At 41.5% G+C, this 68,267-nt stretch overlaps 3 protein-coding genes across 3 annotated transcripts in view; all 3 read left to right on the top strand.

Moving 5' to 3' along the window:
- The first annotated feature begins 437 nt into the window (after window positions 1–437).
- On the top strand, window positions 438–5,070 carry CUNH1orf189 (chromosome unknown C1orf189 homolog). The gene is made up of 4 exons (XM_007948541.2): window positions 438–470; window positions 791–831; window positions 4,250–4,379; window positions 4,969–5,070. The coding sequence occupies exons 1-4, from the start codon at window positions 438–440 to the stop codon at window positions 5,068–5,070; spliced, it is 306 nt and encodes a 101-aa protein (XP_007946732.1).
- Window positions 5,071–12,213: 7,143 nt separating this feature from the next.
- On the top strand, window positions 12,214–32,347 carry TPM3 (tropomyosin 3). The gene is made up of 9 exons (XM_007948542.2): window positions 12,214–12,330; window positions 12,881–13,006; window positions 26,088–26,221; window positions 28,564–28,681; window positions 28,806–28,876; window positions 30,170–30,245; window positions 30,918–30,980; window positions 31,156–31,225; window positions 32,265–32,347. Exons 1-9 carry the CDS (start codon window positions 12,214–12,216, stop codon window positions 32,345–32,347), a joined length of 858 nt encoding a protein of 285 aa, XP_007946733.2.
- An 11,744-nt stretch (window positions 32,348–44,091) lies between these two features.
- NUP210L (nucleoporin 210 like) overlaps window positions 44,092–68,267 on the top strand; it is a 289,674-nt gene continuing 265,498 nt past the window's right edge. Inside the window, exons 1-2 of the mRNA XM_007948554.2 lie at window positions 44,092–44,285; window positions 46,217–46,353. Coding sequence (XP_007946745.1) covers window positions 44,092–44,285; window positions 46,217–46,353 — 331 coding nt within the window. The remainder of the gene's footprint in view (window positions 44,286–46,216; window positions 46,354–68,267) is intronic.

The raw sequence follows: 68,267 nt of genomic DNA on the forward strand, positions 1-68,267 counted from the left end.
AGCCAATGCACTGGTCTGACTTTATAAATTGGTTATTTAATAAAATGAACTATTAAAATGTATGATTCATTCTTTTATAGTTGTCTTTCAATAAAATAAGCATATGGTATATTTTCTGTATTTGCCTAAGAAAATTGGTGGAACCATGAATACCCTGGACCTAGAACCATACAGATGCTCTTAGGGCCCCAACAGAAGAAATCCTGAAATAAGGACTGTGGCCCTTGCTCACAGAGTTGCCTGTCACTAATAGGCGGCTACAGAACCAGGATTCCCTTCAGATCTCCGAGGCAATACCAGGTGACCAACCAACTCCTAGGCCTAGGGTCATTGTTGGAGACTGAATGTTGCTATGACTACTGAAACCTTGGTGACTAAACTAAACAGAAGAGAAAGCCTGCCAGTCTCCTAGGACCATACCAAGCAAGTCTGTAGCCATGTCTATGGAAAAGATGACAAGAGTAGAAGAGGTATGCAGAATTCAAAGGAGGGGCTGGGTTGAAGGAGTTTCCTTTGATGTTTCCAAATCATTTTACCAGAAGTAGATCATTTCATGGGAGGGGACTCTTGATGTAACAGAAGGGTAGTTAATGGGAGTGGGAAACTGCACACAATGGGTACTTGAATATTTGTTCCATCCCAATGCCTGCATGTTTAATTTGACCCTACCTCTGGAAGGAAATGGACTACTCCCTCTCTGAAAGAAAGGTCTCTGTCTCTGACCACAGTAAGGTACTGAAGATGAGGTTCTGAAGATAAGGCAGATCAACAGAACTCCCTTTTCTTGCAGAGTTTTCAAAGGGCCATGGGACTTAAGAAGATGGTTGACAGGTAACCTCTGCTTTTCTCTCCTCCCCTTGCCCTTAAGGGTTCACTGGGTTCACTCTCCTGTCCTCCCTGAGCCACTTCTTAACACCTCTGTACAAGAATAAGAACAGCCAGAGTTATAGCAAGCAGCTATCAGCCTCCTAGTCCCCACTAGGTTAGGCTATGCAGACTGGTTTTCAAGGCCCCCTGCTTCCCAACTCTAAGGAAAAGTGAAGCAAAATTTTTGTTGTGATGGTTCTTTTTTTGGTTTTTTGACAGTTCAAGTATTTGTTGCCTGGCATTCTATTTATGTAAGTGTGCAGTAGGTATTGAGTGAGTAAATAAGACTGTCAAAAGACTGGGCTGCATCTGTTTCACCTGGAGAGTTTTTCCAACAGCACTGATTTCCAAGTCTTAACTGGAGATTCTGATTAAAATGGCTGGGATGGGATAGAGGAATCCATACTTCTTAAGGTTTTATAGGTTCCCGTATCCAGAGCTAGCAAGGATGTGAGGAGAAAGGAATACATAATTTTATTAGAAGTTTAGGTTGAAGCAAAGAGCCCTAGTGGAACAATAGCTAAGTGCTTGGCTGCTCCAAAAAAGGTCAATGGTTCAAACCCATTAGAACTGGTGTTCTATGGAGAGAAAAGATCTGGTAATCTACTGTAAAGATTACAGCCTTGGAAACCCTATGGGGAAGTTCTGCTCTATCCTGCAGGCTCACGAGTCAGAATCAACTCTAGGGCGTACAACAAGGGTAAAGCAACCTTTTTCAGAAAGACAGTTTGATGAAATCTATCAAAATTTAAAATTCACACATCCTTAAAATTGGCAACTCCTAAGAATTTATGCTACATAAATACACTTGCAAAAGTACTAGAAAATACATATGCATAGGTGTTCATGATGGCATTGTCTATAAAAGTAAAAAAGCTAAAAATAGCCTAGCTGGTAAAAATTATGATACAAAAATACTATGCAGCTTTTAAAGAGAATGAAGCAAATTTCTATGTGCTGATGTAAAACGTACAAATTGTTAAGTGACACTGCTTATGTAAATATATGATCTCATGTTAAAAAAAAGATACACTGAAAGAAATCCACTACCATAGCAACCCTATTAGAACAGAATTGTCACTTAAGGTTTCTAAGACTATATCTACAGAAGCAGACCTCTTCCTTCTTCCACAGGACAGCTTGTAGGTTCAAACCTCCTACCTATAGGTTACAGAGCCTCATGCTTTTAATTTCACACAAATGAAAAAAGTGTCTGCCCTAACACTTCCTAACAAAGTTATCCACGTTTTTTTTTGTAGTCTTTCAGAAATTTTTCTATTATATACTATGAGCTCTGGTAGCATAGTGCCTAAGGCACTTGACTGCTGACCAGAAGGCTGGCAGTTCAAACCCACCAGCCACTCCTTGGAATGTTGGGCAACCACCAGGACTCCTTAACAATACACTTCAAACCAAACCAAACCCACTGCCATCAAGTCAATTCCAACTCATAATGACCCCATTGGGTTTCCAAAGCTGTAAATCTTTATGGAAGTAGATTGCCTAAACTTCCTCCCATGGAGCAGCTGTTGGGTTTGAACCACCAACCTCCGGTTAGCAGTCAGATGGCTTATGCACTGCACCTCCAGAGCACCTTATATTCTTACTAGTATGTTGTTGTGTGCCATTGAGTTGGACTCAACTCAGCAACCCCTCCTTGGGTTTCCAAGGCAGTATCACTACGGAAGTAGATTGTCCAACCTTCCTTCCGAGGAGTGGCTGGTGGGTTTGAACTGCCAGCCTTCTGGTTAGCAGTCAGGTGCCTTAGGCACTATGCTACCAGAGCTCCTAGTATATAACAGAAAAATTTCTGAAAGACTACACAAAAAAAACGTGGATAACTTTGTTAGGCAGTGTTAGGGCAGAAGCTTTTACTTTTAATTTGTGTGGATTTAATTTTCTACTCAGCATCAAAAATACATTTTAAAAAAAAAAGATCAACAGGGTCTATCATGAGCAGTAGAGATACACATATACATTGTATACATATGCATATTTGGTGTATATAGGGAGCTCTGATGATGCGGTGGGTGAGGCATTTGGCTGCTAACAAGAAGGTCAGTGGTTGAAACCAATCAGCCACTCTGCAGGAGGAAGATAGGGCAATATACTTGTGTAAAGATTTACAGCCTTGGAAACCCTATGGGTCACTATAACTCGATTTTATATATATATATATATATATATATATATATAGGAGCTCTGGTGGTGCAGTGTAGTGCCTGAGGCACTTGACTTCTAACCAGAAGGCTGGCAGTTCAAACCCACCAGCCAGTCCTCAGAAGGAAGGTTGGGCAATCTACTTCCATAGTGATGCTGCCTCGGAAATGGGTTGCTGAGTCAGATCCAACTCAACGGCAATGAGTAAGCAGGAAATGTGTGTGTGTGTGTGTGTGTGTGTATAATTTTTTTCAAAAATTTAAAAATGAATTTTTTAATACATAAAAGGGGTATATGTTTTGTGTATTAAAATCCTTTTTTTATTTTTTAGGGACCAGGTTTGCTGGTCTGATAGAACCTGGTGGAACCACTGTGACTATGGCCCTTAGCTGCCCTTCAGGTCTGGAACTAAACCCACTCCTGGGTCTTCCAGCCAAACAAGACAGGCATATGAGCTGAACATTTACATTAGGTAGACGCACTCCTTGGAGACATCAATCATGGTAGAACAGAAGGGCTGTGTATGCACAGGGAGACAGCTCAGGGGGCAGGAGTGCATGGGAGGGAAGGACACAGGGAAGAGGTACAGGGAGGAAGTGGGAGGGGAGCTGTTGCATTGTGGGAAATTGCAGTCAATGTCATGAGACAAAGTGTATGTGAGCTGCTGTATGGAAAGTGAATTTGCTCTGTAAACTTTCACCCAAATCACACACATACACAAAAAAACTCCTTTTTTTATTCCTTAAAAAACCTTAATGAATTGTTCTAGTACCTAGCCAGGGTTGAGAAACAGTGATATAATGGAAGGAATATTAGCCTTTGGGTCAGAGATTGGATATGAGACCCAGGTCTGCCATTAAATTTTGGACAACTCACAGGAACTTTTAATTTTCTTATCTGTATAATGTGAAAATTAATACCTACATCACATAGGTGATGATTAAATGAAATAATGTACTTAATACATACTAAGTTAGCCCTGAAAATGGTATGGAGCAGTTGTACTATGCCCACATGGGGTTACCATGAGTTGGAATAGGCTTGATGGCATCTCAAAAACCAAGGTTCTAAATCAGTTCTAGCTACCCACCCTTCCAAAAGGATTTTGCAATCTTCTAACACTGGCACAGAGGTTCTGGATGAAGAAGAAGCTTCACTAATGGGTCTTTTGTCTCCATCCTTAACTCTAACCCATTCACCCCCACCTCTACACTTGGGGCAGGTGGCAAGATTCACATACTCACTGTCTGTGGCAGATGACATTGAACCAAAGGAGAAACCCATATGCCACTTTAAGGATGCAGGATACCATGGTGCAGGAGTTGGCACTAGCCAACAAACAACTACTGATGGTAAGTTCCAGCAAGGGCAACCATTACATTCCAATGTCTTTGCCCACTGTGATTTCCAAGTTCTTGACCTCTGCTCTCACTTATCCACCTCATTTGTCTCTGAGGTTTTCACTTTTACAACACAGCAGCAACTCTAACTCCAAATGCCAAAATTATTTTTCATTAAGTGATTATTTGCATCCAGCTGCAGGTGATATATTTTAAAGTCCAAAATACATTCTAGTGTTGGCTCCTCTCATCTGAGACTCAAAACTTCCTCTTAGTGTTCAACATGTCTCTTGGTACCCTTCTCCCGAACGTCCCCAGTTGCTGTCATGTCACATCTTTGTATCCCTGGTATCTAGCAGAGTTCCTGGTTTATGGTATGTTCTCAGCAAATGTTTGCTGAACATGGGGCTTTGCCCATGGAGAAAAGGTTGGTTATGCTTCCTCTCCATTTGTTCACCCTCTCTGTACTGCCTAGCTTTCTGCCACAGCTCAGTGCAGGTCCAATGTAACACAAGTGATGGGAAAGCCACCAGGGAGAGAGGATGAGAAAAGGTAGAAAACAGAAGGCAAACACCACACTCTATTCTGTCCTCCCCACCAGGTCCGTCAGGCTGCCCTTCACCAGCTGTTTGAAAAGGAGCATCAGCAGTACCAGCAGGAGCTAAAACAGATGGGCAAAGCTTTTTATGTGGAGAGACTATGACGGCATCCAAAGCAGTCCTTCCACTCTTGCTATGCCTGCTAACCTAACCTTCTTGAGCCTCTACAGCCTTGAACTTCCTTTCCAAACCACACTGGCTTTAGCTACTTACCCAGGACTTAAAACAGTCCTTCCATTCTCACCTTTTCACTCATGTCTACCCTTTGCTAAATGAGAAACAATCTATAAAACAATGGTGAAAACAAGAGTGCCGCCTTGTGGCCCGAGTGGGATATGCGGTATTGATGTAAGGGGGGAAGGGTGGGCAGTGAGGTAGAAGAACGGACAATGTGAGAGGAGAGAATCCTGATTGAGTTTAATAAATAAAGCAAGCTCTTAAAAGTTCAAACTTAGGCCACTTTGCTCGTTCTTTCAGCTATAAACCTTGGGTGAGCCCATTTTGTTTTAAAAATGCATACTTCACAGCTACCATAATCTTAACACAATATAGCTTTCTGGATTTTGGTTACCTTTCAAGTTTCACTTCCACTGATCTAATCTGTATACTTGAACAAGTAGCTCTGAATGTGGCTATGAGTTCATCTACCATTACTCTGGTGCCTGAATGTCTGGAGACCACCTAGATTTTAGTTTTTGAGTTGGCCACTATTGTGAGACCTTAGACAAGTCTGTTTCTTATGGGTCTGAAATCCCACCTCTGCAAAAGGAGACGGTTCCAAACTCAAATACTTTCAGAGGTCAAGCAGGTCACATAGCAGATGTAAGGAACTGAGGAGTGGTCAGAGAGAATGTCCAATCTAAAGGCATTCAAAATTTTGAAAAATACAGAAAAGTTCTGATTAACCATATACATGTATAGGCCACTAAGAACCATTACATACAAATAACAACCCAAGCCAGAAGACCCCATTTCACAGCCAGTAACAGCTGCGGAGTAGCTGGTGGTATAGTGGTTAAAGCATTTGGCTGCTAACCAAAAGGTCGGTGGTTCAAACCCACCAGCTCCTCGGAGGAAGAAAGATGAGGAAGTCTGCTTCTGTGAAGATTTACAGCCTTTTACAGGGTGAACATTTACATCAGGCAGATATAAACCCTAGAATGATCAATCCCGGGAGAACAGAAGGGTAATATTTGCACAGGGAGATAGCTCAGGGGGCAGGAATGCCCAGGAAAGACAGACACAGGGAAGAGGTAACTACAGGGAGGAAGTAGGAGGAGAGCTGTTACATTGTGGGGAATTGCAGTCAATGTCATGAGACAAAATGTATATGAACTGTTGTGTAGAAAATGAATTTACTCTATAAACTTTCACCCACCACAAATTTTTTTTAAAAAAATCAGATTTACAGCCTTAGAAACCCCATGGGGCACTCCTACTCTGTCCTAAAGGGTTGCTGTGAGTCGGAATCGACTTTGATGGCAGTGCGTTTGGTTTGGTTTGGCTTCTGGAACAGGTGCAGAATGCACAATTCCTCTCCAATATACCACCTTCATACATTTCTATTTTCTGTTCTCTCACTTTACTAACGGCAATCTCATTGTTTATTCATCCTTCCCACAGCCCCATGTGGCTGTGTCTTTACTGCAACCTCCCAAGTCTGTATCTGTTCTGGTTACCTGTGCCGCTCTGACAAGAATATACCAAAAATGGGATGGCCTTAACAAACAGGAGTTTATTCTCTTACAGTTTGGAGACTTTAAGTCCAAATTCAAAGTGCCAGGCTCTAGGGACTGGGTGAAAGCCCCTCAACCTTGGGTTGCAGCTCTGCCTCCTGCTCCCGGCCCACTGAAGTTGGAGGCTTTTCTTCACTCAGCTGCTGGCTGCTGAGGCTGACAAACCCAAGGCTGACAAGTAAAAAGACACAGTTCCGATGAATGTTACCAACCCACACAGCAGGGCATTACTTCAAGTCCATTGTAAATCCCAAGGTCGGCAGAGCATGGCAGACTGCTGAACAACATAGCTACATGCAGGGTCCAAGCATGCCATAAGCTAGAGACCATTCTCCAAAGCTTCTGCTTATATGCAGGAAGCAGACCACATTCCCTAAGGCAGCTACTCACAGTAGATTCCACCATGGAGTTGATTACCAGTCTCATCATGTGGAATACTACATCCAGCTCCCCAGCCACTCAACCAGCCAAGGTGACACACAAACTGAACTACCACAGGATCCATCCTTCAATCTCCTACATACTCCCCCATTTTCACATCCTAGCTGTCAGAATTTCTCCTTCCTTCTTCCCCTACACATTCGACACATTCAGGAGCAAGGAGAGGCAGTGGGGTATAAAGAAAACAGCACAGGCTTTGAAGTCAGGTTTGGCTTCAAATGCTGACTTCATCTCTTAATTGTTGTGTCACCATGTGTAAGTTATTTAATTTTTTTCCCCTTTGAAAATAGGGTTAATATCCATCTCATAGGATTAAATGAGATAATGTATATAAAGAACAATTCCAGTGCTTGGCACACAGTAAGTATCTTCCCCTTTCCCTCATGAGATTTCTCCCTCTTGGGCTTTTCCAGCTCAAATGTCATTCTCCACCCCATACCCCTCCCTCTTTCTTCTCTATGTCCAGTCATCTTCTAGACCCCATCGCTTTTGCTTCCCAAGCCCTCATGTCTTTAGTTAATAAACACTCAGGAGTCCACAGGCTGGCAGGGGTGGCATTGAACATGTAATGCCAAGTATGATGTGAGTTTTATAGGAGACAAAACCACACATACATGGCCTGTATTTGACCATAAACGTGAGACTGAGTCTCCCACTCATTCTGCCTATTCCCTAACCCTCTATTCCCCCCAGGTTCATCTTGTCTTCATTTCTTTCATCTTCCCTCATCTCTGTCTTCTAGTCAGTTCTCTCCTTCTTATACATGAACAGTATAGCCTGGTGGTCAGGAGAATTGGCTTTAACATTGGACAGATCTGGGTTTGAATCCTGGCTCTTAATCTTAGCTTTGTCACTTACTGGCTATGTGGCCTTGGAAGCTATTTTAACTTTCTGGGTCACAGTGTCTTATAAGTAAAATGGAGATCATTCTTACCTTATTGAGTTGTAGGGAAGATTAAATAAAACACTTAGCAAAGAGGTGATACATAATGTCTAATAAATGGTAACCCACAGTGAAGTGTCCTGCCCATGATGGTTTTTCCCTTTTATTTCCTCTCCATTAACTGACTGCTCTCATCTCCCTCCCTTAGCAACCCCTTATTTTCCTCTGTTCACTTGGACCCACAGAATGCCCCACCCCCTCAACCTTGATCCCTGACCTTGGCCTGTCTCTCCAGGGCTTGTCAGTGCCAGGATGGCTCTAGTATTGGCAGGTTGGTACCCTACAGAGCCCATCTCCAATGATCCTTTCTACTCTGTCTGCTCTCATCACATCAACTGAGTAATTTACCATCCATTGTATTCATCCAGCCCCTCCTCCCTCTGCAGTTGGTGCCTCACCCAGCTCCTCTTCTCAGACCAAAAAACCAAACCAAACTCACTGCTGTCAAGTTGGATCTAACTCACAGTGACCCCTTCTTGGGTTTCTGAGGCAGCATCTCTACGGAAGTAGGTTGCCCAACCTTCCTTCCAAGAGTGGCTGGTGGGTTTGAACTGCCAGCCTTCTGGTTAGCAATCAAATGCCTCAGGCACTACACCACCAGAGCTCCCCTCTGCTCAGAAGGACTATTATGTTTGAAATGGCTGCAGGAGAGCTAGAGGGCTTTCAACTCCATCTGGTATTTCTACCTAGTTATGCCATCTAGTCAAAGTCTTATTCTTCTAAGAAAGCTGCTCCCCTACCTCAATATTCCCAATCTCTGTTCCCCTAGGACTCCCAACACTAATTTTTTCAATTTCTACTATTCCTTTTCCCATTCTTTTGCTCCAGCCTCTGGTTCTCCAATGTGGTCAGGTTTCTCAGAGAAGGGAACCAGAACTTGGGGGAAGGGGTAAAGGGAAGAAGGAAGGGCAAGAAAGCAAAAATCACTCCCCTCTCCCATTTAGAACCATAAAGGAACTAGGACATACCACAGGTGCCTAGCTTGGGGCCTGTATGCCCATTTGTTAGTCTTCCCATGTAAGGCAAGAACCAAATAACAGGACTGACTGGGGCTTGGGACATGTTATTGATCTATTTCAAGGGCAGGGTGGAGTTTGAGGGGAGGGGAGTATCCAGACTAATGAGAGCAAGGACACAGGGAACAAGGCCTGGGGGCTGAAGCAGAGCCTCCTCCCCAAACCCTATACTTCCACTCAAGCTCCAACCCCCAGTGCAGCTAAAACCTGAGTTCCTTTCTGCCACACTGGAAAGAAGCATCAGCCTGCCACTGATATCAACAGACTTGATTGTCTTCAGAAGATAAATCCTGCACAAGAGAGCCAGGATGGAACTCAGTGAGGGAAGACCTTGGAGAAGGCAACCCAAGTACTGGAGTTCTTATAGTTAAAAGCCCCAGAAGAAAAAGAGCATCTCAAGGACTGTAGGCTGCTCCTTGACAGAGGGAGTTTCCTCTCACTCTTGATCTCCTGAAGTCTTAGTTACATTCCTTCCAGGTAAGGGAGACCATAAGTCTTCTCCTCTGGGGTCCAGGCTAGAGCCTGCAAGACTTGGAGAGGAAAGGATAAAGCCCAGACTCTCCTTGTGAGATAGGTCACTTTCTGTTCTGGAAACTCAAGAGTGACTTTAAGGGGTTACATCTGGAGGACATGAGGAAAAGGTGAGAAAGAACAAGATGGTGAAAGAAGTTAAGCATTTGGAAGATCCTCATGGCTACTTATCTATAGTGCTTAAGAATAAGATAGTGTCCACTGAAAGGACTTGAGCTGTCTTATGGAAGAGATGGGGAAAGGTTAGGAATTCTAGAAAGAGAAAGCAGGATATATAAGCCACACCCCCAACCTCACTCAACATGGAAAGCCTCAGGGCAGCTGGAGTGAAGTTGAAGAGAACAGGTGGCAAGGGTGATGAGCTGCTGACACTGCTGATCCTCTGGGCATTGGGGCCGTGACATGGGCTGGGAGAAGCTCTGTGTGGGAGTTTTTGAGGATAGATGCCCGGATGTGGAGCCCTGCCAGGTACTCCTTCTGGTGTAGGCCAATGTGATCCAGTGAAGGCCAGGCACTTGTAGGAGAGGAGATGAGGCAGGAACCGCATGAAGGACAGATGAGGAAGAACTGGCTATCTTGGGAGGAGACAAACAGGGCCCAGTGACCTTCCCCAAGAAACGGCATTCCATCTAGCCGGAACTGGTGCCTAGTTTATCTGTTCCGTCTCTTCTTTGTAACAGGGAGGAAGACCAAAGCTCTGCTGCCTGCTTCTGTATGATATGTTTGATATTGGGTTGTTTAATCAGGAGCCAACTAAATGTCAAACATATTCTTACAGCAGTGGGCAATTCAGCATCACACTCTTTCCTATCTCAGCCTCTGGGGATCCTGTCTTTTCTATTGAACCTCTTCCCTCTAGGACCCCCTCTGGAAGACCACTGGCTGCAACCCATGAAGATTTCAATCTTTAGCTAAAGGGCTGGTGTGGGAGCAGGATTAGAGTTGCAATTTAGCAATCAAATGCTGTATCTTGCCCCCTGACTAGAAGAGGCTTATCTCTTTTATCTTCTCTTCTCCTTGTATTTCCTTTCTCCTTATGTAAGCCCCTTCTCCCCTTATTATCTACTACTTCCCACCCATGGGACTCTCTTGTTTCCTAGTCCCTTTCCTACACAGCAGAGGTCTTTTGGTCTGTTTTCCTTCAAAAGTCAGCTGATGGTTTACCCGCCTATCTACCTCTAGTGACTGGAAGCTCTCAGTTCTTAAGAGTGGACTCTATCTCTGTCCTCTGCCTGGGTCTGGTGATCATCTCAGTTTCTCCATTGCTGGGTTTAGCTTTAACACTATCAACACATAATGATTAATTAAAGCCATTTATATTCTTCCTTGATAGCTCTGGTCACCTTGAACAGTGCCCACCTCTCTCTTGGCATATCCTCAGGTTTTATGGTGCCAGTGGGATCAACTGCCACCTGTTAGCAATGAGGCTCCAAGTGGAAGAATGAATGTGGCCTGGAACTAAGCCAGGCAGAACAGAGTTGATGATGATGATTATTTTGATGGAGGGGGGATAAGGAAAGGGCAGAAGGTGAGGGAAAGGAATAGAAAGCAGCACAAACATTGGTTTCCGTGGGTACAAAAGTTCTATTTAAAGATCACTATGAGAAAACAGGGGAGCTCTGGTGGCGTAGTACCTAAGGTATCTGACTGCTAACCAGAAGGCTGGCAGTTCAAACCCCCCAGCTACTCCTTGGAAAGAAGACTGAGCAATCTACTTCTGTAGAGATACTGCCTCAGAAACCCAAGGAGGGGTCACTGTGAGTCGGGTTCGACTGGAAGGCAGTGAGTTTGGGTGTTTTTTTTAATGCACGATCATGTCTGGCTCACTCTAACCCTACACAGTTCTTTCCCCCACCCTACTTCAAGCTCCGACATGGCCTTCTAGATTCCAACCTACCCTCTTACTCTATCCCTGTGGTTCTTAGCAAGGAGGAATGATGTCTCCCTGCTAATTAGGGACTCCCAAAATAGCAAAGCAATTTGATCTAGGGATCTAGAGGAATTGTTAAGGATCATGAATGACCTTCCCTCCTCACTGTTGTCCCAGCTCCCTGGATACCAGGAATCAAAAGATAAAACTCAACCGAGTCTGATCAGCATCCAATTCAGTCCGTTGAGAGTAAGAGGAAAGCTGAAGGGCAACGAAGACCCTCTGGATGAAAACTCCCTGCCAATCTAAAATTGCCAAAGTACCCTTCTCTGTATCAATCTTCTCTTTTTCCCCCTCTCCCTGCTTTTGTAAAACACCCATAGAGCTGCCTAGAATGAGTGGAAAGTTTCAGGTCAGGCAGAGTCTCCCCTCCCCCACTTTCCATTGTCTAAAATCAGCCTCAGCTGTTCCCAAATTTTTCTTTGCTGGTGATGTCAGTCCATCAAAGTGTCTCACCCTGTGTTCCCCCAGAAGAATAATGATGGTGTGGAGGGAGCTGGAAGGACCGTATTAGGAATAAGAGGTGGAGCCATGAGTAGAGATAAAGGCTCACGTTTGGGAAACTTCTAGTCACTCAAGCAGCAGCCTTTCCTTTCTTGACCTAGTCTCAGTCCTCCAGTGCTCACAGGTGAGCCTAAAAGCCACTGCTCATGATGGAGGCCATCAAGAAAAAGATGCAGATGCTGAAGTTGGACAAGGAGAATGCTCTGGATCGGGCAGAACAAGCAGAAGCTGAGCAGAAACAGGCAGAAGAAAGAAGTAAACAGGTAGGTACTGGCACTGATCTCTTTTACCTACTGGTGAATAAGATTATGAGATGAGAGTTTTCATGAGAAAAGCAGTGACCACTGGTGCCAGTTCTTTCCTTAAGAAGGAGGGACTCGTCTTCTTCCCTAACTTCAGGGCAGAGGACATCTGGGGCATCTGTCTCAGACTACCTGTGTGACCTTGTGAAAGTCACAAGGTGTCTTTCTGCTGAATTTTAATAGGAATGGACTATCTTTTAGAAGAACCCAGAAAAGATGGGATCCTTTTCCCTTAAATGGAGTCACAGACATCTGTGCCCTTAGATATTGGATGTTAGAATCTTAGAAAACCCATCATAGCTTGGTCATACTAGGGTCACAGATCACAGGGTTACAGGTCAAGGGCAAAGCATAACTCCTGGGGCATATGGTTGGGAATGGTTTGAGGAAAAGCCTGTCTCTCTGAGGATGGTAACACAGAAGCTAGGCTCAGGGTTCTATCAGGGCTCAAGAGCCCAGGGTCCAAGATTGCACTGTGTGTATGTGTGTGTGACTCTCTGGGTTCCTACAGCTGGAGGATGAACTGGCAGCCATGCAGAAGAAGCTGAAAGGAACAGAGGATGAGCTGGACAAGTACTCTGAGGCTTTGAAGGATGCCCAGGAGAAGTTGGAGCTGGCTGAGAAGAAGGCAGCTGATGTGAGTATTAGAAAGATGGAGATAGGTTTGATTTACACATATAGATCCTGATGTAAATATATGACTAAATTCCAAATACACTTTGGCAAATACATACTTGTGGGTCCACAGACAGACACATATACTCACAGACATCTTTGCATCTAACCACATGCTGGTACATTTTTGTAATGGCGTATATTTTATTTCTTAAAGATAAGTAGAAGCCTCATCTTTTTGTTCCACCCCCAGCCCAGCAATTTAATTATCTTTCCCAAGAGCTGGATAAAAGGAGGGGACTCCAAATCCAGGCTGCTATCACTTATCCCACCCCTCCCCCATAACACATTCTTAGCTTTTGTGTCCAAGGCTTGGCATGTTGATATGTGTATTAATAGGGAATCTCTCATCTCCCAACTACTCAACAAAGCCAGCTTGGATTTCACAATGGGACAAAGGAGGTCACATTGACCATGGCCCTGTATGGGTTCATTTATCTTGGCCAAGTTGGGCATCTGATCTCAAGCCACAGCGATGCCATAGGAAGCACTGCTCACAGGACATCAGGGAGGTCCTTAGGTGAAAGACTATAAGAGAAACTAAGAAGGAATATTAGAGGGTAAAAGTCTCACCAGCAGATCTTATTCTATAAACTTGAGTTAATTACTCAGCTTCTCTGGGGCTGAATTTTCCCATTTGAAAAATGAGATAAATCTTCTTTTTCTACTTCATATTATCCCTTAATCACCTATTTCTCTTCATTTTCAACCTTGAAGTTTGTCACAAAGAGAACTGACTTGATAGGAAAGTTTTTGTGAGAAAAGTACCATAGGAATCTTACCAGTGACAGAATAATGTCCCAGTATTGATGGAGAAACAGTTAATGCTCAGCAAACTGAGTTAATAAGAAAACAAGATCATATACTATTTAAAAATTACATTTCACTTTGGAAAATAGCTAGAAGAGTGGACCATTCACAAATACTTTTAGATCCTTACATTCAGGCTTTTGCCATTAGGTTTCTGTTTCCTCTTTGGCTTTCTATCACTTTCAGTAGCCCTGGGAAATGGTAAGGGTTGAATATATGGGGCCAGAGGTTAGAGACACAAAGCAGTACTATGTTCCAAACGTTTAGGCCACTGCAAGCTATTAATTCTCCCTTCTTGTAAAACTGCAAAAAGCACAAGTTACTCCAAGGGCTTTGGGCAAGTGCTTCATAGCCTGCTGGAGTTGCCCTCGCCTAGGTTCTGTGTATACATGTATGGGTATTTCTGGTTCCAATAAACCAGCTTATAGATAGAAGCTTTCACGAATTGGTACAATTTCAGGTTAATAACATTTTTGTGAGATATTAGATAATAATTCTCTGGGAAAGTCCTTAGGCTGAAATAGCTAATATGGAGGCTTGAGGGAGTGTTTTCAGGGTCAATGAAAAGAACAAAGCAAGTTTTACCTGAAATCTTAGGAGAGGAAGAGTGACACAGAGGCCCTTGAAAATATATAATATCATGGGAAAGACAAGGGAATTTCCTGGAGATGAATTCTGTCCATACTAAGTTGTTTTACACACACACACACAATCATCCCCCACTGAGACACAGTTTGTGTTGTTGTTAGTTGCCATCTAATTAGCCCTGACTTACAGTGATCTTATATACAACAGAGGTCTACTTTGTATATTCATTTGAAAGACACCTCCTCACATTTATACAAAAATCCACCAAAAACCTTTCAACACGTAAAATGTGGTACAAAGCTCATTCAACCTCTTCCTCCCTTAGCTATTCCAATAAGCAGTAAGTACCCTTTAGATAGGTAAGAAAATTAGAAGAGGGAGGTTGTAGGCAGGAGGCGAAAGTCTTTTTTTTTTTTTTTGGTTGAACAAACACGAGTTTATTCTCTCATAGGTTGGAGGCTTTAAGTTCAAGTTCAAAGTGCCAAGCTCTAGGGGCTGGGTGAAAGCCCCTCAGCCTTGGGCTTCAGCTTTGCCTTCAGCTCCCGGAGGCAAAAGTCTTGTAGGGTACTTTGAAAAGGAAACAGAAAGAAAAGGCTTCGTTCCTCAAAGATGGGGTCAGAAAACTAACGACTGTGGGCTAAATCCAAGAGCAGCCTGGTTTTGCAAATAAGGTTTAACTGGACCCAGCCATGCCCATTTATTTACAAGTAAGTCATGTCTGCTGGTTACCTCCTCAGTACAATGGGAGTAGTTGCCACAGAAACCCTACGGCTTGCAAAATAGAAAATATTTACTATCTCTCCCTGCCATCGAGTTAGATCCATTACTATCTAGCCCTTTACAAAACGTTGTCAACTCTGCCTTAAAGAAGAGAAGTTTTTATGGGAGTTGGGAGAAGCTACTGAATAAGGAAGGGCAACAGGTTTAAAGTCAATTACTCAGTTTCTCCAGGGCTGTATTTTCTCATTTGAAGCTTTTTTTCCACTTCCTATTATCCCCTAATCACTATTTCTCTTCATTTTTACCCTTGAATTTGCCACAGAGAGACTACACAGAGCCAGAGTCATTAGCAGCATTACATATGTATACATGTATATATACGTATGTTACATTATAAAATTATATATAATCTTTTTTAGAAGAGGGCAGTGTCCGATACAAAGAAAATTAACAGCTCAGCTTCACCCTTGAGATTATGAGATAAGCACATCCAGTAATGTAGATGTAAGGGGAAGGGAAGGAGGAGGAAGTTTATAAGGAGGGAGTTTATAACTGAGTCTTTACATGGAGTTCTGGTTATCTGGGAAGCCTTTCTGGGAAGTTTAGGATTTGCTAGAATTGTTTGAACAATGAAAAGGTAAGGGTGTGGTGAGGTTAGTCCAAAGTTTGTTTTTTCCTCCACAAGTTTAAGGTTTCTTTAATCCGAGATAAGATGAAATTAGCAGCTTTTTAATGAGAAACAAGGGGAAGGGGGGAATGCAATGCCAATGCTGAGGACATAAAGTCATAGAACTTTTTTTTTTTTTTTTAGGGATGGGAGGTGAGAGGGATGGGGAGAGGACAGGCAGGGAGGGGCATTTACACCTGTTGATATACTCTATTATTGGCCCCAGGAAAACAATAGAACTGGGTCTCTTGCTGCTCATTCATCATGCTTTTAAAGGCTACCAGAAATCAGTCCACCTGCTTCTCTGGATCAAGAAGAGATTATCTGTTCAAATCTACCAGCCTCAGGAATGCAATGATACTCTCTACACCCCTTTGGTTTATCAAGGAAGAAGGTCTTCAGCTTCCTCTTCACTAAGGCACAGTGAGGGGCAATAATGTCCCCTGTTGATCAACATCCAGATGACAAAATCTCACTTCTGCTGCCATTCTTGTTGTTACTATGTGCCATGGACTCAACTCATAGTAACCCCTCCTTGGGTTTCCAAAGTGTTATCACTACAGTAGATTGCCCAACTTTCCTTCCGAGGAGTGGCTGGTGGGTTTGAACCGCCAGTCTTCTGGTTGCAGTCAAGTGCCTTAGGCACTATGCCACCAGAGCTCCTTCTGCTGCCATGGTCTCTCCAATCAGACTTCTGAGCAAGCCGGAGGAGCTCTGGTGGCTTAGTGCCTAAAGTACTTGACTGCTAACCAGAAGGCTGGTAGTTCAAACCCACCAGCCACTACTTGGAAGGAAGGTTGGGCAATCTACTTCCGTAGTGATACCACCTCAGAAACCCAAGGAGGGTTGCTATGACTCAGATTCAACTCGATGGCAGTGCAATGCATTGTGTTGAGCAAATTGGAATAATTCTTAGCCATCATGTAGAATTTACTGAGGTTCAGAACCCTGCTATTCCTTCTCAGTTCCTTGGGGAAAATATCAAACTACATAGGTTATCTTACTGAGCAAATTTTACTTACTGTCTGCCTGAGTTGTTTCCTTTGAATAGGCTCATTACTCAGTATTTTCAAAAGGAGAGCCTCTGGGGGAAGTTTTCTCAAAATGAGACACAGAGGCCAACATCTATATTTCAGGGGTCAGGACTGTGAAGTCTAAGTGCTGCTCCACGCCCTAATTCTCTAGGGGGAAAAAAAAATGCACAGAGGAGAGAGTTACCATTATTACTTACTGGGGAAGTGGGAGGAATACAACAAAACAGAAAGGAAGATAATACAATCTCCAAGTCTCTTTACTATTGCATTTCCAGAAGTCCTTCATGAAGTGCCTGTAGGGACAGTTTTTAACTAATAAATAGTTCTTTGATGTACTAGAAACGGAAGTGGCAGTGAAATTGGTGAAAGTTATAACAGAATGGAGGCTCATTTCCACAGTACCGTTTTCTGGCACTCATGTCTTGCTTGCTCTTGCACCAAAGATCTGGTAACAGTGGGCCACAATAGAGGATTCCTTTCTGATAAAATAAAGGTTTATCTTCTCATCTACAAAAAGATTGTTAGTGATGATTAATCACCAAGTCTTGAATCCTTCAAGGTTTGAAGGGGCTGGCAGGTCGGTTAATTGCTGGTGCATAACGACGCTCAAAAGTAACAGGAAAAAAGACCAGTATCCTAAATGGAATACTTTGGTTCATAACTGAAGCCAAACAGAACGAGGACCTTGCCAACTTGCTCATCTCTTCCATCTCGATAGCTGAGAAAAAACCTACCTGAGCCGACTTCAAAAGGAAGCTGCAGAATGAGGCTCTTTTGAAGATGAGGCCAGGAAGTCTCAGGCTTTTTCTCAGAACCTGGTTTTGAAGCCTGTTGTAGGGTGGGCGGAAGCGGAGGATCGTGGATGTCTACGTTGTGAAGAAGACATAGGGAGCCCTAGCGGGTAAGCGGTGGCTGGTCAGCTTTAGGGGAGTAACAGCTCAACTGAGGGAGTGTAGCAAAGCACAGTACTTGTACAGAGGCCAACCTTTATGGGCAGCTTGCCTAGTCAGAGAGGCTAGACCACGACGCGTCTTCCGGTTACCATAGCAGTCCTCCCTCTTCCCAACCCCGCCCCCCTTTACCAGCCCTGGGGAAAGGCCGGGAGTGGTCGCCTAAGTGACTGGGAAGCCCCCCCCTTACTCCGGCCTCGGGTCTCAATCCAGTGAATTGCCTTCCCGCCCGCCTGGTGGTGAGAGGGCGCGGCGGCGGTAGCGTCACATCCGGGCGGTGAGTGAGTTCCGGTATTTCAGGGCGGAGCAGGCGGAAGTAGGAGCGAGGAGCGGCTGCAAAGCCGAGCGGAGGAGGCAGGAACTCGAGCGTGAGCAAAAGCTGGGTGGGCACCATGGCCGGGATCACCACCATCGAGGCGGTGAAGCGCAAGATCCAGGTTCTGCAGCAGCAGGCAGATGATGCAGAGGAGAGGGCTGAGCGCCTGCAGCGGGAAGTGGAGGGGGAAAGGCGGGCCCGGGAACAGGTACGGAGAGGGCGAGGCACAGGAGGGAGGGGCGGGCGCTGGAACACCTGGAATCTGCAGCTGGGTCTTTTTTTGCTGTGGAGCACTGTTCTGAAAGGGCCAGCAATCTCTGAGATAAAGTGGAGTCCCGAGGTTGGGTGGGGCTTAGCTCCAGTAGGGCAGCAAGCAGGCAAGTGAGGAACTGGGTTGCTGGGGTTAGCAGGCATGACATTTGAAAGAACTGAGCCTCAGCGGAGCCTGGAGAGTGGTTTTCTCTTCTTTTCTCCTAGCTCATTCATTCAGTCCCTCGGAGCCCGGCGCAGCCTGGGGAAGGGCTCAGCGGCCTCTCCCTCCCCCACTTCCCAATGTAGGGGGAGGACTTTGCTCTTGAGGTTTCCGGCTTAAGGGTTAAGAGTGGGTGGGTGGGTGCTTCTCTGGTCTGCGAGGGGCAGGACCCAACCTGCTGTGACTGTGTAGGGGTGGGAACCACCGGAAAGCCCCCAGCTTAGCCTGCTTTTCCGCTCCCTCCTCCTGCTCAGGAAATGAGGCAGCAGTCGGCTGAGAGGAAGCGCGGTGCCCTCTCTGGAGGAGGTTGAGGCCACAGCACCGCCTCCCATCCTCCCGCCTGAGGCCCTTTCCTCTTACGGGGGAACCCTTGCAGCTGCTACACCCCCTCTGTCGGCGTGAAGCGGGAGAGGAGGAGGTGGTGCTTTACTCCTACGTTAGTGCAAATACAGGAGCCAATCTAACTTGCCTGGCTCTACCCATGGTGACTTGGAAGGCAGGAAGTTCTGCCACATTCAGGCCTTTATTGCTGAAGTGCGATCAGTGTAAGAGCACTTCCTCCAAGCAGAACTGATAATAGAGTGTATGTGGCAGAGAATCAGATGGAGTGCCATTCTTTGCCAGGGTTTCTGGTTGACCTGGACGATGTGGTGAATGGAGACAGAATAAGGAGTTTCAGGACTCTAGTGGTGATTCTCTGCTATTGTCCCTATTACCCGGCACAGTGTCTTTTTTTTTCTTTTTCTTTTTATGTTTACTCAACTGAAAGTTGGAACATAAAATGTTGGTGGAATGAATGGTGATTCTTGGGATCGGTTGAAACTGCTTTGTTTTTAGAAGTGGTTGATTAGTCGTACTAACTCTTTTAAGATTTCCCGAGGTCTAGGGTGCAGTCTAATGGGTGGAGCCGACCTGAGTTCAGGCTTTGGTTTTGGAAACACTGGAGGCTGGAGAGCAGAGTAACTGTTGGTAAAATTTGAAAACCCAATAAAGGAACTCTTGTGGTTTATTGGTGTTCTTTGTTGTTATTTGTCTTGGTAAGTGGTTGGTTTATTTATTTATTTAAAGTTTCTCTTAGGAGTGACTTAGAATTAATGTTTTTTTTGAGGGAGGGTGGTGGAATTCAGAAGAGTGGGAAATGGAGGACAAACTGCTTAACCAGGTTAATTCTTAAAGATTGTTGGGATACTCTTCTTTTTATACCTGGCAGTGGAAATACTGGGAGCTTGTTGTCCTCCTCAGTCCCCCTCTTGTGGATGGATTTCTCCTCTGCTCAGTCAGTATGCCAGCAACTTTCGATTATCAGTTCAAGTAGGATGGGCTGGCAGGGTGACTCTTTATGGCTGAGGACACTGTTTCATCCCTTTTGTTGTGGAAACCGTATAGCCTTAAAGCAGAAGAGAGGATGGCTGAAGGAACTTACCTATGTTGAGCTGCAGAGTCTTAATGAGCATCATCAGAATAGTTCTAAGAGTAGATGGTAGTGTGAAAACTACTGTCCTCCCACCTGCAACTCCCTTCCCCAAGGATTTGGTACTTTCTAGGGAAAATTTGGCTCTTTTTTTTTTTTTTTTTTCATCCTTGGTGACTTGGTCGATAGGAGTAAGCAACTTCAGATGTTTCTTCAACTACTCCGTCACTGCCACATTTGCTTATTGAACTGAGGTCTAGTGAGGAAGTACTCAGAATGGGGAAGTAGAAAAATAGCGAAATATTGATGAAACCAGCATCCTCTGCCCCTGGCTTGAGGGCTTCTAATCTTTTGGCTTTCTACTCTAGTGAACTTTGATCCCCTCCTGAAGGGGAGACATGGTGGGAAGGGGGGAGGGTACTTTGGCTGCTTGTTAGCCTCTTAGGGCATCTTGGAATGTGGGATTCGGAGGCTCCTCCCTCCTTTGGAGCCAGAAGCTCCGCACACTCACTCCCTGATGATACCTCATGCGTTAGTAGGATTGCCACTTGAATTCATTTTCCTAGCTGCTTTATGTGAACATCCAAACCACCATTGTTGGGAAGCTAGGGGAGTCCAAAGCTGAGACATTCCAGTTGTTCTAATATCCATCTTTTTCTTCTGCATTTGGCTTGGAGACTGACCTTTTATAAATATCTTCTGAAATCCACTTTCGAGTTTCCTTTGCACTTCTTGCTGAACTTAACAGAAGGCAGTATAATATTTAAATGCAGTCTTTACCTGTTTTTTTTTCCTCAGTTCATTTTTTTTTCCTAAATTTTATTTATTTTGTTGTGGAGACTATACAAACAAAACGTAACGCCAATTCAACAGTTCTACATGTACAATTTAGTGACATTGATGACATTCTTCAAGTTGTGCGACCATTCTTACCCTCCTTTCTTGAGTTGTTCCTCCCTCATTAACATAAACTCACTGACCAACCCCCCTCCAAAGGTTCTGATCTAATCTTTAAAGCTGCTGTGCAGTTTGATCTTGTGTATTGATAGTTCTTTAAAGCACTTAATGCTTAAGGCAGAATTATTTTATTTTATTTTTTTAACTGTTTAAGCCAAACTACTGTGTGGTTTTAAGATGACTTCAGGGGATTTTTTTTTTTTTCCTGTGATTTGGGTGAAAATTTACAGAGCCAATTCACTTTCCATACAACAGTTCACATATACTTTGTCTCATGACATTGAGTACAATTTACCCCAATGCAACAGCTCCCCTCCCACTTCCTCCCCATAGTAACCTCCTCCCTGTGTCCACCCCTCCATGCACTCCTGCCCCCTGAGCTGTCTCCCTGTGCATACACAGCCCTTCTTTCTCCTATAATTGTTCTCTCCAAGGAGTGTATCTATCTCAGATAAATGTTCAACTCATATGCCTGTCTTTTGTTTGGCTGGAAGCCACAGGTGTGGGTTCATTCCAGACCTGAAGGGCAGCTAGGGACCATAGTCTCAGTGGTTCCACCAGGCTCTATCAGACCAGCAGACCTGGTCCTCCCCTTTTTTTTCCCCCCAAATGATTTTGAATTTTTTTCCACATTGTTCTCCCTCTCTGTCCAGGATCTCCTACATAGATCCCCCTCCAAGTGGTTGACAGTGGTAGCTGGGCACCATCTAGTTCTTCTGGTCTCATAGTCGTATAGGCTGTGGATTGCATGGTGTATCAGTCGCCAGGACTGATTGTTTCCGTGAATCTTTGGTTTTCTTCATTCTTCTTTGCTCTGCACAAGGAGAGACCCATCTATGCATCTAGATGGCTGCTTGCAAGCTTTTAAGATTCTAGTTGCTACTCACCAAAGGAGGAGGTGGAACAGTGTTTTGTGTAGTGCATTATGCCAATTGAGCTTGATGTCCTCAGGGAATATTTTTGGTTTAAGGTTTAAAGATTACCTCGAGGCAGTAGTTGCAGAGGTTCTTTTACCCTCCATGGCTCCAAAAAGTCTAAAGTCCACGAGAATTTGAAATTCTTTACTGATTTCCCCCCTTTTGATCAAAATTCGTCTATGGAATCTGATCAAAATGTTCGGTAATGGTAGCTTGACACCATCTAGTTTTTCTGGTCTCATGGCAGAAGAGGCAGTTGTTCATGGAGGCAACTGGCCACACATTCTATATCCTCTTCCTATTCCTGACTCTTCCTTCTTCCTCTGTAGTTGCAGGTGAATAAAGACCAATTGTGCCTTGGATGGTGGCTTACAAGCTTTTAAGACCCCAGGCACTACCTAAGAACTAGGAGGTAGAGCAGAAGCACTAAATGCGTTATTAGGCCAGTTAACTAGAGTGTCCCATGAAATCATGACCCTAAACCTCCAAATCAAGGAACTAAATCCCATGAGGTGTGTTTAGTTGTATTATACATAAGCAGCTTAGCAGCTACTCTTTTTTTGGCATTATTGTGAATATAGCTATTATAAAACTTTTGCCAAGTCATCTTTTTCACAGGTATACAACTTATTGACAGCAGTTGTAGCAGTGGACTGTGCAACCCTACCCTTAATGAGATTTTTCCACAGTTAATTCTCCATCCCTCCTGCCCCTGGTAACCACTAATAAACATTGGTCTCTATACGTTTGCCATTTGCCATATAATATCTGTTCTTTTGTGATTGGCTTATTTTGCTCAGTGTAATGTCTTCAAGCTCCATCCATACTGTAGGATGTACCAAGACTTCATTTCTCCTACTGGCTGAATACTATCCTATGTATGTACCATATTTTGTTTGTCCATTCATCTGTTGGGTATTTAGATTGTTTCCACCTTCGTTGCTATTGTGAATGATACTTCCATGAACATTGTGCCCTTTTTAATACCCCTCTCCTAACTTCTCCTGGTATTTCTCTCTCTTTTTTTCTGATCTGAGAATTTTAAGACTACTGTTGAAAGAATGAGTGGGCTCTGAAAACCAGTTTTGATTCTGGCTTTGATCCCAAATTCCTAGTGTCTGGAGGGGGAGTTAGAATGTCTGATGATTGTGTGACTCGCTTATTTGTGGTGTTTGGTGGACTGAGCAGCTGCCTTTGTCACCTTCCTTTGGTTTAGATTTGCTTTCCTGCTGATTGCCTTTCTCTTTCCTTTACACAAGAGCACACACTCAGGGGAGAGGCAAATAGCCCTTTGCTCCGAGTACCACCTCCAGTTAGACTCCACCTTTGTTTACTCTGGGGCAGATAGTTCTACTCCTTTCCTTCCAACTTGCCTCTTTCCCTTGGTGAAATTTAAATTCCCCAAGGACACAGTATCTCCCTGGGTAGATAAGTTTGTGAACACAGTGAACTGGAGCATAACTTTTCTATTCCTCTTTTTTTTTTTTTTTGAGTTTCATCTATGACTTTTGTCTAAAAAGAAACCCCTGCAGTGTCTGACTGCCAGATTTAGGCTAATCCCCTCTGTCCTTGGCCCGGTTTTGCCTTAGAGCACCAGTGCTCTGTCAGTTTCTTGCCTTAAGAGGTGTGTGCTTGGGGGAATGTCTTTGGAATGGAGGATGGTATCATTTAAATAAAACTCCCATAACTGAAGCTGTTTTGTGCCATATTCTGTTGCACCCGAATTGTCACTATCCCTGTGTGCCCCTCCCCGCCCTGTGGGATCTTCCTGGTCAGTGGTGAATCCTATTATTATCTGAAAGGAAAGACCTCATGGTTTATCCTCCAAGTGGGCATAGGTGGACTGGCTGAAAAGTCAAAACCACATCTGGGCATGCTTAAATGTTTCCCAGGGCCATGGGTGATGTGGTATACAAAAGATAACTCCGCTCAGTATCTTCTTGGTGCGACTTTTTTGACCTAAAAGGGGAAGGCATTGTGCATAATTTTGACCTGAAGGAAAAGTCAGGTGTCTTCCCTTATTTCTTTAAACAGAGTATCAGATCTTGATTTGCAGGCTTTTATTTCATTCTAGAGAGAATTGATCCTCTGTGGGAGGAAGGGGGAAAAAATGAAGAAGAGCCACTGTGTGCTTCCACCCCCAATCAGGGTCTCGGAAGCTTTTGCTGGGCTCTGCATCTTGGGTTCTGCTTTTGATAGGGTCTTGTGCATGTGCATGCGCATGCTCCTGTGAGGGCTCCAAAGATGTGTTTTCTCCTCCTCCCTTTTCAGCCTTGCGAAGAATGCTATTGTAAATGTTGATTTGTGGGAGAAACTGCCCGAGCCAGCTTGTTGTCATGGAAACTATACACCCTGCCCCCATAGCCTGTTATCTTCTACTCTAGTTTGGGTAACTACTGGTGAGCTGGAGGGGGACTTGGATTTCCTAAGCTTCCTCCAAATTAGTTGCATTCTTTGTTTTTTAGTTCTAAATATCTGGTTGGGGGGCTGCTCATTGTAGGGCAGGGTTTCATAGTTCTTGCCTGATAGTCTGGCTTGCTGAAAGGTGTTATCCTAGGACATCTGTTTTCCTGGAAGAGACAAGACGAGAGAATACTTCTCTTTGTGGTGTTTTGAATAATAGGGGACAAATGGATTTTCTTAATTTCAGTTTATGTGGGCTTCTTGATTTTCCTTTTCCTGTAGCCTAGTGGTTAGATTGTACCTCTTTTCCCCCTAGTTCCTTGAACCTCCCATTTGTAGGTGGGAATTTTTGTGTCAAATAACCTGATTCTTAACAGAAGTCTTTTGGGCAATATCTCTCCCCATAGGGGCTGGTGACCCAGATTATTTCTATAGCTGCCCCCACACTTGACTGCTAGAAGGAAATCAGGGTAATAGAATTCAGGCACAATCTGGGCTGGAGAAGAGAGATCATGTTCACTAGGCACTTGGATAAGCATCTGAACTGGGTAGTATGCAGGGCAGATTAAATTCTTATAAGATTGTGCCTGTCTGCATACCTGCCACCAGTAAAGGTGTGGGAAAGAATGGTCTTAGGAGAGAGGCTTTTCTACCATTATAATTCATCCATGTGTGGGCTGCCTCCTCCTTTCCTTCTTTCTTGTTTAAATATTAGGGAGGAGCAGGGGATTACTTCAATCTGGCCTGTGCCTTACTGCAGGGCAGCACCAGGGACAGGATGATATAAGCTATACTGGAGGGTGAAGCTAATGAGGTGACTAGAGGAATAGAAAGGAGACAACTCTAGAAGGTTGGAGGAATAGCTTGAGTATGGAGGAAACATTCTCTATGCTTCTTTTTTTCTTCTTCTTCTTATGGTACTGTCGTCAAAGCAGATAGTTTTAGCCAGAAGAAACTCCTCCTTGTCAGCTTTAAAAATAAAAAAAAAATTAGGTGCAAGTTGGAGGGATGGGGAATAGGTACCCCGTTTCTTATTTATTTATTTTTTTTTTTCAGTTTCTATTTTTTTCTAATTCCACCCATAGATCCCAGCATGGAAGGCTATTATGGAAGACAGTATTTCCTTGTGTAGTCATCCTTCTGGTATGTTAGGGTAAAATGATCAGAGGGTTAACAAGTTAGTTAAACAGCAAATAATAGATAAGCCAAGATTCATTCTTTAAGAAACCTTGCTTATTTATTTTTCCACCTTATGAGACACTTAAAGTTACTGAAGGGTAAGACACACCTTCAAGTGAGAGTTCAGAGAGGAAAAACCCTTCACTAACAACTTTCCTGACTCCAGTCTGTTCAGGAACATGCTGGTACTGAATCCAGAAAGGGGGTGGTGCTGTCACTAGGCTAGTCAAAGGAAATGAATTTTAAAACACTCTTCCTGTGGAACATACGGGAATTTGTTGATGGGAAGGGGAAGACATACATATAATCATGTCTGCCAGACCCACTACTGTCAAGTTGGATCTGACTCAAAGCGACCCTCTCTGGGTTTCCGAGGTGATATCACTACGGAAGTAGGTTGCCCAAACCTTCCTTCCGAGGAGTGGCTGGTAGATTTGAACTACCAGTCTTCTGGTTATCAGTCAAATGCCAGAGCACATCGGAATCTTGAGTTAAGACAAATTCTACCTTGCTAGTCTCTGGCCTTTTCATGGTAGTCGGCCCTAATCTTACTGTCTTAATTCTACTTCTTTTCACCATGCCATCTGCTTCCCCTTTCTGTTCTTTCATTCAAATGCAGGCTGAGGCTGAGGTGGCCTCCTTGAATCGTCGGATCCAGCTGGTTGAAGAGGAGCTGGACCGCGCTCAGGAGCGCCTGGCCACTGCCCTGCAAAAGCTGGAGGAGGCAGAGAAAGCTGCTGATGAGAGTGAGAGGTGTGTGGAGAGGGGTCTTGATGGAGTGTGGGTTTCAAAAGAAATTCAAAATGGCCCTGACCAAGATTTCTTTATAGACCTGTAGTAACCTCTCTTGCAGCATCTTTCTTTCTCTTGTGGATATTCTCACCCCTTGAAGACAGACAGGAAAAGTTACCTAGATCATGTGACCCCCCCCCCTTTTTTTTTAAATTGTGGTTTGGGTAAAAGTTTACAGAGCAATTTCATTTTTCAGCACAGCAGTTCATACACATTTAGTCTCATGACATTGACTGCAATTTCCCACAGTGTAACAGTTCTTTTCCCACTTCCTCCCCATAGTTACCTATTCCCTGTGTCCTTCCCTCCCATGCACTCCTGCCCCCCGGGTGTCTCCCTGTGCATACACTGCTCTTCTGTTTTCTCATGATTGATCTCTCCAAGGAGTGTGTCTATCTGATGTAAATGTTTAGCCCAAATTCTGTCTGGTCTTTGGGTAGAAGCCACAGGAGTGAGTTCAATTCCAGAGCTAAAGGGTAGCTAGGGCCTATAGTTTCGGGGCTTTTACCAGGCTCTATCAGACCAGCAAACCTGGTCTTTATATATATATATATAATTTTGAGTTTTGTCCCATATTGTTCTCCCACTCTATCCAGGATGTTCTACTCAGATCCCCCTCCAAGTGGTTGACAGTGGTAGCTGGGCAACATTTAGTTCTTCTGGTCTCCATTTAGTTCTTCTGGTCTCATGGTCATATAGGCTGAGGAGCACATGGTCTACCAGCCACTTGGACTAATTGTTTCCATGCATCTTTGGTTTTCTTCATTCTTCTTTGCTCTAGACGAGGAGAGACCCATTGTTGCATCTAGATGACTGCTTGCAAGCTTTTAGGATCCCAGTTGCTACTTACCAAAGTAGGATGTGGAACAGTGTTTTTGTGTAGTATGTTATGCCAATTGACCTTGATGTCCCCTAGGACCATGGTCCCAAGCCCACAGGTCCAGCTATTCAGTCCCTCCAGGTAGCTGGCTATGGCCAAGAAGTCACCACAACCTTGTCTCTCATCAGCTCTACTATATACCTGGACATTGTTATAGAACATACAAATACACTTATAGAAGCATTGTCTGCCAACCCTATACACGGTTGTGGGCACATCCCCCCCTGTCCAGAAATACCTGATCGTTCAGCCTGTCCACCCATCTCTCCACCCATAGGTCAATGTTTGCTATCAATCCTGTGACCCTTTTGTAATTGGTATTTTCTATAAATTGACATGATCCATAAATGGGTTCACTAGTATGGATGCTGCTTAGTGGATCATAAACTTTCTTTTGTGAAATGAGTCTCCCTAAAGCAGTGGTTCTCAAAGTGAGGTCCTAGACCAGCAGCATCAGGAACACCTGGGAACTTAATAGAAATGCAAATTATCTGTCCCCAACCCTGATTTACTGAGTCTGAAATTCTGATGTAGAGCCTAGTAATCTAATTTAACAAGCCCTCTAGACTCTAGCTCTTCCTGTTAGAATCATTTTTGTGGTAGGTAGCTTTGAAAATATCTGGATGCCTGAATCCCACCTCAGTTCAATGAAATCAGAATCAATTGTGATAGGGGCTTGGGCAGTGATGTCTTTAAAGTTCCTTTGTTAATTTTTATGTGTGGTCAGGATTGAGAACTGAAGTCCTTAAATGAAATCACAGCTCATCTTTGTAGAAATAAACGATTGGCTCCTTGTTACTTGTGAGTTAAGCTGGAACAAAGGTGTGTAACTACTTGCATGGGATTTTAAGTTGCCCTATTGGGAGCACATTAATAGTGCAACTGTGACAATGACTACCAAGTTCTAGCAAGTGAAGTAAAAAAGTAGAATGCTCTATAGATGTGGGGATTGGAGATTTTGCTTACATACTATGTAAAATATTAGATTATCTCTAATGAGTAGGACTTGAAGTGGAGAGACTGACGTTTTGCTTTATACCCTTATACCACAGACGTGGATATTTAATTTTTTCATAAGCAGGTATTATTTTTATAAATAATAATTTCTAGACCCATAATAACCTCTCTCTTAGAGGATCTTCTTTCCATCTGTTCTGGATAGTCCGTTCCTTTAAAGACAGATAGGAAGGGTTACCTAGACCCTGTGACCATTTTGTAATTGATGTTTTCTATGAAGTGACCAATTTAAAAAGAAAAAGTAATTGTGAACAAAGCCAGCTAAATTAAGGGAGTGATGCCATAGGATTTCCTTTTCAGTGGCAAGCACAGCAGCATGGGCTTGAAAGGGTTCAACCCTGGGCCCCTTGGAATGGAGCTGATGACAGACTCCTCAGGCCACATTTATCCTTATTGTTTCTGGCAGAGGTATGAAGGTTATTGAAAACCGGGCCTTAAAAGATGAAGAAAAGATGGAACTCCAGGAAATCCAGCTCAAAGAGGCTAAGCATATTGCAGAAGAGGCAGACCGGAAGTACGAGGAGGTAAGGTACCTTCTGTTTCTCTCCCTCTCTTCAGTGATGCCAAGCTTCTCCAAAGAGTCATTCATAAGAAGAAAATAATGCTTTCCTTGCCTCACTGAGGTATAGCCTGGGTCTTTTTTGGTAGGTGGCTCGTAAGTTGGTGATTATTGAAGGAGACTTGGAACGTACAGAGGAACGAGCTGAGCTGGCAGAGTCGTGAGTATCTTGCTCCCCAAACCTTTCATACCATTCTGTCCCTTCCCCTTTGGCTTGGGCACTAATGTGAATGAACCAGCATTCCATCAACTTTGTTAAATAAGGCCTAGAGGGTGGGTGTTATCTTAGTGCTTTTTTAGACCCTACAGATGAAAGAAAGACCCTTTCTTTCTCTTTTTGTGACTACTGATAAATGAGGCTTCCTTGTTTTTTTGGAGGGAAGGTTTACAAATTGAGGGGAAATACAGACTAATAGATGGGATACAATTAACTGGAAGACTCTATTGGGGCCTTATACCTGGGGTCTGTTACTCCTTGAAACATTGAAAAGTTGCTCTGACTTAAGATCTGGTCACTTTGCCGATTTGCTAGGGAACTTCAGGGCAGGGGCAGACATGAACTGTCACCCTGTTGACACCTCCTGGGCCTTGTATAACAAAGGCAGTGCTGATGCATATGTTTGTGCTTCCCTTGCATTCTCTTCTTCCAGACATGACATACCATGACCATGGTCGTGTTTTCTTTCCATTGTTTGAGTTTTGTAATTTTCTTTTTCCATTTTGCTGCTTGTTTTCCTGCTGTTTTCCCTTTTGACCTTTCTCCCTCCCCACAACCTGGCTTGTGCCATCCCCGTGACTATCACTAACAGCCGTTGCCGAGAGATGGATGAGCAGATCAGACTGATGGACCAGAACCTGAAGTGTCTGAGTGCTGCTGAAGAAAAGGTACTAACCATTAAACCCACAAAGACGTTATGTGTATGGTGTGGTTTTGTTTGGTTTTGTTTTTGTTTTGCAGCTGCCTCCCTTCCACTGGTTGGTTTGTTGAGTGCTTTCTCATCTCTTCATGGAATGCTCCATTTCTTCCACTTACTTGGCATTTTTTTCATCTCTTTTTTTTCCTAGTTGCTTCACTGCCTCTCCACAGGGTCTTTCCTTCCCTTGAGTGATTTTGGGGGATTGTTTTGATTGGGCACCCATTCCCACCTCCACTTCAGGCAGCAGTTCCACCTTATTCCTGGTAGTGATTTCTCTCAAATGTTCTTCCTTTATTGGTATCCAGACATTCTGAGTCCTAGCCCAGGAGGGTCCAGCTCCTAACATGCTCTGTGGTAGAGGGAGGAGGGTTGATGCTTGCTCAGATAACCTGGGAACTTCTCTGCCCCAGGATGTCTTTCAACTCTCTCTACATATAGGTTCAATTCATGTCTATGTGTCTCTCTCTCTCTCTTCTCTTTTTTTTATTCTCTTCCTTTGCCCCTTTCTTCTCCTGCAATATTTAAAATATTCACAGTAAGTGTTCTGAGCTGGAGGAAGAGCTGAAGAATGTCACCAACAACCTCAAGTCTCTTGAGGCTCAGGCGGAGAAGGTAGGGGCTGGTTTGTGAAAGTGACAGGCTTTGGGGCCTAGGCCCAGCCCTTCCTTTGCTGAAAGGCTGGAGTGGAGGTACCCATTCATATAATCCATGGGAAGTGCTCTCTTCCTACCTGCCTTCCCTCTATCCAGATTCTGGGTTTAATACTAATTGTTGTGACTTTTGATTGCTTTAGTTAAAATAACTTCATGGTCTCAGGTGACTGGACTCATGTTCTGCTCAGGTTGATACTGTTGTAGTGAAGACAGACGGGAGCAACATGTAGAATCAGGTCTGAGACCTAATGAGCAATCAAGGCAGATGGCTTTTCTTTATCATTTTGGAACTGTTTCAGCCATGTGACCTTGGGGTTACTGCTCCTGTTCATTGAACAGGAGGAAGGAAAACACCTCCCTGGGTAGTTCTGACTTAGAGCAAAGCTTAAGTCCATTTAAAAAAAAAATAATAAAGGATTCAGATCTGAGTGTATCATGGCCTTAAGTACATAGATAAGTAGATTGTAAGAACCTACTGTACAGAAATGAACTTTGCTATTTCTAATGGCCCATTCAGTACATTAAATCATAGAAGATATTTGATGTGAGAGTGAATGTGAGTGTATGTTGGGGGGATATTTTTGGTGTAAATCATTTCTACTCTGAAATTCTTACTCTGCTTCTCTTACAGTACTCTCAAAAAGAAGACAAATATGAGGAAGAAATAAAGATTCTTACTGATAAACTCAAGGAGGTGAGCTGAGGGGGACGATAGAGAAGGACCCAAAACATTCAGAAGTGGTGATGAGGGATTAATATGGATTTAGACTGGTTGGCTTTGGTTCTCAGAAGACTAGAAGGTGGAAGAAATGGACATCCTTCTTGTGTCCCGTCTGTCTCCTTTTCTGACTGGTTTCATATTTCCCCAGGCAGAGACCCGTGCTGAGTTTGCTGAGAGATCGGTAGCCAAGCTGGAAAAGACAATTGATGATTTGGAAGGTATGGAATCTGGGAGAGGGGTTAAAATAGAAACATAGAAAAGAAGATGTTACCCATTGACTGTTAAGCTCTTTTCCTAGACACCAAAAGGGAGTTGGTGATGACTTGGCATGTATCCTGTGCCACAGCTAGGTGAAGTGTGTCAAACTCTAGAATTGGAATTTTACGTTTAATCTTTTCCTTTAAAAAGGCTTCACCTCATAGTCTAAAATTGCCCTCTTTTCCTTTGAGGAGATTGGTAATTGCTATATTTCCCTCTAATTTGATAGTCATTTTTAAATCTTTAGCCTGTGGGTTGAATTGGAAGCCATGTTTTCAGAAGACAACAAGAACACGTGTTGCCCCATGAGAACTGTCAATCCCATTCACCACTCAAGTTGTGGGGACCTCCCCCAGATAGGAAGCTATGTGATGACTATCTCGGAGCTGACAAATACCAGAGACTTTACTCCCCACAAATTGTCAACTGTGTTCACTCTGACAAGGGAAAGTGTATGTTGCTTTGAGAACTATTGGAATTTGTTCTTTTGGTTCCTTCTGGGTAGCAGCTACCATTACTTTGGGAGAATTTGGAGAGGCAATTCTCCACAGGTTTGGGGAGGCAACCTTTGAAACAAGGGACCAAGAATAATGGTCACACATGGTAGGCAGAGAAGAAGCATCTGAATATTGATATACAGTTTCTCCCTTTTCTGTTTTCATTAAATTAAGTGTTGCCAGTGCTAGGAAGTGAGTTTATTGGGTGGGAATGGCATCTCCCTGAGTGTATTTGATAATAAGAATTTCTAGTCCCAACTGTTCCCAGGTTCTTATCCCTTGCTGCAATCAATTAGAGATATCAAGAAGTCCAGTTGGTCCTAGAGGACAGTGGATCTGAAAGTGGCCAGTCATGGTTGCCAGTATAAGACTTCTTCTAACTGTGGTACTGAGACCCAAGTTTACACTTTTCCTATTTTCTAATGATTCCCTCTCTCCATCTGCTTCTGATACCTTTCACTCTGTCCCCTCATACCTCCCTGTGGTTCCTGTGCCTGTCCAGATGAACTCTATGCCCAGAAACTGAAGTACAAGGCCATTAGCGAGGAGCTGGACCACGCCCTCAATGACATGACCTCTATGTAACTATCTGATAGCAGAGTGGGGCTGGGCTTTTGGTTTGTGGGTGGGTGGGGGGACAGGCTATGCACAGTGTGCTTTGGTTTTGTCCTCTGGAAAGTAGAATCTATCTTTAAAACATTGGTGCTGGTTACTTGTTTGGCAAAAGCTGGGGAGGCATTTAATATTGGATTAGTAGTAGAACCCTGATCTATTTAAGGTAAATGCTTTCTATTCATAGTCCCTTCATATACAATACTTTTTCTATTCATTTTTCCAAAGGGACAAAGCAAATTTCTCCAAAGGGCCCGAAGAGCCAGTGACTTGGGCTATACCAGATAAAAATTCAGACCTCCTGGTTGTTTTGTGCCCTGATACTAAAGTTCAGGAGAACTTTTTTTTCAGGTATTTCCAAGATAGGAAATACCAAATTCACTTAAGAATCGAGCTGAGTCCCAGAAGTAAGCCAGGTAGTAAGCAGCACCAAAGAGATTTGTTGGGGCCTTCATCTGTTTGCTGTGGATCCCTGATCCTTGATGCTAATCTGCCTCTTTGTATCTCTCCCACTAACCCTGATAAGAAGCCAAATGTCTCAGGCTGTACTGTTTAGCTCCTTTTTTTTAAAAAAAAAAAACCACTCCTGCTGCCTCCTCTTCCTTTTTCTCCTCTTCCTTTTTCCCAGATATATGCTGGTCTATATTGATGCTGGTCCTTCTCACTTAGACTCCTTCTTACTTTTTCATACAGATAATTATCACCGTTTCTGCCCTGTTCTGGATCTGCCCCCTTTCCTGGGGACCCAACGCCCCACTCTCACTCTGGATTCCATTTGGGTCAGCCTGGCTGGTCCCCAAGGCATTAGAATGGGTGGGGGGGCACAAAGCAACTTGTGTATTCTCTTCCACCCCCACCCTAAATTAAAATGTTGAGCTGCTGGAAGCCTCATACCACCCTGCATTATGTGTCATTGACAGAGCTGCTGCTGTCCCTAAGAAGGAGCCTTGGGGGTGTGGGGAACAGCTATCGGAGGTTTTCCCCTCCTCTGACTGATGTAATCAAAGCCACTTTTGTGTGTGTCTCTTTTTTCTTGACATTTAAACTCAGCTGATCTGAGTCTACCAAAATGGTGGACTAGTAGAAGTTCGTTAGGTTGGGAGCTCTAATCTTACTCCTCATTCTGAACAAGAACATCTGAGTGCTTTACTTCCAGGTTCTTAAATCATCTTGCCTGTAATGTTTCTATCCTCTCTTCAGATTTTCTTTCTTTGAAATAGGAAAGTTGAGAGACCATAAAAGTGCCTCCCAATATTTAACTCTACTCTTTTACCAGTGGTTCAGATGGTATATCCACAGAATAATACATTACCACTGGAATTGACTAAATACATCATCCCAGATCACGGAAAAAACACAATCGATAATATTATTTTTATTAGTTTTACTTTTTCTTCTGTAACCTTTCTTACATATTTGGGACCTGTTACCATTTGTCAGCCAGCACATGCTAGTGGGCTATAAAACAAGTAATAAATAAATGAATATTATTGGAAAACTAAAACAACCAGTCATGCATATTTCACGTTATGTGTGCATGGGAATATATTATATGCCCCCCAAAAAAAACAACCAAATCCACTGCCATTGACTTGATTCCAACTCACAGTGACCCCCATTGGGTTTCCAAGGTGGTGAATCTTTACAGAAATAGATTGTCCTATCTTCCTTCCATGGAGCAGCTGGTGGGTTTGAATTTCAAACCTTCTCTGGTTAGCAGTCAGATGCCTTAGGCACTGTGGTACCAGAGCTCCTTCATATTACATATATACATATGGTAAGTGCTAGTAAAATTGCTCCTGGTTCATATTGTGGCGTTAAGTATCAACATTTCAGAAGTCCTTACTCTAATTTACACAGCAGAGATGGTCCAGTATGGATAGTGTAGCTGTCAATTGTACTTGAAGCACCTGAGTGTTACCCATTTATTACTTAAGTTTTTTAGCAAAGTATGTATTTAGAATGTGCTTTTCTTTTACATGGATACAGCCCAGTAAAGCAGTTTTTCTGAATCTTAAAATTTTAGATCTTATATCAAATTCAAGTTTTTCTCCTGTCCATACCATTTCCTTACATCACATAGTCTTTGAGATTAAGGCACAGATTCATTTATTCAGCTGCCATTTATTGGTATCTACTAGGTACAGGGTATTAACATTTAGAGGCAGTAATCAAAGATAGAGACACACCTCTACTCTCAGGATGCTAATAGGAGAGAGACTGTACATAAATCTAAAGATACTGTATGATGAAGGGGGGAAGAGATGAGTTCCAAAAGATTGGAATTTTGACAAGCAGAATTTGGTTGCAGCTTTGTGGATATTGTGCATTCTGGTCAAAGAGAAGAGAAAGAATAAAGACATAGAGATGGGGAAGACACAGTAGGTATAAAGCTAGATTTACGTAGAGAAGGGGTGTAAGGGTGTGTGCTGAAAGCAGGCTAGAGAGTTTTAAATTTCATTTTTGATAGGTGATATGCATGCCACTGGAGATTCTGAGTCGGTAACGTGGTCTGAATAGCTTAAGGAGTTAGTGTGGCAGCTGAGTTACGAATGTATTAAAAGGGAGAAGTTAGTGATCAGTTAAGATTCCCACATTTGAATCATTTGGGTGCCACCTTGCATGGCTTTTGCCCTATTCAAGTGCTGCCTATATTGCTTTTCTTCAAACTTACTCTTGTTCCTAAATATGTTTAATTATTCTCATTCTAAGAAACTCTATCTTGAAATCAAAGGTTTGAAGGACTCTTTTTGTTTTTTTCCCTAATACACATTAAATGTAGCTAATACAAGTTTATGAATGTATACTACCTGAAATCTCACATACCACTGGCAGTGAGTATGCCACATTTTGGGAAATACTAGGTTAGCTTACTGCATATCCGGGTTAAACTAGAGTAACAATAGCAAGATGGGATTGAAGATGGGAATTTTGAAGTGTCTGGCTGTTAGATGCAAGGATGAAAAGTCAAGGATGACTGGTTTTAGCCAAGGGAAATGGTGATATTACAGATGTAGGGAATTCAGGTGGTCTTAGTTTGGAAAGGTAGAGAAGAATATGAATCTGAAAAAGTAACAGGTAATCCAGATGAAAATTAAAAACAGTGGGGGTTTGAGGAGGAGAAGTTGACAGGGAAAAAATTTGGGTATTCATAGAGATGGCAGGCAGTTTTATTTGTGGGAGTAAATAAGAACCCTAAAGCATAGTTAGGCGCTCTGGTGGCATAGTGCGTAAGGCATTTGACTGCTGACCAGAAGGCTGAAAGTTCAAACCTACCAGCCGCTCCTTGGAAGGAAGGTTGGGCAATCTACTTCTGTAGTGATACCACCTCAGAAACCCAAGGAGGGGTCACTATGAGTCAGATCCAACTCAGTGGCAGCGCTTTTGTGTTTTTGCGTTTTAAAGCATAGTTGCAAATATTAGAAAAGGAAAGAAAGAAGCAAGGAGGAAATCTGTGTAGAGGAGGAAGCCAAATAGAACTGGTTGGAGAGATAGAAGGATGAATTATTTGGGTATTTTTAAGCTTTGAGGGCTGGATGATTTCCATTGGTTGTCAAAGGCAACAGACAAGTGCAGAAGGAAGATAACAAGATGGGACATTTGTTAATACCTTAATAATCTGAGAGTGCATTTCGAGCATTAATGTAAAGGTAGGGAGCCATATTTCAGTGGGCCGAAGAGTTGATGGAAAGAAAATAAAGGTAATAAATATAGCCTTTTAGAGAAATGCTATCCAGTGGAACTTTTGGCTGTGATGGAAATACTCTGTAGCTGTGCTGTCCAGTATAGTAGCCACTAGCCACATGTGGTTGTTAAGCACTTAAAGTGTGGCTAGTGTGGTTGAGGAGCTGAATTTCCCGAAGTATTTAATTTTAATTTAAAAATATCCACATGTAGCTAGTGGTTGCTGGATCGGACAGTGCAGATCTAGATAGCACTAGATGGAAGGAGTTGGCTTTGGCACAGAGAAAAGCTTCTTCAAAAGCAAAGAAGTATGAGAGGGTGGAGAGAGACTGGGAGAAAGCTGAAGCTTCAGTCTTTTCCCGTGGACGTGAATAATATGAATAAGGGTAGGGATCAGCAAACCAGAGTAGTAGGTTGTTAATGTTATTTGCCTCGAGTCGGACCTGACTCATAGGGACCCCTCCTTGGGTTTCCGAGGTGGTATCACTATGGAAGTAGATTACCCAACCTTCCTTCCGAGGAGTGGCTGGTGGGTTTGAACCGCCGCCTTCTGGTTAGCAGTCAAGTGTCTACGCTACCAGAGCTCCCAGAGTAGTAGAGGGAAATGTGAAACACTTTGTCATGCTGAACTCACGCTTTCATTTAATGAAGAAGCCATCCTGTGTTCTTGACACTTGATCAGCTATGGAGATGGGGATCAAGCTTCTTAGTGAATCTCAGGGCAAAGCACTTGACTTCCTAGGTCAAGGCTGATGTGTTAGATTCCATTCTTCCCTTCTTATCGTTGTTGGAATGAGAAACAAAACGTTGGACCCTGTGTTATCTAATCATGGAACTGACCTATTATGTTGGATAGCCTTAGATTATCCCTACCCTGATTTTCCTTTAAGGAAGTATTGGTTGAATACTCTCCAGCCTTGAAATTAAGGGGGAAGTAAAAAAATCAAAAGTAAAATCAGTTAAAACTTTTCTTCCTTCATTCCTTGGACTTTGAGGCTTTAAAGTTGATTGAGTTCCTATACTCTGAGACCCCTCTCCCCCCTTTCCTGTGACAGAATGAAATTGACTTGATTCAGACCCATGAAGCCTAAAGATGTCTAGCATCCATGAGATTGGTCCCCTAATAGGGCATGATTAAAAGAAACAGCGGGAGCTCTGGTAGCGTAGTGCCTAAGGCATTTGCCTGCTAGCTAACCAGAAGGCTGGCGGTTCAAACCCACCAGCCACTCCTCAGAAGGAAGATGAGGCAATCTACTTCCATAGTAATACTGTCTCGGAAACCCAAGGAGGGGTTGCTATGAGTCTGGTCTGACTCGACGGCACATAACAACAACAAAAGGAACAACACACCAAAGAGGTTCTCTGCCTTGCCTTTATGTTTCTGCTATTAGATCTGGGAACCAAGAAGTTTTAATTGATATTTAATTGATGACTAAATATTCCTGAATATTTAGTCATCAGGGAGGACAGAGTTAGGAACCTTACTAAGTTAAAGGTGAGAGGAAAAACTCACCTGTCTTCCTGACCTTGTGCAGTTTTCAGAGAATTCTGCCTTCTGAAATTTAGTCAGGCAATAAAATGGCCTCATTCCTTCTCTGTCTCTTTATTTCTTTCCCTAAATGAAAGAAAACCCTTATTAACCTAGAATGTTTTGAAGGGTAAGATCCTGGTAACACCCTTCTTTGCCAAGATAGGAATGGGAGTCACACAAACTATGGGTTATGGATACTGCAGAAGAGCCAGGCTATACATGAAATCTGTATATAACACCACATCACAGTATGAGACATGAGAGTTCAACACAGATTTGAATGCCTGCTATTTGTCAGGGATATGCCATTGAATAAGGCAGCCCCAACCTCTGGACTCATAGAGCTCATAGACTGGTAAAGTGTTTCTCAGTTGTGGACTTTTGGCATTTAGGGTGGTGGGACAGTTCCTGATTGTACAGAACTATCCTATTGATTGCTGACCCATGTCCAGTAAATTTCTGTAGGGCCTGCTAGTCATTGTGACATCTAAAACCTGTCCCCATACATTTTCAAATGTGGGAGGGGCAATACTACTCTAACAAAGAACCTCTGGTTTAATGGGAAGGACAATTTTTAAAAATTACCCTTGTTCTCTTCCTTAATATAACTGTTATTTTTGGCCACTCCCTCCCAGGCTTTTTTATACAGATACATTTTTTTGTTTTGATAGTATACATAAAGTCAAAGTATCATTGGGACCATCCTGGCCCCTAACTGCTGGGTAGAACCAGAGAAACCTCAGGCCAGAAGGAAAGGTGCCTGAGCAGTGCCCACAGTCAGCCCACAGATGTAATTGATTTTAAGACAGGAAAGTACCTTTTGAGGCCCTTTTGAGTATACTGAAGTCTTGAGACCATTTTGAAACAAACTTAAAACACAGAAAGAAACTTGTGAATCTCAGAGGCTGGTAGTGGGAGATCAGGACCATCTCCCTTGTGCTCGTCATATGGATTTGGATGCTGTATACTCTGACATGCACTCCAAGTAGAAAATCTAGATAAAGCCAGTGGACTAGAGCACTTAATTACTTGTATCAGGAGTACTGTTGGCTATACAATACAGCTTTGTTGTTGTTGTTGTTGTTGTTATGTGCCATCGAGTCAGCCCCGAGTCAGCCCCGACTCATAGCGACCCCTCCTTGGGTTTCCGAGGCAGTATCACTACGGAAGTAGGATTGCCCAACCTTCCTTCTGAGGAGTGGCTGGTGGGTTTGAACCGCCAGCCGTCTGGTTAGCAGGCAAGTGTCTTAGCCACTATGCTACCAGAGCTCCAATACAGCTTAGCAGTAGCTTAAATAAATGAGATTTCTTTTACTCACATAATCTGGCCATGAGCAGCTGTTGCTTGATGTAGCTGGGGTTCAGATGTTTTCTTGGCCTTTCTTCTTAAGGTTGACATACGGTTTCTGCAGCTCTAACCATCACATCTATATTCACAAAAAGAAGGAAAGCAAAGGTTTCCCAGAAGCCTTTAGCAGACTAGCCCTTACATCTCATTGACTAGAACTTGATCATATGATCACTGCTAGCTGCAAGGGAGGCTGAATAAGCAGAGAACAAGATAGTCTTGACTGGCTTAATACCAGTAATTTGTCTGCCTTGGGGCTGAGCACACTGTTGAACTTAATGGGCTTGTGGTTGTTAGAAATGAAGGAAAAATTGGGTATTTATTGAGTAGGCCACCAAGAGGAGTCTGTCGTATCATATAACACCTACAACGAGAAGCATTAATAGGTCTAAATTGAGTAGGTGCAATGATACTTACCCCAAACTACCTTTAATAATGTTGTGTTGAATGCTTTTTTACAGAAGAGTGTTCATCTGTTCACTTTGATTTTTTTCATACCTGGATTATTGTAAATGGATTTCTTCAAAGCCAACTATATATTCCTTCCTTTGCCTTGTCTCAGTTTCTCAGCCCGGGAAGTAAACATTGTAAAGGAGGTCTTTTTTTTTCTCCCTAAAAATGTTGTCCTAGCAACTTGTCAGTCTGATTATTTTTTTCCTTTGTTGGTCCGGTCATCTTTCCACCAACTGACTGACGCTTAATGCCTTCTGTCTCAATCCTCCCTTGCATCCGTCCTGCCTTAGAGATGCATGTTAAATACACCAGCTAGTTAAGAGACTCAAATTTTGCTTCTGGTACTCTACTAACCTCCCCTTTTTCTCTTTCTCCTCCTCTTTTTCCTCTCGTTTTCCCTCCTCTCCGTTGCTGCTGCAGAGCGTCTCTACAGCCAACTTGAGCGAAACCGCCTGCTTTCTAATGAGCTGAAGCTAACGCTGCATGATCTGTGTGACTGATGGGCAGGGTTCACTGATGCCCATTAAACTGAGCTTACTGCTCACACCACTGACCCGGACCCCAGTACAAAGCTGATTGCCTTTTTAAAATTTATAATTTTGCCCTAACTAAACCATAGCACTAAGTTGCTTTTTAATTGGGCAGTTAGAATATTACCTGATACTTTATAATGTACTTTGTTTTTTAAGCATTTTGTAAGTTGATTTCCTCATAGCATTGTAAAGTTGGGATAGCCAACACATGGCATTTCTAACCCTTTTCATGAGATGATGGGTGATGAAGGGAGGGACCTGAGAGAGTTAAGTGTGCTAATACTTGAGAGAGTTTTCTGTTTTTTCCCTTTATTTGCGCTTTCACTTGTGCACTGACTGTAGTATGTGTTTCCCTGCATGGATGTTTTCTAACAATAAAAGGACTGACTTGACAAGATGTTGTAACTGCTTCATCTGCAGGCTCCAGGGATGGGTCCTTATGACTGGGTGGAAACAAAGGGAAGGGAAGGAGAAGGGTGTGGGATATGAATGTGGGTCTGTGTTACCATCACCTCCTCTGATTCAAAGATTTATTTTCCCCACCTCCCTTAGAGCATGAGTGGTTTGCTTGCTGGGCGGATTAGATTCTTGTTCAACCAGTGGTTTTCTTTCTGACATCCTTTTTCTGGTTGTGTGTTTGATAGCAAGTAACTGTTAGGCTAGTTCTGGACAGTAAAATAAAACACATAGCTGCCATCGAGTCGATTCTGACTTATGGTGACCCCATGTGTGTCACTAGAACTGTGCTCCTTAGGGGTTTCCATGGCTGATATTTTTCGAGATAGTTCTCCAGGCTGTTCTTCCAAGATGGCTCTGGGTGGACGCAAACCACCAACTTTTTGATTATCAGCCGAGTATTTACCCTTTGCACTTCCCAGGGACTCTAATTCTGGACAGTAGCTCTGCAAAAATCTCAGGATTTTGGTTACATGAGCCTATGAATGGGTAGTGTTCTTAGCTTTGTTTTGTTTAGAAATACTTTGACTTAGCTGTTGGGGGTTCTTTAATTTCCCCAGCCAATTTCTTTTCCTTCTACTTTTGGGAGAGTGTCTATGGTATATGAAGGTCTTCCTTATACTCTTTTGAATTTGAGATTCTGGGATTTCTATTGATAGGAATTTGCTCATCCTTATTCTTAATGATCAAACTCCATTGAGCCATTTTTAATCGGCATTTTCAGGCCCATGCCTTAAAGAGTTGGATGGCTAAAGTTTAAGGCCCGTTCCTACAGTGACTGAAAGCTGAAAGCCTTGCTTGGGTGTGGGAGGGAAAGTAAATGACTGATAAGGTCCCCAGCACCCTCCCCCAGGAAATACGCCAGTACCTGCAACTTCAATAGGCAGGCCAGAAGCCTTGCAAAACCAAATGTGCAATAACTGGCTTCTGTGGCTGAGAGAAAGCAGCTGTTTTTATTATAATCTGCAGCTCCCCTGTACCAGGAGCAATTCTCAGAGAGTGGGCAGAACTTGAAATTTGTTACTAGTTTTTGTAACTTCTCTCCTTTACCCCCATTAGATAAACTGAAATGCACCAAAGAGGAGCACCTCTGTACACAAAGGATGCTGGACCAGACTCTGCTTGACCTGAATGAGATGTAGAACACCCCAGTCCCGCCCTGCGGCTGCTCCTCCCCTTGACCCCGACTCCGCCTGAGGCCAGCCTGCCCGAAGCTGACCTTTAAACTGAGGGCTGATCTTTAACTGGAAGGCTGCTTTCTCCTCTCGCTATCTACCCTCCATTCTTTCCCCATCATATCTTTTTTTTTTCCTGCCAACTATCTCTGCCTCTCCCCAGAGATTCCAGCTGGGCTAGGGGCTGAGCATCTTTGGGAACAACATTTAAGGGAACGTGAGCACAGTGCAAGTGTCTTTAAAAGCATGTTGTGATGTACACATTTTGTAATTACCTTTGTTGTTGTAGCAGCCATTTGTAAAACATTCCAAATAACTGCACAGCTCTGAAGCAGCAATCTAATCCCTTTCTCACTTTTGAAAGGTAGCTTTTCAGCTTAATGCATATTGCCCTCTCCATAGAGGAGGGAAAGAAGTATGAGCCTGCCTTACTGAGAGCCAGACACAGCCAAGGGAAAGACTCCCACTATGGAAACCCTCATTGCTCTGTACAAAACACGAGCCAAACCAGAAAGGTGATTCCAGGAGGAGTCAGCCAAAAAAAGTTTTTAATGTGCTGTTCAGGTTTTCAGCTTTAAGGTATCTTAGAACAAGGTGATTTTTATTTTATTTTACTTTTCACCAGAAGTGACCAAACAAATTAAGACTTCTGTCTGTGATCAAATCATTGCCCCATCCTTCTCTACCCTCTTCCCAACTACTCACAGAATGGATCATGTGCCCCTGTGGTGGGGTGACCACTTTAATTGCTCGCCTTCCTCCTTTTTAAAAAGATAGAAAAGAAAATTAAGTGTCTGGCACTGATTTAGCCATATGAAACTCATCTCGTCACCCTATTCTGGGTCTGAAGCTGCTGTCCCTCAGAGTGCCATCTCAAGAGTGCTTTGTACTAGTCAGTGCTGGAGAAATCTTGAATATCTATGTACAAAACTTTTTTGAAATTTTATATTACTTTGAAACTTTGCTTCTTTGGGGTTGGGGTGCACTGGCCACCCCATCTGGCTGTGAGTTCTCTCTACAGTCTGTCGGCTGGCAGCGTGCTGATGTTTTAAAAGTCTTTTATGCACCCAGTTCCCCCTTTTTGGTGAGGTTTCTGTGAAGTGTGTTAGGTGTGCATCCTGCAGCTTATTGGCTTAAAATGTACTCTCCTTTGGTGTGGTCTCTTTCAGGGGCCGATTGGGAGAAAGAGAAACCAATAGTGCAACTGTTTTGATACTGAAAATTGACAAGTGTCTTTTTGAAATAAAGAACCAGTCCCTCCAACCTGACCTGCTTGACTTTTACTTTCTAAACCAAATGTGTTTTCTCCACAGGAGCTATGAAGTTTGGATTGAAAAAACTAGACTTTTGTGGGTGGTAACAGCAGAGTGCACACATTGTGAAAGCAGAGCAAACTGAGTTCAAAAGTAGGCTCTGAAATTCCTAGTTGTAGGTTCTGATATAAATAATTTCATTTCATCATCTGTGAAGTAGAACATGTATCATAAGGAAAATTGTAAAGATTAGAAATAATATTTATGTGCCAGGTTGAACTATACACATTGACTTTTCGTATTCTTTCTTAACAACTGGATTTTTTAGGCTTTATACTCCTCAAAGAACTTAAACAATATGTGATGCTGAACACATTGTATGTGGTTTTAATATGCTTTCCTGATAGAGCCTTTGAGTTAATATTCTTGGGTGTTTGGAGAAAACAAATTAACAAGGCATGTTCTCACAGTATTTGCTTAGAAACTGGCTTTGTGTGAGTGAATGACTTTCAAAGCTTCCTTTGAGAGGCCAGTGCCTGGCATTTCCTGCTCCCTGGCCTTGAGGCCAGACATAAACCTGACTTCCGAATAAAGTTAGTTTTTGTCGGTACTAACGACACAGGTCCTTTGACAAAGTGCAGCTGTTTGTACTGGAGATGAAATTTTTCCGTTTGTAAAGTACAGACCAATATTGACAGGAAATTATTGCCAGGAATTTCTCTCTCTTTTTTGGCGAGGAGCCAAACGCAAGGTAAGCAAAAGAAATTAAATGGGAAAATTGTAATTTTTAGACTGCTAGTGTTAAAAATACCTGCCATCCAGTATTTAGGAAAGTAATCTTTTAAGCAGGTAGCTGGGTGTGTCCCCCGCTTCGTATGTCTTGCTTGTACATGTCACGTGGTTTTTAGTGACTGCCCTTTCTTGAGAAGGTTGATGTTAAGAGTTGGAAAAGATGAAAGCACCGAAAGGGTCTTGAGAACATTCAAGCAAAATAGCTTGAGCCCCATACATGCTTAATGACGTCCACAGCTTCTAGTCTAACCATTCTTTAGTGTTTCTTTGAAAACCGAGTTCTTATTACTAAAAATTATTATAAATGTTAATCACTAAAATGTCCGTACAGTTGATTGGCTAAAGCGTTTAATTAAAAAAATTTCCCACAATTCCGAGTCTGCGGGGTGGGGGGCGCTGGTCCCCTGGTGACGTTATACCTTGCTGATTGGCTGATGTCGGGCACAGGGCGTGGGCAGTAGTTGGGCGGGAACTTGAAATCCAGTGGTCGCCATGACTGGCTGTGGGCTATTCAAGTCTCCAGGCTTAACGCTGTTTTTTTGCTTGCCTTTATATTACCTGCTGCTTCTGTTTTTGCTTGGGACCCTGTCCAACAAACTTAACGTGCCACAGGTGTTGCTACCTTTCGGCCGGGAGCCAGGCCGGGTACCCTTCCTACTGGAAGCGCAGCGGGGCTGCTATACTTGGTGAGCGATGAAGGAGTCAGGAGGATATATGCACCCCTACACCATCCAGTAAAGATGGGGAAGTTCACCCTATAGGGCCCCCTTCCCCCCAAGGAATGCTGCGTGGTCATTTGAGATGAAGGGGCCTAATCCTGTAGGGGAGAAGAGGCCAGATCCTCCTGATGAGGCTTGTCCTTTTCACTGTAGGTTGTGTCTATCCATATGTGACAAACTTTCGGAACTTGAGGTTAGCCTTTTCATTGTGCTTGTGTTGGGAGTTAATCTCAGTAGGAGCGGTGATCCAGACCGCAGGGAAGCCTCGTAGTTGGAGGCAGTGTAGGTAGGGATGGTTACCAGTGTGAGGGGTCTTCCAATGTATACTATTAGGGTGAGAGAATTCCAAGGTATGAGGAAATTTTTTTAGGAATAGAAAAAAGAAAAAAACTCACTGCCGTGGAATGGAATCTGATGGGTAGCGACCCCTCCTTGGGTTTCCGAGGCAGTATCTCTAGAGAAGTAGATTGCCCAACCATCCTTCCTTCCGAGGAGTGGCTGGTGGGTGTGAACCACCAGCCTTCTGGTTAACAGTAAAGTGCCTTAGGCACTATGCCGCCAGAGCCCACTGAGTAAATAAGATGAGCTATTCAGTGTGAGAGCGTGTGTGTCCCAAAACAACTAATTATTACGCACTTACTGCAGACTTTGAGTGTATTAACTCATTTAATTTAGATGTAGGTAAGTACAATTCACATTTTATGTATGAGGGACAGCTACAGAGACCATGAAGTTTAAACTTCTTGGAATATGACAAAATTTGTCTTGAGTGGAGATGAGATCTATGTGGAATATAAAGGTTTTCCTCCTTATAGGACGGTATCCACTTGAAGTGTGAGGATAAAGGGTACTCAGCTTGGGGAGTGATGACTTCCTGACTGAGCATGGATGGAAAGATAGACTTTCTGGTGTGAGAGAACCCAAAGGTAGGTTGTGAGGTTACCCAAGGTGTGAGGAAACCTAAATTAAAATGAGCTCCACGATATGAGAGGATTCACCCTGAACCCATTGCCATGGAATTGATTCCAAGTCATGGCCACCTCATATGTTTTAGAGTAGAACTACGCTCCATGGGGTTTTGAGGGCTAATTTAAAAAAAAAAGAAAAATTACCAACACTTTCTTCTGAGGTACCTCTGGGTAGACTCGAATCTTCAACCTTTTGGTTAGTAACTGAGGACATTTACTGTTTGTAATACCCAGGGACCCTGTGTTTACTCTTAAGTGGAGTAGATTTCCCTTTACTTTCTCCTAAGAGAAACAATGGGAGCTCTGGTAGCATAGTGCCTAAGGCACTTGACTGCTAACCAGAAGGCTGGCACATAACAACAATAACAACAAGAGAGACAATGGGGTTTATTCAGAGAGTAAAAAAGTTTCCCTCCCATTTTGAGGTAGTATAAAGAAATTAGGCTTATAAAATGACTCCATGTGGTGTGCTTCCTGACTAGATGATGCAAGGAATCTTTCTGCATATGGACTTGTCCTCCCCTCCCAATCCAAAAATAATGAGCTTTTTTCACCCCTTTTTTAAAAGGAAAAACTCGTGAATTTTCCAACTTAGGTGCCCAGTTTTGAGGATGAGAAAGCGCAATCTCTCATTATTGAAAATACAACATTCATCCTATTTTAATATACTGAGGGAAGAATGTAACATAAATCTTATTTTAAGTATTGAGGAAGGAATTTAACACTTCTACGATGATACAAATTGGGAAAAGGCTTTAATCATTTTCCCTACGTCACTTGTGTCACTAAGCAATGTTCCTACTTTTAAGAATGTCATTTAAACATATATGGTGGTATATAACGTGGGAGTGCTACAGGAATCTGTGTTCTATCAAAGTTGACTTTAACCCCCGTTCTTTTTTCATAGTCTTGAGTATTTTGTTCTGGCAGGCATTCCACCCATCATGATGCAGTTGCTGTTGAACCTTTATATGAAAATGGCAGCTTGTGTTCCCAAAGAGCTGTACTCATTGCTGAATCTACCCAACCTATACGCCTCAGCAGTATTATTCTTGCTCGAGAGATAGGTATGTTGAGAGAAAATGCTGTGTAAAACTTGGTCTGGGGTAGAATAATCTAATAATCTTGTTTCTATGGTTAATACAAATGATAAAATGAATAGGGATTTCTGCAAAATTTACCCTAAATTGTGGCCCCCTATAAGTTTTTTGTTTTTTAATATCAGCGTCTGGCATGTTGCCTGACACCGTGGAAACTCTAGTTGTTTGAATCAGTAAAGGAAAGAAGGAATTAATCACCTGAAACTAGATTAGTTGTTAAGGTCCGAGATTGGTTTTGAGTGAAGTTTTAAGTCTGCCAGCTGCTGTCGAGTTGATTTCCACTCACGGCAACCCCCTGTGTGTGAGAGTGAAACTGTGCTCCAAAGGGTTTTCAGTGGATGATTTTTCAGAAGTAGATCTCCAGGCCTTTCTTTCCAGGCAGTTCTGGGTGGACTTGAACTAATCTTTCAATTAGCCGCTGAGCACTTTGATCCAGGGACTCCTTGTTAGAAATGTAAATTCTCAGGCCCCAAACCAGCTCTGTAATATCAGAATTTCTGGGGTAGACCCAGAGATCTTTGTTTTAACAAGCTCCCTAGGTGATTCTTATGTATACTAAAGTTTGGGAAACATGACACTAGTTTATTTTAGAGCAACTCAAGGCAGTCTATTTGTATCCAAATAAGGTAAGGATTCAGTTTTCCTGGGTTTCTGACACTTCAATTGCATACACTAGGCCAGAAATATCTAAACAGCTTTCAATATTTTGATAACTGATACAATTGTAATAGGTTATTAGAGAGGAAAAAAAAAACTTGCTGTCCACTTGATTCTGACTCAGCAGCACTGTACGGTTTCCAAGGCTGTAAATCTTAGAAAGCAACACTGCCACATCTTTCTCCCATGGAGCAGCTTGCAGGTTTGAACCATGACCTTTTGATTAGTAGGTGAGTGCTTAACTACTCAACCACTAGTGTTCCTCCTCAGGGTGCTTAGTATACATATTTCATATAATTGAAGGCACCATCCATTTATGAAGGAGCTCTGGTGACATAGTGCCTATGGCATTTGACTGCTAATCACAAGATTGTTGGATCAAACCCAGCAGCCACTCTGCAGAAGGAAGACTGGGCAATTCCATAAAGATTTACTGCCTCGGAAACCCAAAGGGGGTCGCTATGAGTTGGAATCGACTCAATGGCAGTGAGTGGTTTTTTTTTTTTTTTTAATCTATCAAAAGCAGAGAGACGGGTATCTATGGAAAATAGCACTTACGGCAAGCACTGAAATTGCACTCCTGCCCAAACATCTGCAACCATCTTTTAGATAACTTTCCCATAATAGCTCAAAAATACAAGTCAAGCTTGTTAATCTTCTATTTTTTCCCTGTTGTCACAACTTGCCAGGTCACAGTGAATTTACAAGTTGTTTACATTCTTTACACACTTCACATATTTCTATATTTCTGTTTCCAAGTTCAGAAATTCTAAATAACTTTCATATGATTTACAGATTACTAATAACTTATAGTGAATGTTAGAGTCTCACAAAGGTATACATATTTCTACGTTCATATTATGAGTGCTCATACATACGTGTTTTGAAAGCATAATAGTGACATGCATATAGGATTTGAGATCATTAAGAAACATACAAAACAAGCCACCTCTTTGTCTCAAATCACATTTAAAACTATCTTTTGTTTAATTTTTTCTCTTCATTCAAGTTAATATGTATCTACCCTCTAGTTAGTGGTTTACCTTCCCTTCCCCACCCACTCCTGGTAACCATCAATCAATAATGTATGTATATATATATATATATATATATATATTGTTTTTTAATTTTTATTGTGATTTGGGTGAAAGTTTACAGAGCAAATTCACTTTCCATACAGCAGCTCACATACACTTTGTCTCATGACATTGGCTGCAGTTACCCACAATGCAGCAGTTCCCTTCCTACTTCCTCCACATAGTTACCTCTTTCCTATGTCCTTCCCTCCCAGGCACTCCTGCCCCCTGAGCTTTCTCCCTGTGCATACACAGCCCTTCTATTCTCCCATGACTGATCTCTCCAAGGAGTGTATCTACCTAATATAAATGTTCAGCTCATATACTTGTCTTTTGTTTGGCTGGAAGCCACAGGTTGGGCTCAATTCAAGACCTGAAGGGCAGCTAGGGGCCATAGTCTCAGTGGTTCCATCAGGCTCTATCAGACCAGCAAACCTGGTTCTTTTTTTTTTTTTAATGATTTTGAGTTTTGTTCCACATTGTTCTCCCACTCTGTCAAGGATCTCCTACATAGATCCCTCTCCTAGTGGTTGATAGTGGTAGCCAAGCACCATGTAGTTCTTCTGGTCTCATAGTCGTATAGGCTGAGGATCACATGGTATACCAGTCCCTTGGACTAATTCTTTCCATGTGTCAGGTTTTCTTCATTCTTCTTTGCTCTGGATGAGGAGAGACCCATCATTGCATCTAGATGGCTGCTTGCAATCTTTTAAGATCCCAGTTGCTACTTGCCAAAGTATGATGTAGAACAATGTTTTTGTGTAGTATGTTGTGCCAATTGAGCTTGGTGTCCTCTGCGACTATGGTCTCTAGCCCACGGGCCCAACTACTCGCTCCCTCTGGGTAGCTGGCTGTGGCCGAAAAGTAACTACAGCCTTGTCCCTTGTCGGCTCTACTATATACCTGGTGATTCTTTTCTTTTTTTTTGGTAATTGTTAACTTTTTTTTTTTTTTTATTGTAATTTGGGTAAAAATTTACAGAGTAAATTCACTTTCCATACAACAGTTCACCTACACTTTGTCTCATGACATTGACTACAATTTACCCCAATGCAACAGCTCCCCTCCTACTTCCTCCCAATAGTTACCTCTTCCCTGTGTTCATCCCTCCATGCACTCCTACCCCCTGAGCTATTTCCCTGTGCATAAACAGCCTTTCTTTCTCCCATGATTGATCTCTCCAAGGAGTGTATGTAACTCAGGTAAATGTTCAACTCATATGCCTGCCTTTTGTTTGATTGGAAGCCACAGGTGTGGGTCCAATTCTAGACCTTAAGGGCAACTAGGGGCCACAGTCTCAGGGATACCACCAGGCTCTATCAGACCAGCAAACCTGGTCCTCCCCCTTTTTTTTTTTTTCCAAATGATTTTGAGTTTTGTTCTACATTGTTCTCTCTTTCTATCCAGGATCTCCTACATAGATCCCCATCTGAGTGGTTGACAGTGGTAGCCAGGCACCATCTAGTTCTTCTGGTCTCATAGTCATATAGGATACGGATCGCATGGTGTACCAGTCACTAGGACTAATTGTTTCCATGAATCTTTGGTTTTCTTCATTCTTCTTTTCTCTGGATGAGGAGAGTCCCATCATTGCATCTAGGTGGCTGCTTGTAGGCTTTTAATATCCCAGTCACTACTTGCCAAAGTAGGAAGTGGAACAATGTTTTGTGTAGTATGCTATGCCAATTGAGCTTGATGTCCCCTGTGACTATGGTCCTGAACCCACCAGTTCAACTACTTGGTCCCTCTGGGTAGCTGGCTGTGACCAAGAAGTGACTACAGCCATGTCCATTGTCAGCTGTACTATACACCTGGGAATTCTTACAGATCATACACATAAACTTATAGGACCGTTGTCTGCCAACCCTGTACATGGTCTTGGGTACATTCTCCACTTCATAGACATACCTAGTAGTTCAGCCTGTCCACCCATCTATCCACCCATATACCCATGTTTGCCTTCACTGACAACCTAATACTGTATGTGCAAAAGGGTTCATCTTTGTTGTCTGTACCTCCCATGCAGCTCTCTTTGTCTTTCTCTTCCTCAATGCCATCGTGTTGATCACTTACATTTAGTATATTGCCCTTCTCTTCACCCAAATCAATACTTGTCACTACCTATCTAACAGTGTTCCTTCCCCTCCCCTCCCACCACTGACAACCAACAAAGAAAATTTCCTGCCACATATAAACCTTTCCTTGACTTTTTATAATAACAGACTAATATGATATTTGTCCTTCTGTGATTGACTTATTTCATTGAGCATAATGTCCTCCAAGTTCCTCCATGTTATGCAGTGTTTTGCAGATTCTACATTATTCTTTATGGTTGCATAGTATTCCATTGTGTGTATGTACCATAGTTTGGTTATCCATTCTTTGTTAATGGACACCTAGGTTGTTTCCATCTTTTTGCTGTTGTAAATAGTGCTGCAGTGAACATGGGTGTGCATATATCTGTTCTTGTGGTGGCTCTCACTTCTTTAGGATATATACCTAGTAATGAAATTGCTGGGTCAAATGGTATTTCTAATTCCAGTTTTGTAAGAAATCACCATACTGCTTTCCACAGTGATTGTATCGTTTTACAGTCCCACCAGTAGTGTATGAGAGTCTCAATCTCTCTGCATCCTTGTCAGCATTTGTTATATTCTTTCTTGTTGAACTTTGCTACTAGTGCTGGGGCAAGATGATATCTTATTGTTGTTTTGCTTTGCATCTCTCTAATGGGAAATGATTGTGAGCATTTCTTCATATGTTTGTTGGCCACATGAATATCATCTTTGGTGGTGTCTGTTCATGTCTTCTGCCCATGTTTTAACTGGATTGTTTGTCTTTTTGTTGTTGAGGTGTTGGAGTTTTCTCTAAGTTCTAGAGATAAGTAAGTCCCTTGTCAGATCTGTCATTGCTGAATATATTTTCTGAATCTGTAGGTTCTTTTTTTAATCTTTTGGAGGTATTTTGAAGCACATAAAAATTTAATTTTTAGAAGGTCCCATTCATCTAATTTATCTTCTGCTGTTTGTGCATTTTGGGTTATGCTTGATAGTCTATTTGTGCCATACATCAGGGCCCCTAAATTTGCCCCTAGTTTTTCCTTGTTGAACTTTATAATTTTAGGTTTCACATTTAAGTCTTTGATCCATCTGGAGTTAGTTTTTGTGTATGGTGTGAGGTATGGATCTTGTTTAATTTTTCTGCAAATGGATATCCAGTTTTGCCAGCACCATTTGCTAAACGGACAGTCTCTTCCCCATTTAATGGATTTCAGCCCTTTGTCAAAGATCAGCTGACCATAGGTCGATGGATCTGTTTCTGGTTTCTCAGCTCTATTCCTTTGGTCTATATATCTATTGTCATATCAGTATCAGGCAGTTTTGACTACTGTAGCTATATAGTTGATTTTGAGATCCGGGAGTGTGAGACCTCCTACTTTGTTCTTCTTTAGTAGTGCTTTGCTTATCAGAAGTTTCTTTCCTTTCCATGTAAAGTTAGTGTGGTTTTTCCATATCCTTAAAGAATGCTGATGGGATCTGGATGGGGATTGCATTGAATGTATGGATTGCATTGGGTAGAATTGACATTTTCACAACGTTCAGTCTTTCTATCCACGAGCATGATAAGTTTTTCCATTTATGTAGATCTCTTAGGATTTCTTGAAGTACTCTTTTATTGTTTTCTTTGTACAGGTCTTTTGTGACCCTGGTAAGATTTATTCCCAAGTATTTAATTTTTTTTGTTGCTATTGTAAATGGTATTGATTTCCTTATTTCTTTTTCAGCAATATCTTTGCTGGTGTAGAGGAATCCAACTGGTTTTTGAATGTTGATCATGTATCTTGCCACTATGCTAAATTTCTTAATTAGTTTCAGTAGGCTTTTTTTTTTTTTTTTCCCCCTGAGTCTCTTGGGTTTTCTATGTATAGGCTCATATCATCAGCAAATAGGGATAGTTTTACTTCTTCCCTACCAATTTGGATGCCTTTGATTTCCCTTTCTTGCCTTATTGTCCTGGCTAGGACTTCCAGTACAATATTGAATTGAAGTGGTGATATAGGACTTCCAGTACAATATTGAAGTGGTGATAGAGGGCATCCTTGACTGGTTCCTGTTCACAAGGGGAATGGTTTCAGTCTTTCTCCATTAAGAGTAATGTTGGATGTTGGTTTTGCATATATGCCCTTTATTATGTTGAGGATTGTCCCTTCTATTCCTATTTTGCTGAGAGTTTTTTTTTTTTTTTTAATCAGGAATGGGTGTTGGATAATATTTCTTTTTATTTTGAAACCCTTTTCTTGACTTTTTTACCATTGTTTTTGTTGTTTGCCGTCGAGTTGGCCCTGACTCATAGTGACCCCTCCTTGGGTTTCCAAGGCAGTATCACTGTGGAAGTAGGATTGCCCAACCTTCCTTCCAAGGAGTGGCTGGTAGGTTTGAACTGCCAGCCTTCTGGTGAGCAGTCAAGTGCCTTAGGCGCTATGCTACCAGAGCTCCCTTTTTACCATAGTGATCTCATATAATATTTGTTCTTTTGTGATTGTCCAACTTCACTGTAATGGCCTCTAAGTTAATCTATGAGATGTTTTGCAGATTAATCATTGTTATTTTAACATGTAGGACTTCAATGTGTGTATGTGCCATTGTTTGTTGATCCATTCCTTTGTTGATGCGCATATAGGTGGTTCCCATCTTTTTGCTGATATGAATAGTGCTGCAATGAACATGGGTGCATATCTGCTCGTGTCACAGCTCTTATTTTTCTAGGATACATACCTAGTAGTGAGATTGCTGGATCATATGCTATTTCTGTTTCTGGCTTTTTAAGAAAGCACCATACTTGTTTTCCACACTAGTTATACCATAGTCTCACCAGCAGTGTATGAAGGTTCTAGTCTCTTCATATCCTCACCAGCATTTGTTTTCTGATTTTTTGAACTTTGCTATTAGTGCTGGGGTGAGATGATACCTGGTTGTTTTGATTTGCATCTCTCTAATGACTTATGATCGTGAGCATTTCTTCATGTGTTTGTTAGCTGCCTGAATGTCATCTTTGGTCAACTATCTGTTCATGTCTTCTGTTCATTTCTTAATTGGATTATTTATCTTTTTGTAGTTAAGATGTTGAAGTTTTCTATAAGTTTTAGAGATTAGCACCTTGTCTGATATGTTTTCCCAGCCTATAGGTTCTCTTTTTACTCTTTTGGTGAAATTTTTTGATGCTTATTAAGTGTCTAATTTTTAGGAGGTCCCAGTCACCTATTTTGTCTAATAGTGTTTGTGCATTTTTAGTTATACTAAATAGTGTATTTATACTCTGAATTAGGGCACTTATTTTTTCTTTGATGGTCTTTATGGTTTTAGGTTTTACATTCATGTCTTTGATCTAACTTGTGTTAGTTTTTGTATATGGTGTAAGATATGGGTTGTGTTTCATTTTTCTGCAAATGGATATCCAATGTTGCCAGGACCATTTATTAAAGAGACTATCTCTTCCCTATTTAATAAGTTTTGATCTTTTGTCAAAGATCGGCTCTCCATAGGTGCATGGATTTACTTCTGCGTTCTCAATTCTGTACCATTGGTCTATGTGTCTGTTGTTGTACCAGTACCAGGCTGTTTTAACTACTGTGGCTGTATACTAGGTTTTGAGAGCAGGGAATGTAAGGCCTCCTACTTTGTTCTTTGGTAGTGCATTGCTTATCTGGGCTCTCTTCCCTTTCCTTATAAAATTGATAGTCTATGTAGGAGATCCTGGATAGAGTGGGAGAACAATGTGGAACAAAACTCAAAAGCATAAAAAAAAAAAAAAAAAAAGGGACCAGATTTGCTGGTTTGATAGATAGAGCCTGGTGGAACCCCTGAGACTATGGCCTCTAGCTGCCCTTCAGGTCTGAAATTGAACACAATCCTATGGCTTCCAGCCAAACAAAAGATAGGCATATGAGTTGAACATTTACATTAGGTAGGTATACTCCTTGGAAAGATCAATCATGGGAGAATAGAAGGGCTGTGTATACACAGGGAGGCAGCTCAGGGGGCAGGAATGCATGGGAGGGAAAGACACAAGAGGTAATTATGAGGAGGAAGTGAGAGGGGAGCTGTTGCATTGTAGGAAATTATAGTCAATGACATGAGACAAAGTGTGTGTGAACTGCTGTATGGAAAATGAATTTGCTCTGTAAACTTTCACCCAAATCACAATAAAATTTTGAAAAATAATAATCTGCTTTGTAGAAAAGAAACAAAACAAAAAAAGATGTATCCCAACTTTATATTTGTTGAAATATGAAAAAATGAATGTTTTACAATCAATAAAATATGGTATATCTCTCATTTAAGGACCATGTCATACAGCTATAGTGGATAGATGAAGATATGGAGGTTAGAAAAGAAGTATTGATTTGGTCAGATAGGCTGTTTTCTATTTTCAGTAAGGACATCGATTACTCTTCAGGAATTTAATGTGATAGCAAGAGTCATTCATACAATGCTAGGAAAAAAATCTGGCTCTCAGCTTAATTTCATCTATATTGTGGTAAATAAATCTTTAGAGTAGCTCTCCCAATTTCACTGCTAAAACAGTTGCACATTTTGTTGTTGTTAGGTGCTGTCAAGTCAGTTCTGACTCATATGACCCTATGTACAACAGAATGAAACACGGCCTGATCCTGTACCATCCTCATACTCAATCACTGGTATGTCTGAACCCATTGTTGGAGCCACTGTGTCAGTCCATCTCATTGAGGGTCGTGTCCTGCGACTGGTCCCTCCGGATAATATGTCCAAAGTACGTGAGACGAAGTCTCACCAACCTCACTTCTAAGGAGCATTCTGGCTATATTTCTTCAAAGACAGATTTGTTCATTCTTCTGGCAGTCCATGGTATATTCAGTGTTCTTTACCAACACCATAATTCAAATGTATCAATTCTTTTGCCTTCCTTATTCATTGTCCAGCTTTTGCATGCGTATAAGTTGATTGAGTACATATTACCGAAAAACATTGTTCCACATCCTACTTTGGCAAGTAGCGACTGGGATCTTAAAAGCTTGCAGGTGGCCATCTAGTTGCAGTAATGGGTCTCTTCTTGTCCAGAGCAAAGAAGAATGAGGAAAACCAAACACGCATGGATACAATTAGTCCAAGGGATTGGTACACCATGCAGTATGTAATATAAATGTGGTAACTAGGGGCGATAGCCTCTGGGATTCCACCAGGCTCTATCAGACCCATGGCTTGTGGTAGGCATACCTTTGTCCTTAAAGTGACATCTTTGCTTTTTGACAGTTAAAGAGGTCTTTTGCAGCAGATTTGCCCAATGCAATGCATTGTTTGATTTCTCAACTGCTACATACATGAGTGTTGGTTGTGGATCCAAGTAAAATGAAATTCCTGACAACTTCTATTTTTTCTCCATTTATCATGATATTGTTTATTGGTCCAGTTGTGACGATTTTTGTTTTCTGTATGTTGAGATGTAATCCATACCGAAAGTTGTAATTTTTTATCTTTATCCGTAATCGCTTCAAGTCCTTTTTGCTTTCAGCGAACAAGGTTGTGTCCTCTTCACATCTCAGGTTGTTAATGAGTCTTCCTCCAATGCTGAATTGTGCACATAGATGATGGAAACTCCCAGTGGTAAATGTCAGTCTTGGTATTTTACCAAGTGCATTCCCATTTGAGTGGGTACGGGCACTCTGAAGTGGGGGAAGGCATTTTGAGAGGGAAACACATGCCTAGGAGAAATGGTTCAATCATTTGTTTGATAAATACTTATTGAGTTGCCTACTAAACATAAGGCATCTGTAAAATGGAAAGTTTTAAGCATTCCATTGGTGTTTAGGTGCTTAGAATTTTATTTATGATGTTTTTGGTGATAACATAGTAAAGAAAATTATTGACTATGATAGACATGATGGTCAGAGGTGAGAGACTTGAGGTAGGTATGTTCCATTTGGCAAGAGTACTAGATTTTTTTTGGTAAATTTTGTTTTGTTTTGTTTGTAAAACATTTAAAGAATGTAAAAGATTATATAGTGAAAAGTAAAATTTTCTCTAACCTCATTTCTCCAAGAGGCAACCACTTTTCTGTAGTTTTCCGTAGGTAGTCTATGAGTATATGAATGTGCCTTTTTATGGTGAGAAATCTAGACTTTTAACCTTAGACTCAAGACAGAGAGAGGAGTTTGGAGATGAGGGCATACCTTTTGGGTGAAGAAGTTCACATAGAGGATGAAGAGAGAGTTTGGACAACTAAAGATTTTTGCTAGTAGAAAGGTGGGGCAAGTGAAATGGGAATCTACTTTTCCACTGTGCTTGGCACATAGTAGCTGTTCAGTAAATACTTCTGATTGGTTGCTGTAATGGAGGATAATCAGGATATTTAGAAGAAGTAGCAAATATTTAATTAACTGCTTTTGGAAGCTTGGATAAATCAGAGGCAGACAAGAAATATTTATTGTTTCCGTTACTTCTTTTTGTCTCTGGCTCTGCATCCCATTGGTCTCAATCCTGTCTTTATTCTCTTAATTTTTTCTTTCTTTCTTCATTTCCTGGTATCAGCTTTCTTCCTCTCTATGTCATCTATCTTCCTCTCTATCTCATTTTCCTCTCTATCTCATCTTTCCAAAGAAAGGTGATCCCACAGAATGTGGAAATTATTGAACAATATCATTAATATCACACACAAGTAAAGTCTTACTGAAGATACTTCAGATATGGTTGCAGCAGTATATTAACTAGGAACTTTCAGAAATGCAAGCTGGATTCAGAAGAGGACATGGAATGAAGGATGTCATTGCTGATGTCAGATGGATCTTGGCTGAAAGCAAAGAATACCAGAAAGATATTTACTTGTGTATTATTGACTATTCAGAAGCATTCGATTGTGTAGATCATAACAAATTATGGATGACATTGAGAAGAATGGGAATTCCAGAACACTTAATTCTGCTCATGAGGAACCTGTACATAGACCAGGAGGCTGTTGTTCTAACTGAACAAAGGGATGCTGCATGGTTTAAAATCAGGAATGGTGTGTGTCAGGGTTGTATTCTTTCACCATACTTACTCAATCTAAGCAAATAATCTGAGAAGCTGGACTATATGAAGAAGAACTTGGCATCAGGATTGGAGGAAGACTCATTAACAGCCTGTAGTATGCAAATGACACAACCTTGCTTGCTGAAAGTGAAGATGACTTGAAGTACTTACTGATGAAGATTAATGACTACAGTCTGCAGTATGGATTACACCTCAACATAAAGAAAACGAACATCCTCCCAACTGGACTGATAAGTAGCATCATGATAAATGGAGAAAAGATTAAAATTGTCAAAGATTTCATATTACTTGGAAGCACAATCAACATCAATGGAAGCAGCAATCAAGAAATCAGACGACGTACTGCACTGGGCAAATCTGCTACAAAAGACTTCTTTAAAATACCAAAGACCAAAGACATCTCTTTGAAGACTAACATGCGTCTAACCCAAGCCATGGTGTTTTCAATAGCATATCATATGTGTGTGAAAGCTGGACAATGAATAAGGACAACCAAAGAAGAGTTGATGCTTTTGAGTTGTGGTGTTGGCGAAGAATACTAAAAGTATCATGGACTGCCAAAAGAACTAAGAAATATGTTCTGGAAGAAGGGCAGCCAGAATGCTCCTTGGAAGAGAGAATGGTCAGACTTTGTCTTACCTACTTTGGTTATATGGTCAGAAGGGACCATTCCTTGGAGAAAGATACGCTTCATAAAGTAGAGGGTCAGCAAAAAAGGGGAAGACCCTCAATGAGATGGATTGACACAGTGGCTGCAATGATGGGCTCAGGTATAGCAAGGATTGTGAGGCTGGTGCGCGACCAGGCAGTGTTTCATTCTGTTGTACATAGTGTCACTATGAGTCAGAGCTGACTCGATGGCACCTAACAACAACAAATCTCATCTTGTTTCTTTCTTTATTACCTGAAATAATGTCAAACTGAAAACAAGAATTTTTTTAAAATACATTTTGTTGAAATATAATTTACGTACGGTGAAATACACAAAACTAAAGTGACGTGGGTCAATGCATTTTTTTTTTCCCAGTGTTCCCTCCCCTCCCCTCTCATCCCCAGGAAAGTTTCCTTCCATGTATAAACCTTTTCTTGACTTTTTACAATAATGAACTAATACTGTATTTGTCCTGTGAATGACTTATTTCACTCAGCATGATGTCCTCCAAGTTCATCCATGCTATGTGGTGGTTTGTAGATTCTACATTATTCTTTAGTGTTGCATAGTATTCCATTGTATGTATGTACCATAGTTTGGTTATCCATTCTTCTGTTGATGGGTACCTAGGTTCTTTCCATCTTTTTGCTTTTGTAAATAGTGCTGCAGTAAACATCGGTGTGCATGTCCGTTCTTGTCATGGCTCTCACTTCTTTAGAATATATACCTAGTAATGGAATGTCTGGGTCAAATGTTATTTCTAATTTCAGCTTTTTAAGGAATCGCCATACTGCTTTCCACAGTGGCTGTATCATTTTACAGTGCCACCAGCAGTGTATGAGAGTCCCAATCACTCCACATTGTTACCAGCATTTGTTATTTTCTGTCTTGTTGAACTTTGCCATTAGTGCTGGGGTGAGATGTTGTCTTATTGTTGTTTTAATTTGCATCTCTCTAATGGTTAATGATCGTTAGGTTTTCTTCATGTATTTGCTGGCCTCCTGAATATACTTTTTGGTGAAGTGTCTTCTTGCTTGTCTTTTAATTGGATTGTTAATCTTTTTGTTGTTGAAGTGTTGGCATTTTCTATGTATTTAAGATATAAGTCCCTTGTCAGATATGTCGTTGCCAAATATTTTTTTCCAGTCTGTAAGGTCCTCTTTTTATTCTTTTGGAGAAGTCTTTGAAAGCACATAAAAATTTAATTTTTGGAAGGTTCCATTCATCTAGTTTATCTTCAGGTGTTTGTGTGTTTTGGGTTATGCTTGACAGTCTATTTATCCCATAACTTAGGACTCCTATATTTGCCCTTAGTTTTTCCTTGAGGAACTTTATAGTTTTAGGTTTCACATTGAAGTCTTTGATCCATCTGGAGCTAGTTTTTGTGTATGGTATGAGGCACGGATCTTGTTTTATTTTTCTGCAAATGGATATCCAGTTTTGCCAGCACCATTTATTAAAGAGACCATCTCTTCTCCATTTAATGGATTTTAGACCTTTGTCAAAAATCAGCAGACCCCGGGTTGATGGATCTATTTCTGGGTTCTCAGTGCTGGTCAACTAGTCTATGTGTCTGTCATTGTACCAGTACTGGCTGTTTTGATTACTGTGGCTGTATAATAGATTTTGAGATCTGGGAGTGTGAGACTTCCTACTTTGTTCTTCTTCTTCAGTAGTGCTTTGCTTATTCAAGGTCTCTTTCTTTTCCATATAAAGTTGGCAATTGGTTTTTCCATATGCTTAAAGAATGCTGATGGGATCTGGATTGGGATTGCATTAAATGTATAGATTGCTTTGGGTAGACGACATTTTCACAATGTTCAGTTTTCCTATCCATGAGCATGATATGTTCTTCCATTTTTGTAGATCTTTTATGGTTTCTTGGAGTAGTGTTTTGTAGTTTTCTTTGTACAAGTCTTCTGTGTCCCTAGTGAAATTTATTCCCATATATTTTATTTATTTAATATTTTGGTAGTTATTGTAAATGGTATTGATTTTCTTATTTCCTTTTCAGTAATCTCTTTGCTGGTGTAGAGGATATTTGGATGCTGATCTTGTATCCCACCACTATGCTAAATCTCTTCATTAGCTCCAGTAGTTTTTTTGCTGACTCTCTTGGGTTTTCTATGTATAGGATCATATCATCAACAAATAGGGATAGTTTGACTTCCTCCTTACCAATTTGGATGCCTTTGCTTTCCCTTTCTTGCCTTAATGCCCTGGTAGGACTTCCAATACAATGTTGAATAGAAGTGGTGATAGAGGGCATCCTGTTCACAAGGGGAATGGTTTCAATCTCTCTCCATTGAGAAAAATGTTGGCTGTTGGTTTTGCATATATGCCTTTTATTATGTTGAGGAATATCCCTTCTATTCCTATTTTGCTGAGAGTTTTTATAGGAATGGATGTTGAATTTTATCAAATGCCTTTTCTGCATCGATTGGTATGATCATGTGGTTCTTTTCCTTTGTTTTATTTATGCCATGGATGATGGTTGTTTTTCTAATGTTGAACTATCCTTGCATACCTGGTATGAACCCCACTTGGTCATAACATATTATTTTTTTGATACGCTATTGGAGTCTACGGCTAGTATTTTGTTGAAAATTTTTCATCTATATTCATGAGAGGTATTCGTCTGTAGTTTTCCTTTTTAGTGATGTCTTTGCCTGGTTTTAGTATCAAGGTTATGCTTGCTTCATTAAATGAATTTGGGAGGATTCCATCCTTTTCTGTGGCAAGGGGGTAAGGACTTCCTCTGTCCCCACAAGAGGAAGACAGAATCACTATCAGTAGCCCAAGGTCTATTACTGTGAGGCCAGACATGCTACCTCCCTCCAGCCCTTTTATCAACCCTAACGCCAACCTTTCCTCCTGCAGCACCCACCATCTTTCTGCTGGGTTCGATAATTCACTGCAGTGGCCACAGAACTCACAGATTATGGGATTTATTTGGGAAGCAGGAGGCTACAATTTAAGTTCAGGAACAATGCTCAGTCTCTCATAGCCCGCTTTCTCTCAGCCAACAGTCTCTCTCAGTCTCTCTCCCCATAGTGCGTGTCTCTCAGTGTCTCTCTCAGCAATGCGTGTCTCTTGTGTCTGTCTCTCTCTCAGCAATGTGCATCTCGCAAGAGTACATTCTCTCAGCAACACTTCTTTCTCAGCCCAGTCAGAGAGACTCCTTCTGCCTCTGGGAGGCCTCCTCTTGAGCCTGGCAGAGTGGCCAAACTAACCAATCATAATGTCAGAATTCTAAGCACCTGAGAGAGAGCGAACTTTCCAGAACATTGCTTTGTGCCACTCTCAACAGAAATACCCCTGGTGGATAACTTTTACAATCAGGAGCTCCTCAGTTCCTCACAGTAAATTCCATCACGGAGTTTACAAAGACTTATGGCTAGAAAAGCCATACTAAGTAATTTACTACACCGCAAGTCTTGAATAGTTTGAGTAGGATTTACCAGTGAAACTGTCTGGGCCAGGGCTTTTTTTTCTTGTTGGTAATTTTTTTATGACTTGTTCAATTTCTTCTTTTGTTATGAGTCTGTTTAAATTTTCCACCTCAGCCTCTGCTAGTTTAGGTAAGTAGTATGTTTCTAGAAATCTGCCCATTTCTTCTAGATTTTCAAATTTGTTGGAGTATAGTTCTTCATGGTATCCTTATATTATCCTTTAAATTTCTGTTGGTTCTGTTGTGGTGTCACCCAATTTGTTTCTTATTCGTGTTATTTGTATTCTCTCCCTCTTTTACTTTGTTTAATTTGCCAGTGGTTTGTCAATTTTGTTAATCTTTTCAAAGAACCAACTTCTAGTCTTGTTGATTTTTCATATTGTCTTTCTCTTTTCTGTTTCATTTATTTTCACTTGACTCTTTTTTATTTCTTTTCTTCTGGTGAGTGCAGGCTTTTTTTTCCTGCTCTTTTTCTAATTGTTAGAGATGTTGGGTTATGGTGTTGATTTTGGCTCTTTCTTCTTTTTTTGATGTGTGCATTTATTGCTTTAAATTGGCCTCTGATCACTGCTTTTGCTGTGTCCCAAAGATTTTGGTATGTTGTGTTTTATTCTCGTTTGATTCAAGGAATTTTTTTATTTCTATTACTCAGTCATTATCAAGGAGGATGTTATTCAATTTCTGTGTGTTTGCTCTTTTTGCATTCATGTTCCTATTATTGATTTCTAATTAACAGCATTGTGATCTGAGACGATGCTTTGCAGTATTTCAATGTTTTTAAATTTATTAAGGCTTGCTTTGTGGCCTAACATATGGTCTGTCCTGGAAAAGAATATATATTGTGCTGTTTTTTGGGTGAAGTGCTCTGTAGATGTTTATAAGGTCAAGTTGGTGGATTGTTTTGTTTAGTTCTTCTGTGTGTTTGTTGAGTTTCTTTCTAGTTGTTCTATCTGTGTTTGAAAGTGATGTATTAAAGTCTCCTACCACGACTGTGGAGGCATCTATTTGTCTTTTTGGTTCTGTTAGGGTCTGGTTTTTGTATTTTGGGGCTCTTTCATTGGGTGCATAGATATTTATTATGGTTGTGTCCTCTTGTTCAATCAATCCTTTAATCATTATATAATGTCCTTCCTTGTCTCTTACAGTGGTTTTTGTCATAAAGTCAGTTTTATCAGAAATTAATATTACCACTCCTGCTTTTTTATGGTTGCCATTTGCTTGATATATGTTTTTCCAATATTTGATTTTTAATCTATGTTTGTTTTTGTGTCTAAGGTGTATCTCTTGTAGACAGCATGTTGATGGGTTATGTTTTCTTATCCAGTCTGCAACTCTCTGTCTCTTTTGAGTGGTGCATTTAATCCATTGACATTTTGTGCAATTTTTGACAAATATGAATTTGTTGCTGTCATTTTGTAATTTGCTTTTTTGTGGTGTTGCTGATTTCTTTGTTCCATATAATTTTCTGTGCTGAGCTCATTTTGTTTATGAATTATGTTATCATTTGCTTTGTGGCTGTTGTATTGTTGTTGTTGTTGTTATGTGCCATCGAGTTGGCCCCGACTCATAGCGACCCCTCCTTGGGTTTCCGAGGCATTATCACTACGGAAGTAGATTGCCCCATCTTCCTTCTGAGGAGTGGCCGGTGGGTTTGAACCACCAGCCTTCTGGTTAGCAGTCAAGTGCCTTAGGCACTAAGCTAGTATTTGCTAAATACTTGTGCTTGTCCTCCTTTTTATTTTGATGTGAAGGTTTATCATTTTTCTTTGAGGTTACCATGTGATTTATAATTTTCTTCCCAAGTTTAGAACAGTCTGTTCTATCTTCCAGTTGTCTTGACTTCCCTACCATTTAGAAGTTCTATAACGACACATTTTTTTCTCCTCTTTTTGGTTTGAGTTGTCATCATTTGTCAATTGTTGTCTTTGGTTCCTGTTTACAATCTTGTAGGCTTATTTACTTTGGATACTTCCATAACTGGGTTGGTTTCTAGATTATGTCATCATGTGTGTTAACAGTTGGTTGTTGTTTGCTGTTGTTGGTTCTCTATCCAGAGAACTCCATTATCTCTTGTAAGGTTGGTCTGTTTTTAACAAATTCCTTAATTTCTGCCTATTTGGCAATGTCTTAATTTCACCATCATATTTGAGGGACAATTTTGCTGGGTATATAATTCTTGGTTGGAAATTATTATTTTTTTCAGGGTTTTATATATACCATCTCATTGTCTTCTCACCTGCATAGTTTCTCCCAAGAAATCAGAGCTTAGTCTTATTGGTTGCCCCTTGTAGGTAACTTTTCATTTTTCCCATGCTGTGTTCAGGATTCTTTCTTTGTCTTTGGTTTTTGTGAGTTTGATGGTGATATGTCTTGGTGATTTTCTTTTGGGATCTATCCTGTTTGGGATATATTGGACTTCTTGAATGGATATATTCTCATCTTTCATTAGAACAGGGAAATTCTCTTCCAACCAGTCTTCGACAATTTTCTCTGTGGTTTTATTTGTTGTTCCTGTTCTGGAATTCTGATTACATATTGGTTATTATTTTTGATGGTATCCCACATGAACCTTAGGGTTTCTTCATTTTGTTTTGATCTTTTTTATGATTGACCCTTTTCTGAAGAAGTATTGAGCTATTTGTCTTCAGTCTCACTAATTTCTGTCTTCCATTAATTCAGTCCTATTTCTTTGCTCATTCAATGTGTTATCTATTTCTGAAAACTTATTATTGATCTTCTGGATTTCTATCTGTAGGTTTTGTATCATTTCTAATTTCTCATTTATCTTGTCATTTTGTTTTTGTATTGTCTCTCAAAATTTTTCTAGGGTTTTCTCTATGTTTTCCTCAATTTTTTCAGTGTTTTCCTTGATCTGTCTCTCAATCCATTGAAGGTACCTAAATATAATTCTTTTGAATTCCTTATCAGGGAGTTCCAGTGCTGCTTCTTCCTCAGGGATATGTTCTGGGTCTGTATCCTGGTCCCTTATTTCTCCTGCTTTATCTTGCTTCTTTGTATGGACTGTGATGCTGTGTTGTCTCCAAGATATTGTGACATTTTTGTCTTTATGTTTAATTGGTGATTGTATGTTGGAGTGATTTGCCCAAAATTTTTATTTTTTTTTTTGTTTTGTTTGTATGTTATCTAAGTAAGCAGGGTACTATACTCCTCTGTTCACTAGTTGGCAGCACTTATGCACTCACCACTTGTCTCCTTTTTCATTTTCAGCCTCCTGCATGTCCCTACTGTCCTTGGCAAGCAGAGTCTATACTTAAGTCCTATTTTCATTCAGGTTCTTCCACTAGGTGGTGCCTAATCCATTTCTGTATACTTCCTTTCAAATTTCATGGCTTCAATATTATCTTATATGTCTCTGTCAATTGGTTTCTCATTTCTTTGTTGAAGAGGATCTGTGTAGCTTGTCTGCCTATTCTGACATTTTACTAGAAGTCTCCAAGAATTTTTTTAATATTATTATTATTATTTCTCTTAGATTTAAAAGGAGGTAAATTAAATGTTTGCTATTTCTTCTCACCACTATAAATTTACTTGTAAATCATCTGAAGTGTTCCCCCCCCCCCCCCATTATGGTAGTGACCCTGTATTTAAAAGCTTCCTGCTATTGTTGAAGTAGTCAGATGGATACGTATTTTGTACACAAGGCTTTTCATCTTTTCTATGTAGGCTTACAGCTACTTGTGTTCTGCCATTGCCCTGCATATTTCTTCAATGAAGAAAGGAATTTAATTTCCCATTTAACTAATGCTAGATTATCCAATGCCTAAATGTCTAATGTATATATTATCTAAGCTCAGTCTCCCTTCCTGTTTTTTCCCATTCTCCCTTCTACCTTCCCTCCTGTCTCTTCTTCCTCCCTTCTTCCTCCTCTTTCCTTCTTTTCTCCTTTCTATTAACCTTTCCCCTGTAAATAGGATAACATAAAATGATTCTTTTGATTATTTGTCAGCATTTCAGGTAAAATCCTTTTTTCTTTTTAATGGTTTATTTTTGTTATTGAGAATATACCCAGCAAAACATACATTGATTTAACAGTTTCTATGTGTACAATTAAGTGACATGAATTACATTCTTTGAGTTATACACCTGTTCTCACCCTCCTTTTCTGAGTTGTTCCTCCTGCATTAACATAAACGCACTTCCCCCTAAGGTTTTACAAAAGGGGTAAGGAGGCATCATCTTCTGACCTCCTCTAACTCCCCAAGAGGAGGACAGAATCACTATCAGCATCCCATGGCCTGTTTTTATGAGGCCAGACATGCTGCCACCCTCCGGCCCTCTCACTAACCTTGTCACCAACTGTTCCTCCTGCAGCACCTCTTTGCTGAGTTTGATAACTCACTGCAGTGGCACACAGAACTCACAGATTATGGGGCTTATTAGGGAAGCAAGAGGCTAAAATTCAAATTCAGGAACATGTTCAGTCTCTCTCAGTTGGCTGTCTTTCTCAGCAGCCGGCCATGTCTCTTAGTCTCTTCCTTTTGGCAGTGTGTGTCTCTCACATCTGTCCCTCAGCAGCGTGTCTCTCTCACGTCTCTCTCATCAACATGTCTCTTTCAGTAGTGCTTTTCTCAGCCAGCAATTAGAGAGACTCTCTCCTCCTGCCTCTAAGAGGGCTCCTTTTTGAGCCTGGCAAAGGGGCCAAAATCAACCAGTCCCAACATTAGAACTCTATGCACTTGAGAGAAAGTGAACTTTCCAGAAGATTGCTTCATGCTGCTCCAATAGAAATACACCAGGTGAATAATTTAACAATCAGCTACTCACAGCAAAAGGGGAGTTAAAAGACTATGGCTAGAAAAGCCATACCATGTAATTTGCTACACCACAGGTTCCTATCTAGCTTTTGAGTTACTGATGCTGGTTTGATCCCATACAGATAGATCTTAAAAGAGCATAATGCTCAAGTCTGGTAAAATCTTGATTAAGGGAGAGTTTGAATAAAATCTTTGAATTTATACAAGAGTTTAAAACTTATTCCTACATCCATATGCCCAGATTTTTGAGAATTGCTTGATTAACTTCTATTTTTATAACTGTTTCTTCCAAGCATGATGCGCACTAGCTAAGAACAAAGTACAGAGTTCCTATATTCCCTTCATACAGTTTCCCCTGTTAAGATCTTATATAACGATAATACAATTATTAAAATTGAGAAATTAACATTGGTACAATGCTAAATAACATTGGTACTAACTAAATTCTTATATCTTTCAGTCATTAATTTAGTAGAAAAGCATTTGGGGAAGAAAACTAGAAGTTATTATTATTATTTTTAATAGTTAATTCATTTTCATAAAACTCTTACTAATTGCTTCCTTTACCATCTCTGGAACTCTTCCTTAATGGGAGATTCTACCAGTTTATCCTGTGAGATTTCAGCTTCTCATGGTTTTTGTCCTATACCCTCATGTCTTGGTCTTCAGGTCTTTTAACTTCAAGTTCTGTCCCTCAGTTAAATATTGACTGAGGAGAAGATTAATTTTTAAAAGTTTTTATTTTAAGACAATTTTAGATTTACAGAAAGTACAGAGTTCTTATATTCCCTTCTTATAGTTTCCCCTGTTGAGATCTTATATAATGATAATACAATTATTAAAATTGAGAAATTGACATTGGTACAATATTATTAACTAAACTACAACTTTGTTTGGATTTTACCAGTTTTCCCACTAATGTCCTTTTTTGCTGTAGGATTCAATCAAGGACACCACCTTGCTAAACTAAGTTGTCATGTCTCCTTTGTTTGCTTGGATCTCTGATAGTTTCTAGGTCTTTCCTTGCTTGTATAACTTTGACACTTCTTGAGTATTGGTTAGTTTTTTTTTAATGCATTTTATTGAAATATAATTTATATACAATGAAATGCACAAAACTAAAGTGACATGGGTCAATTCTTTTTTTTTTTTTGCAGTGTTCCCTCCGCTCCCCTCCCACCTCTGGCAACCAACAAAGAAAGTTTCCCTCCATATATAAACTTTTCCTTGATCCTCCACAACAACGACTAATACTGTATTTGTCCTTCTGTGAATGACATTTCACTCAGCATAATGTCCTCCAAGTTCATCCATATTATGCGGTGTTTTGCAGACTCTACATTATTCTTTAGTGCTGCATAGCATTCCATTATGTGTATGTACCATAGGTTAATCATCCACTCTTCCACTGATGAGCATGTAAGTTGTTTCCATCTTTTTGCTATTGTAAATAGTGCTGCAAGGAACATGAGTGTGCATTTATCTGTTCCTGTCCTGGCTCTCACCTCTCTAGGATATATTCCTAGTAATGGGATTGCGGGGTCAAATGGTATCTCCAATTCTAGCTTTCAAAGGAATCGCCATATTGCTTTCCACAGTGGTTGTATCACTTCACATTCCCACCAGCAGTGTATGAGAGTCCCAAACTCTCCACATCCCCACAGCATTTGTTATATTCTGTCTTGTTGAACCTTGCCCTCAGGACTGGGATGAGAGAGTAAGAATTTCGTTTTGATTTACATCTCTCTGATGGCCATTGATTGCGAGCATCTCTTCATGTATTAGCTGGCCATTTGAATATCTTCCTTGGTGAAGTGTCTATTCATGTTTTCTGCCCATTTTTCAATTGGATTGTTAATTCCTTTGGTGTTAAGGCATTGGAGTTTTCTATAAATCTTAGAGATAAGTCCCTTGCCAGATACGTAATTATCGGCAAATATGAATTTTTGTTGTTGCAAAAACTACAAGGAGCCACATGTTCTGACCTCCTCTAATCCCACAAAAGGAAGGCAGGATTACCAGCAGTAACCCAAGGCCTATTACTGCAAGGCCAAACATGCTGCCTCCCTCCAGCCCTTTCTCCAACCGTTCCTCCCAAAGCACCCACCACCTCTCTCTCTTGGGTTCGATAATTCGCTGCAGTGGCCACACAGAGCTCACAGATTATGGGGTTTATTAGGGAAGCACCACAGGCTACAATTCAGG

Source organism: Orycteropus afer, unplaced genomic scaffold, assembly GCF_000298275.1.
Source record: "Orycteropus afer afer isolate SDZICR_OR568_19922 unplaced genomic scaffold, OryAfe1.0 scaffold00217, whole genome shotgun sequence".
NCBI lineage: Eukaryota > Metazoa > Chordata > Mammalia > Tubulidentata > Orycteropodidae > Orycteropus > Orycteropus afer.

Bases quoted from the DNA above. Each gene is read 5' to 3' on its own strand.
- TPM3 (XM_007948542.2), top strand. From the start codon at position 12,214: ATGATGGAGGCCATCAAGAAAAAGATGCAGATGCTGAAGTTGGACAAG. The intron at 13,007-26,087 runs GTGAGTATTAGA...ATTCAAATGCAG, and splicing joins CTGAGAAGAAGGCAGCTGAT to GCTGAGGCTGAGGTGGCCTC. The intron at 30,981-31,155 runs GTGAGCTGAGGG...ATATTTCCCCAG, and splicing joins TTACTGATAAACTCAAGGAG to GCAGAGACCCGTGCTGAGTT.
- CUNH1orf189 (XM_007948541.2), top strand. From the start codon at position 438: ATGTCTATGGAAAAGATGACAAGAGTAGAAGAG. The intron at 832-4,249 runs GTAACCTCTGCT...CACTTGGGGCAG, and splicing joins CTTAAGAAGATGGTTGACAG to GTGGCAAGATTCACATACTC. The intron at 4,380-4,968 runs GTAAGTTCCAGC...CCTCCCCACCAG, and splicing joins CCAACAAACAACTACTGATG to GTCCGTCAGGCTGCCCTTCA.